Source organism: Strix uralensis, chromosome 3 (genome assembly GCF_047716275.1).
Source record: "Strix uralensis isolate ZFMK-TIS-50842 chromosome 3, bStrUra1, whole genome shotgun sequence".
NCBI lineage: Eukaryota > Metazoa > Chordata > Aves > Strigiformes > Strigidae > Strix > Strix uralensis.
The window spans coordinates 17,143,993-17,205,700 of NC_133974.1; the positions used below are offsets into that span (position 1 = coordinate 17,143,993).

A 61,708-nucleotide genomic window follows, 5' to 3' on the forward strand; every position below is an offset into this window, starting at 1 on the left:
TGCGTGCGGCGCGGCACGCAGCCACCCCCCCCCCGGCCGCTGCACCCCCTCAGGCCGGCGGGGCCGCTCTCAGCCCGGGGGGGGTTTGGGGAAACGTCCGTTTTCCCGCAGGTCCCACCACACGCCTTCAGCCTTGCCGTCGTGTCCGGAGAGGTCCCGCCGGCGGCGTGCGGCGGGGAAGGGGCCGGGCGCCCGCCTGGCCGGGGCACGGCTCTGCCGGCTGGATCGACCAGAGGATCCGGCATGAAAAATAACCCGACCACCCCAAAAAGACAGTATTAAGGGTCGTTAGTGTGGGTTTTTTGATCCACGGGCTCCGTACGCGGCCGGGGAAGGCCTCCCCTGTGCCAGCCTGGTGGCGTCTCTTAAAAAAGCCTTCAAATCACAACATATATTTTATAAAAAATGTATGTCCTTTATTTTTTCACCTTCCAGTCCCCAGCCCCTGGTTTTCTCTTTTTAACGGGAGCTGAACCGTCTCGGCCACCCGGTTCCCAGCAGGGTCTGTGGTTTTACCGGGTGACACCGAGTCCCGGCGCTGGCGGCGGCGCCCGGTGCCCACTGAGGGACAGACCTGGGTCCCGCTCAGCCTCAGCCGGCCGTTTGCCCTGCCCCCGCTGCGGCCTTGCTGCCGGCTGAAACAAAGTGCAGGCAGTAACAAGCGTTTTTTCCTGCTGGATTATCTCTACTTGTTCCTTCCTCGGTTTCTCAAGACGTGACATCCTCCTTGTCGATGCGGAGGACATGGGAGGGATCATCTTGAGTCTTTCATCTCCTTTGGCTGTTAGCTTTGCTTGACCACTGGGGCTCATTTTTTCCACTACAGCTCTTCTGAATCCTGGTCCTTCCCCACTGCCCACGGAGTTTCTAAGGCTTCACCATACAGTGCTCATCTCCGCTCTCCATCACTGCACATTTCACGTGCCTTGGCTTCCCCAGAACTACTGCTTCCCAGCCCATCAAACACCCAGTTAAAATGATCTTCCCGGCCCATCCACCTGGGCATTCCCCTTGCCTCTTTGCATCTCTACTCAGAGCCTCCCAATTTTAACCTAATCCCTGTTTTTCTCCCATTACCAGGCCTCCCACCACTGTCTCCCCTGCAGGGGGTCCCGCAGGGACTGCGGCAGCCGGTGCAGCTACAAGCCCTTCACCCAGAAGGTCCCACCGGGTTTCCTGCACGCCGTTGTTCCTGCCTGCAGCTTGCAACCTGAAAACTCCTGTCTCTGCCCAGCATCTCATGCTGTACTTAGGTTGGAAGCAGCTGTCAGTTTGTATTTGCGAGGTACCTACCATGCTGGAGCCCTAGCCTGTGTGGCAGGGCCCTGTGCCTTATGATAGTGAGCAAAATGCTGATAATTCAAACTGCAAATCCAGCTCTAACATTAAAGAGTTACATTTGCAAAAGGAAATCAGTTGTGTGACAGGGAATGAAACAAATTCAGGGAAAATAATGTCAATGACTAGAAAGCACAATGGGGGGTGGCACAGTGGGGGCACAGAGTATTTGCCTCTTCTATAAATCTAGCTGTTCCTTGTAAGATGAGAGCCACTTGCATGCTCCAATTTCAAGGGAAACCTTTAGGGAATTGTAAAACTAGGAAAACACTGTGACGTTCTATTTTGTATTTTCTCCAGTTCCGCTGTAGCTGAGAAGCAGTTGTATTTGTCTCTTTGCTGCTTGTTGAAACACATGCAGTTTCTGCTTAAAGTGCTTAGACACACAGCCTTAGTCATTTACAGCACAGATTTTTAATTGAGTAATAGCATCTGAAGGCAGCACAGCAACCTCGCCAGTGAAGAAGCGGTCGCTGGGAAGCAGAGTGGATCACCTCTCCTGACTCCCAGTGGGATCTTTTCCCATGTCACATACCACAGACTGTGCCTACATGTTCTGAGTCCCCAGGTGGGAATTGCTGGACTGGGGGTCCTCGCTGCAGCACATGGATGCAAGACCAGTTAAAAGAAGTGACGTTACATGTCTGTACTCCAACTTGTGCCACAGGGAAAATGTGTTTGACTGTGTTCCCTTTGCTGAGCTAAAAATGGCAACCAAGGTTTTTAGTATAAATCCTCAGAGCTCTTACCAAAATCACCTGGTCTGCCTTGTTCAGCTGAGGCAGCGTTAGATGAGGAAAGAATCTTCTTCATCCTCGCATCGGATGTCAGCGGCAGAGCATGGATCTGAACTCCACAGAGCCTGAGCCCCCAGCCCTAACAGCCTAGAGCTTCTCCTCCTCTCCCCCCTCTTCTCCCCCCTTTCTTTCTCCTTTCCTGAGGCTGCACTAAGGTGAATATTAATGCAGTTAATATTATCTTGCTTCTTTGTACTTCTGCCTACACCCACCGATTTCCCTGTGGGTTTCAACCAGCAGCACAGCTTCCCCAGCAACGTACGAGCATGCTCATCGGGACAATCCATGCTGGCTGTGGTTTCCCTCCTGAAGCCAGTAACCTGCAACAGGGCCCAAATACCTGCAGTACTCCTTTCCGAAGAGCTCGGAGGAGCCTACCCACGTTGGGGGCTGGCTGTGGCAGTGCGGCCCCCAGCCCCGCAGAGCCATCCTCCGCCAGCCTGCCCCTGCAGTGCTGCTGCTGCTGCCGCTGCTGCTCCGGTATCCTCCGGATCCCGCTCTCCCAGCACCATTTGGTTTTATAAAGGCCTATTTAAGTCAGACTGTTGGCAAACACTTCAGAGAGAAGCTTTCTTTGTCAGAGATAGACAATGTCTTTGTTCCGATGTAGGAACGAGCAGACATAAGTCGCTTCGGTGGAGGGTTGAGAAGGCTCCGCTTGGGTTATCTTATCCTTTCGGCTGGGAAGACAAGAAAAGAAACATTGCATGTGAGTAGGAGGGAAAATATTTAATACCATAGACTGAAAACAACAAAAGGGCACACAGGCAGCTCTCCCCATTCCCTTTTTGCAGATAATTATACAATAAACAATTCAAAAGAGACTAGAGGAAGAATATTACGGGCCCAGACAGTTTTCCTAATGTTTACCAGCAGTTAAAAATAGACCAAAGCAGTCGTCTGGGGCGCAGCTTTAGAGTTAGTGCAATTTGGCAGCGGCATCTGGTCTGGCTGAATACAGCAGCAGGCTACTGTAGCAAACACATATAGCCTAGCAAATGGGACGGGATTAAATAAATATAGATAATTACAATCAGAACTCCCATACAGTGAGAAGATACATCGGAAGAAATTAAAGACTGCGATGTACGTGTAGGATGTGTCTCTCTGTCCCCTCTCCCTCCTCTGTTGTGCACTTGAAAGATGGAGCAGTCAGAGCTGCCGCAGCCCCAGATTGCCCCAAAACACACTTGCTGGGCACCCAGCAGCAGCCAGAGGAGAAAGTCCCCACCACGGAGCAAATGAAGCAGCTCTGCCAGGTGGTGCCTGTCACCAACTGATGGAAACGGCTGCAGCAGCCCCTGGCTGAGGGCAGGAGCGGGACCGGAGGGATTCACCCAGGGGCTGAACGTGCCAACTTCAGTGGGAATAGCAGAGTTATAGAGGGGATTTATAGTCACAGGGTTTTATATGGGATATCTGTGAAGGATAGAGGGAGGGAAGGGATATAAGGGATAACCATGAAGAACAGAGTGGGGGAAAGGAAGAAAAAGAGGAGGAAAAAAACACAGACAGACCAACAAGGAATATTTCTTGCTAGAATAATTTCTGAATGCAATGGCAACGATAACTCCAGGGGCTTTTACGCAGGCTTTGGCTTGGGCTGACAGCAGAGGTCTGTGTGAGCGATGTGTGGTGACTTGCCTCTTTCCTAGCGAGCGACCGAGTGCAGCTGCACTGACCGTTCAGCATCGTGGAGCTGAAGGGACAAGCTCCCAACGTGCCGAGAGGCAAGCGCGGTGCTAGACAGCACAGAAGAGGGAAGGGGAGTGCCAATGTGCAGTCCCTCTGCACTGTCACGCTGCATGTGGGCCAGCTGCCGAAGGGGAGATCTCATTTATCGCTGCGGGCTATCGAATAGCACAGCAAATCCCCCCGCCGCTGGGCGAGGAGCCCCAGCCTGCCCCAGCAAACTGCGTACGTGTCTGCTAGCAGGGACAGGCTGTGTGACACAGCAGCCTTTGCCCAAAGGGAGGACGAAAAACACGGTCCTTGCGTGCCATCCCCAACTAGTGTGAGTCGAAAGTCAACTTCTTCCTCGCTTGCATCTTTCATACACACTTTCAGAAACAGATTGAGTTTTCATTATGTAGATAAGCAACTAGCACAGCATAAGGAAACAGCCAGGTTACAGCAAAAGGAAAGGGTTTAAGAGAAGAGCCACACAGACTGTTTCCCACTTTATTTTGGACCCAGGGTCCTTACAGAACAAACAGAGACTGCCAATTTTTTTTTTTCTCCACCCCCAAAAACATGTTTCTACCTGAAAAAATACGAACTGCATCAAACACTTCCTAAGACCTGGCAGTACTACAGAGAGAAACCCCTCAACCAGATTTTTTCCAAGTATGTGAAACATAATATTTACTGAATTAAAAAATCCAATCCACAAATATTGATTACAGGTGAGAACTGTCCAGAGATCCACCATAATAGAAATAATAAAGTAAGTGACAGTAATAAGTATGACACACTAGTGCACCATCTGCTTGCTTGAGTGCACCATCTGGTTTTTCTACTGCTGTTATTCATGCCCTGATCTTATTTTAGTGGCATCAGAAGATGGATTCAAACACCAGCAAAAATAAAAATGACATGTTATTTATTGTTCTGCTTAAGTGGATGTCTTCATCATTTTCACCGTTCTCTTGACCTCAATATTACTGTTAGCTAAACCCACGTGTATTTTCTGACACACAGTATATTAAAGCATTAGCAATGCTGACAGATGTTCCCCTCTTTTGGTCATCTCACAACTTGCTTGGGCAGGTATCAAACCTATGTGCAGACACATGTTTCATCCTGAATCATCTTTCACATTTTATTAACACATGTTTTTGTGCAGCACTCGGATGCTGGGAATACATCCCATGTGACCAGAGACCAACTTCAGGACCATCGGACTTTGTTCACACTCACAGCTGGGGGTGACTGATACCACAGACTTCCCCGGGCAGGAGTGGCCTCACACACAGAGTTAGTGGTGGTGTCCTCACAGTCAGAGAGAAGGACCAACACTGCCATCTCCTCTAGGATGTTGTCCATATGCACCTGAGTACTTGCGCAGCACCGAGCACAGTATGGTGCTGAGCCCAAGGGAGGACTGTGGGTGGGGGGATTTGACTGATCACAGTCATCCAGCTGTCTCATCATATGTGTTTAGTTATCTCTTTGCTGACTCTCAGTCAAGGTCCATGTGTGGTCAGAAGAGACAGTTGATGCGGTCTTCCTGTGTGGCTGCTGCAGGCAGCTCACTAAGGGTCATCTGTTTTGACACCAAAGGGGGTTTGTTTAAGATCCTGTCACCTCCTGTTCCTCGCACCACTTCAGGATTACTCAGCTGATATCAGAGGGGCTTTCTGCATGGCTCAGATATACAACTTCTGTCCCCCGACATGTTTGATAACCTGAGACACTGCTGAGCATCTTCAAAGGCTTCGCCCAACACCCCTTTCTGGGAATGGGCTCTTCTTATGTGTCTGAAAAGGACCATGACATCCCAGACCCAGCTGCCCAATGAAAGGTTGCTGCTTGAAAGGTTGGGTCACGTCTCTAAGCAGACCTTAAAATAACTGTCCATTTTACTTCTGAGCTAGTGCTTTATCTGTGCTTTTTCTCCCCAAACCCCATGGTGACTCCTGACTCTGTGCTTCCCAGGGAATTAAACACTCACATGTCCCTGGTCCACATCATCCATTCTGCAGCCTCCCCTGCTCCTCCCTGGAGCTGCGTCTCCCACCCTTCCTTTCCCCACCCCTGCAGAAAGAGCCTCACCCTCTACTTTCTTGGCCCTCTCCTGGCAAAACGTTAAGAACAAGGAACATCCACGTAAAAAAACCCGTAACTATCTTGGGTTGCAGTTGATGACCATCACTGAAAATGAGACAGATGAGGGTGCTGAGGAGGCGCAGGAGATCAGCCAGGGCATCCTTGGACAGAACTAAGCACAAGAGCTTGTGTGGAGGAGAAGGGGACAGATGAGATGGCCACTTTCAGCTGACCAATTGTGGCACCAAACACACCTTTACTGCTGCCCTCCTGCACATGGATGTTCTCACAGAGACCAAGGCTCAGCCCCGCTTGCCTCCGGACATTTCCCAACCAGGGCTGAGGAACCTGGCTGTGGGGCCACCAGCGCAGAGGGAGCACAGTCCTCCCCATCTTGACATTCACAGGTACACGGGGTCTGCAGGAGCAGATGAGCAGGAAACAAAAGCTGAGTTACCCCTGCTCTGCACACTCAGCTTCGCTTGCTGCTTCCTATAACAACATAAAAGCCTGAAATAATGTCTGAGTGAGTGCCACCGTGAATTTTGCTGTATAAAATCCTCCCCATGACAGCTAGCTGTCACACTACACTGACATCCAAACGGAGATGCGATCACTAACCCATTATATTTATAAACTCCTCACCAACCACTGTGGTTTCTGGCTGCGGCATCACCTTCTTCCAGTTTCCTTGGACTGTGCTGTGCCCACTCCTGTCTCTGCTCCTCACCACGGAGCCTCCATCTGCGCTCACCTGACACCTCCCTTTGTCTCCCCAAATGCCGCTGGCGGGCAAAACAGCGGTGCTCTTAAAAACATGTTCTTTCCAGCTGAGTCAGCCCACGCTTCCTCTCAGGCAGCTGGGTTTCTGTGTCCCTCTCCAATGCCACCTTCCTGCTGGGGGGCCCACGCTGCAGGGTGGATGGCAAACCCAGGGACGAGGACATGTCCCTGTTTAACAGCAGCCAAAGCACAGGAAGGCAGGAGCTAGGGGTGGGATTGCTTGCAAGGGTCATATCGTTCCACAATGCTTGCAGTCAAACTGCGCAACTAATAATTATAAGCCCTGAGTACCCTCCATATATAGAATGCTGAATTAACACCATGCTTTAGAATTAACTGTATGTATTAAACAGACACAATCAAGTATAGGATTTTACTACTGACAATACATTTTCCATTAAGAGCTGAATAAATAAAAGCCACCTATGTTCTTTTGAGCCTTTGGGGATTGGGGGAGGGGGAGGTCAGTACCAATTGAGTCACTTAACAGTTCAAATTCATGTCCTAGTGTCTAAGGGGGGTGTCTCACCCCAGTGATGCCCACGTCCCATCCCTGCCCCAGCTAAGGAGCAGGAAAACTGCAATTCCTGCTCTTGTGATACTTTCCCAGCAGTACTGCTGGTCACAGATGACTCGATTCCCTCCACCCATTTGCTCAGAAGCAGAACATACCCTGCTTGCTGCTTATCCTGCCAGGCTGGGCTGCTGAATACAACTAGGTTTTTCTCATAACTGGTTCTTGCTTGGATTTCCTTGCTGTTATTCCCCTTTCACATCAGAGATCCTAATGCCCCCCTTCAAAGGCACTTTCCCACTTAGTTTTACACTGTTTACTTAAAAAGGGCAAGGACTCCCCATTCTTTTCACAGCATGAGTAAATCCTTACATCAGCCTCGGGTGTGCACTTCCCCTCCGCTACTGCAGTGCTTCAGGATGTTAAGGAGCTGCAACGAGAAGACTAATGCAAAGCAAGCTCAGGCTCTAATTCTGGGCTGCGGCTCTTCTGGTTCATGGCTGTGCTATTTCCCCTTCCTGAGCATGGGCAACACTGTTTACACTGAATTTCTTTCCCCTTGGGCATCCTGCCATGGTGCCACCAGAGCAGAGAGATGAGCCAGCGTCATGTGTTGCAGAGCTTTTCCAGGGAGTGGGTGTTGTCAGGGGTGCCCCCGTCTGCACGCCCCACTTTGGGCTGCTCAGGGTGAGCTGCAGCCGTGGGGAGTGAGGTGCAGCAGCCAGGTGTGTGCTGCGGGTACCAGGCTACAGACCAGCAGGGCCGGCCCGGATGCTGCCTCCTTCTGCATCACTTCACCCAAGTCTTACAGCCAGGATCCACACCTGGCTGTAAGCATTATTTAGGCTCTTTAGGTCCCTCCAACACACCTGATGGGGGAGAGGCGGGTGACTTCCTAATAACAAAAATCTGCATTTCATACATTAGTTGCCATCCTCAATATCCCCAGGGGTCTGACTTCCCTCCTCTGCTGAGTAGGTGAAACACTTGATGCTTTCCTGCCCTGCTGGACTATTGCAGGGTGTCATGGTTTAACCCCAGCCGGCAATCAAGCACCACTCACAACACCCCCCCCCGCTCAGTGGGATGGGGGAAAGAACTGAGTTAAGAAAAGGTAAAACTTGTGGGTTGAGATAAAGACAGTTTAGTAGGACAGAAAAGGAAGGGGAAAAAAAATACTACAAAATACAAAACAAGTGATGCACAATACAATTGCACACCACCTGCTGACCAATGCCCAGCCAATCCCCGAGCTGTGGCACTCCTGCAGCCAATTCCCCCCCAGTTTATATACTGGGCATGACATCATATGGTACAGAATATCCCTTTGGCCAGTTGGGGTCAGCTGTCCTGGCTGTGCTCCCTCCCAGCTTCTTGTGTACCTCCTCGCTGACAGAGCATGGGAAACTGAAAGGTCCTTGACTTAGGCTAAGCACTACTTAGCAACAACTAAAACACCAGCATGTTATCAACATTATTCTCATCCTAAATCCAAAACATAGCACTATACCAGCTAACAGGAAGAAAATTATCTTTATTCCAGCTGAAACCAGGACACTAGTCAATGTTTTCCCAGGGCTTCCAAACTGAAGGAGCTTCAGCCACCTTCTTCCCACTACAGATTTTCTGTCCCCTCAGCTTTCGCATAGTATCTGTCCTTTCCTGTAAAGTTTGATTGTGCTTTCCATTAGAAACAACCTACCGCTCCCGGGCACAGCAAGACCTCCTCGCTGCTCTGTGGGCATCCCGTGCTGCTTGGATGCTGCCCAGGAGGAAGTACACTGGCTTTGATCGAGTTCCCAAAATAAGAAATAAGCCGTTTAACATCTGATGGCTTACTCCACTCAAAACAGTTGCTTGGGCTGTTTTGGCTCCAGGATTGCTTTTTTCCTCTCCCAGCTTTCTCGGTTTTAATTCAGTTTGTGAGTAAAACCCACTTACATCATCTTCAATACCAAACTACTTCCTCAGCACTCAATGTTTTAGCCTAGGAAATGGAAAGCTGGAAAGGGAAGAGGAAAGTAGCAGAAGAGACTTACCCAGACCAAATTCCCAAGATCCAGGATCTTCTCACCTCCAGGAGAGCTCGATCTTGCGATCTCTGATGCCTGTGACATGGATCCATATGTGGATGACATATGTGACATCTCTAGTTAAAATCCACCATGGCTGGAGCAGGAAAATGTTGGATATACTGGGAGATGGCTAAGCTTCAGGGTGTCAGCAAGGGGTTGCCTGGCACTTGGCTGTGGCTTGGTAAAGACGTACTGATGGGATGCACAGGACTTGAGCCTCTGAGGCTGACAGGACACATAGGGGAGGATGCTGCAGGGCTAACAGCACGGTGTCCACACACGGAACTATAACACCAATACCAGCATCACCATCCGGCTGCTGGTCCTCTCCTTGCATCCCATGTTCAAGTCTCCCATCTCACCCACGAGGAAGGATGCACCTCACCTCACCTCCTGCTTAGGCTCAAGCCTCAGTTCTAACTGCTCTCACTATCCCAATCTCAGAGTCTCTGCTGTCCTCTCTGAGACACCCTGGCCCCAGTATGTACCATTTTATTTTTGTGCTTATAACAAAATCACCACGTCATCTCTCTGATCTCTTGCTACTGTTCCCTCCAGGGCACCCATCACATACCTTCATGAAAAAAGATGGACAAACCAAAACACAAGAGGTGTTTTTGAACATCAGGAAACACTTTTTCACTGTGAGGGTGACCCAGCACTGGCACAGGTTGCCCATGGAGGTTATGGAGTTTCCATCCTTGGGGACATTCAGAAACCATCTGGACACAGTCCTGGGCAGCTGGCTCTGGGTGGCCCTGCTTGAACTGGGCGGCGTTGGACCTCCTGAGGTCCCTCCCAACCTCAACCATACAGTGACTCTGAAGAGCAGCCTGAGGATGAACATTCACAGTTCTGCTGGATGGGAAAGGCCACAGACTGGGAAGAAATGCTGCTTCACCCCAAAACCTTCCCCATACACCCAGTAATTCCCAACCTCATGGTCAAACTAAGCCCTGCTTGCAGCTTCTTCTGCTCCGCAAGCACCACCCCTGCTTTTCTCTGAAGCTGAGTGATTGACCAAAATAAGCTGAGCTGTGAATACCCTGCCTGAATACCTTAACCTGAAGGTTTGTGCTTCCATTTCAGTGCCAAAGACAGACTTGCCCAGTCTGTCTCTATCAGTCTCAGGCCAGGTCCTCCTTCTCCCTTCACCTGACCATGAAATCCCAGTGCTGCTGCAGCCAGCCAGATCCCCACCCGCCAGATTTCCACCTGCTATCTCTGCACTTCATGGCATTCACATGGTCTGTCATGCTCTATTACATCTGCCTGAGTGCCGTCGTCAGGGAGCTTGAATATGCTTCGTAAAAGCCTTGAGATGTACCTTTGGAGCAAAACAACAGTGGGGTAATGGATAGATGTAATGCAGCGTGAAGAAAACCCTGAGGATCAGAGAGAGGGTTTTCAAAGCAGGACGATGGGGGGAAATTCTGCCAAGAAATTAAATATTGCAAAATTTGATGGCGTTGCAGAGCATCATTAACCCCAAGCATTTAGGAACTGGAAGATAGACCTGAATTTAAAAAAAAAAAAAGCAAAGGAGAGTGATTTAGTGATTTTGATCAGAATGAATTTATAGCTGTTATTGCTGTTTAGCTATTAATTGACAGGCTCCTGTGCTTGCCACAGGGCTTGCTTGCCTCACTGTATATTAGTCTACTGCTCGTTAGTGGCTGCTTCTTGCTTTCTCTGCTCGCTCTACTGCTGTCCAGCTTACCATCTGACTCTGCTGTGCCTGGGAACATTTTGATAACAGCAATGGCGATGTGCCTGGGCTGGCAGATGGCCAGGGCATCGCTGCTGTTTCTGTGCTGCTGTGCTGGACAGGCTGGAACTCCAGTGTGAACTCGAGTCAAAGGGACTGTGACCAGTGGATGAGTCCATGTGGGAGCAGGACACCCCGAAGCATCTGTGGCTATGACTGTGCTGCAGCAGGTACACCTCTGAAGGGATTGTGGCCCCGGGATAAGTCCATGCTAGAGAAAGTACATCTTGAAGCATCTGTGGCTGTGCATGAGGTCATGCTGGAGCACTTCAAATCACGTGGCCACGGATAACCCAGGAGACAGCAGGTACGCCTCTGGAGGGACTGCAGCCATGGGTCAGCACATGTTGAAGCAGGATCACTCCTGAAGGGGCTGTGGCTGTGGGTCAGGCCACGCTGGAGCAGGTATATCTCCGATGGCATTGTGGCCCATGGAGAAGGTCACGCTGGAACAGGTGCACCTCAAAGCAACTGTGGCTGTGGATAAGTCTATGCCACAGCAGGCAGACCCCTGGAGAGACTGTGGCTGATAGATAGGGCTCCTCTTGAAGCAGGGACAGCCCTAAGGGACTACAGCCCGAGGATAGACCCAAGCTGGAGCAGGGGCAAGGGGAGGAGTTCATTGCAATGTTAAAGCCGATGATCGAGTCCAAAGGGATTGGGGTGGAGATTGTAATGGACCTTTAACCTTTAAATTGCTGTAACCCAGGATTCAAGTTGCATGTTATAGGGGTTACTGTATCAGGAACCACCTGAACCAACAGAGGACATGCCCTAGAAGAAGCAGTGTCAAGTGCAGCAGTGACCTGACCTGAGCTGGCTTTGTGCCCAGTAACTCCACGTGACACTCCACCTCTCCTGTCCTGAGTGGCCACCAGAACAGATGGAGCCCAAAGTCACGGACTAAATGAACATTTTACAAGGGTGGTCCATAGGCTAAGGGAATGACATCTGCATATCGTATCAAAGGATGGGGAGGGGGTGGTTAATGATATATTGGATAGTGTGAGATCTGAGCACAACGTAAATGGTATGGAATAAGGGGTGGACAACGTGCTGGGTTTGGCTGGGGTAGAGTTGATTTTCTTCATAGTAGCTACTACAGGGCTACAGTTTGGATTTGTGCTGAAAACAGTGTTGATCGCTGATCAGTGCTTACACAGAGTCAAGGCCTTTTCTGCTTCTCACACCACCCCACCAGTGAATGGGCTGGGGGTGCATGAGGAGTTGGGAAGGGACACAGCCAGGACAGCTGACCCCAACTGACCCAAGGGATATTCCATACCACATGACCAGCATAGAAAGCTAGGGGAAGAAGGAGGGGACATTCAGAGTTATGGCATTTGTATTCCCAAGTCACTGTTACACGTGATTCCTGGGAGATGGCTGAACACCAGAAGTGGTGAATGAATTTCTTATTTTGCTTTGCTTGTGTGCATGATTTTTGCTTTACCTGTTAAACTGTCTTTACCTCAACCCACGAGTTTTCTCACTTTTACTCTTCTGATTCTCACTCCCATCCCACTGACGGGGAGCGCGCAAATCGCTATGTGGGGCTTAGTTGCCAGCTGGGGTTAAGTCATGACAGTCCTCTTCCAAATTTCCTCTGCAGTCCTCAACGAGAGCTCAAAATTTTCCTGTGAAAAAGCAATGAAATTCAGCATGGGGTCCCAAGGCCATGGATGGGGCAGCACTATGGTCCCCAGCCCTGCAGCACATATAGATGAGCGGGGACAAGCTGTGCCTCTGCAGAGATGGGGTGGATTTGGGCCCCTCTCTCGCCAAAACCACTGCCCCTGCTGAGCTCTGGGAAGCCCAGAGGCACGTCGCATCCCCATGGGCATGGCTCAGCCCCCGCCGAGGCTGGGCTGGGGGTCACTCACAGGCAAAACTCCACACAGGACTGCCATGAGGTGCCAGTGAGGGGTGATTTAAGCAGCAGCAGATTTTTTTTTTTTTTTTAGCTTGCCATCGCTGTTTTTATAATTGTCTCCTTTTATCTCACACATTATCCTGACTTGGGGCTTTGTATGCAGCAAGTCTCGACCAGCCTCTCTCCTGCAGCCTAGGCTTTTTTTTAAGCATGCAGAGCAGAAGCAAGCAGGAGAGCAAGGGCTGGTTTAGGGCCCCTACACCCACAAAATGGGGAACCGAGCACTGCTGCCCCCCAAAGTCCTTGGCCAGAGCTGGCTGACGGGCTCAAAGCAAAGTATTTCAAGTGAGAAGAGTCACAGGGCAGAGACTGCAGAGACAAAACCTGGAGAGCTGGCCACGGAGTGATCATTCTTATTTACTTATTAATGTTTGCAAAGCTCATGTAATTATTTACTTTACAAAAAAACCCATCAAGCAAACCTCATCATGACAGAATTAAAACCAACATCAAACCAAGCACTGGCAATAACCACGGTGCTGCTGGCATCACCCATCGCCCCTCCAGGCAGGGCTGGGCATCGCCCGCAGCGCAGTCCCTGGGACGGCAGCCGCTCCAGCCAACGCGCCTCTCCAGGCAGGGGACCGGGCTCTGCCCAGGCACGCACCCACGGCTGCGGTGGGCGAGTTGGTTCAAGCTGGGCTGCCTGGCAGCAGCAGCAGGACTGCGCTCTCTTCGCCCCAAGCCCTCAAGCCCAGAAACTGCGGGTGCAGACTCGACAGGTTGTCAGGGCCAGCACTGCCTGGCCAGGGCTCCCCCGGGGAGCAGGGGGCTGTGGGACTGGCAGCCAGAGCCCCCTGGACCCATCTGTTGCAGGCTGGCACTCTGCATCCCAGCACAAGGGTTCAGTGTGGGCACTAGGGAACCACAGGACTCGATTCACCTGACTTTCCCCACGTCACTTCACCCCCACTTCAGATTTCACTCCAATTTACACCAGCCTGGTGACAGCAGCCACCCAACACACCATGTTCCATCACCCCTTGCTGCCATCGATCCCAGAGCCGTCCCCACCTTCAGGTATCAAACCCTCAACAGGCACAAACACTTTTCCACTGTGTTCCCGCTCCTCAGAGCTGCTGCCAGGCTCAGACACGCACCTTTCCTCTGTCCAGCTCATGCTTCCCACCCGTCAAGCTGTGGCGGAGGTGACCGACCCGCAGGCCAGCGCCAGGCTTGTGCTGCTACCCGAGATGACCAGCACTGCAGCAGGACCACGCAAGTTCAATGCCGTTGACACAAGTCACTAGTTTGTATTTGTGCACGCACATGCAGCCTGCAGGATGGCCACCATGGAGAGATAGCAAAATAAATAATGCTTAAGGCAGCGGGCATGCTATCCACTCACAGCTGTGTGCACAGGCAAACAGATCAATGAGGTAACGGAGCATTGCCCTGCGCAAACGAGAAACTGCAAGATGCACCAAAAACCTCACAACCACCCCAGCCACAGCAGCTACTGAAACTAGCCAAGAAGAAAAGAAAAGCCAAAATACCCATTCTGCAGTAATGTGAACTAGGCAAATGTACCCAGTGAAGAGCACCGGTGGTATGGTAGGGTAGTCCAAGAGCAAACAGCAAAACAAGTTATAAGAGCTCATCTTTTTTCATTAGACCGATTCATCTAGTTGAGGTGTCGTCTAAATATTATCTAATATTTAATTTTCATTAATTTCATTTCATTACAATAATAAATCATCTAAAATACCAAACTAAATAGAGGATCACGTAAGCTCCGTGCTCTTGCAAAGCTTTGCGAAAAAGCTCTTGCAATTAACAGACAAAAGATCCATCAAGAAGCTGAAGACTGCTGCAGAATTCAGCTTTCCCATATAAAGAGATCAGATCTTAAAAGCTTAACTAAATGTTCGTGATATTAGGGCCCCGAGTCACACCCCAGGGAAGTAGCAGGGCTCTTCCTGTAAGGCTGCCTGGCTTGGGAGTTCAAAGCTGCATCTTTGGGAGTTCACCTTTCATCCACTGATACTCCGCTGCAGATAACAGCTGCTTAAAAACACTCTTTAAATTCAGTAGATGAACTGAAAAGGGCCAACAGGGTGGCAGGAGGAGGAGGGAGGGAGGGCACATGTGCATACACACGCACCGTGTGAGGGCTTGGGCAGAGGAAGGTATGGCAGGCCCGGAGGAGAGGGGTAGCAGCTGTTTCACAGCCGGCCCTGCAGCCGATCCAGCCACACGCCGAGCTTTGCTGCGCGACAGCCACCACACTGCAGACTGGCTGTACAGGGGCTAAACCCCGCTCAACCTTCCAGTGGGCACCAACTTGGGTGTAGATGATGCTCAGCAGCCCCCAGCACTTTTGCATCACCCAGTGCACTCCAGGACTGGCTGGGTGACGTCCTGCAGCATCATCTTAGATCCGGGACGCAAACTCTGCGAGTGCAGCCCGTACAAGAACTAGAAATAAATAAGTAAATAATTAAATAGTGTTACCTGCCTTTTTATAGCTCAGAAATCTTCTGCCACCCACGCTGCTCCCCACCAAGCCCTGGGCACGCTGATGCAAGCCCAGAGATTGGGAAGGTGTCGGCGCAGCGGTTGCTCCAAGGCAGCACCCTGCAACCGCTGCAGGGGGTGGGGAGCCAGCTGAAGCCAAAGCTTGTCGAGACGTTTTCTGACAGTGAGTAAGAGGAAGCCAACACCTCTACACACACTAGAGCAACAGCAATGTTAGGATTATTCTGGAGAATTAGCATGGACTTTAACAGAGTACTTTCATCGTGGGAAAGTCAAAGCCTGCAGCTTCACCAGCAGTCCCCCACGCTGCCCGGGAAGTGCCTGTTACAACCAGCTCCTCCTGGAAAGACACCCACCACTCCCATAGCGATCACGGGCTGGTGATGACATGAAGCACCTCAGACCTGGCAGCCAGGGAGAGCCGCTGGCACCGCTGCAAGCCCACAGCTCCCCCCTCCATGCCTGCAGCCACAGGAGACCTCACCCGTCACTGCCCGGCAGGGCGCAGAAGGCAGCAATGCCCCCCATGCCTCCAGCAGAGACCCTCACGCATCACAGACCCACTACACATCTGAGCTTACCACGGTTCTTTGGTTTTGTTTTACTGCCAAAGGAAAGGGTCCGATGGAAACAAAATGCTGCACAGCCTCCCCGTGCTCAGAAGTGAACGAGGTCAGTGGAAATTAAGCAGGGAATGAGAATGGGACTAACCCTTTCTTGTGTGGGAGTAACAGCAAGGCTGGTGTTGGGATTATTTTCTTCTGCAAAGAAGAGAAACTAGAAAACAATCACTGGGGTTTTGTTTTATAGATCCCCTCTCAAAGGAAAAATAAAGGAGTAAGAGCAGATGTGTTTACTATGTAAAAGACTCATCATTAGAAATGAACATATAAAATTTAATAGCTTGGTTTAAAATACATTTTCAATTAAAAAACAGCAGGCAAAACAAAAAAATCAGTTTCATAAAACATACATGACATTGCTGCTACTGTTATAAGACCCGTGTCCCAGAGTATCTTATAGTGGAAAACAATCATCAGATTTAGTTCACATACTTCATTAAGCAGTAAAAAGAAATAACATTCATGTCAATCTTACCTCTATGGAGACTCTAAATCTACTTCCCTGACCCTAGACTGAGTTTCTGTAATAAAACTTCAATGTTCAATAAAAACATGTAAATATATAAATGTATTCTATATATCAGGTTTTAAAAAAATTCCCTTGCCATAGTAACATTATTCCCGTGACTGATGAAGGGAAGCCCAAGCAGCGGGGTGGTGTTGGCTGGGTACAAGTCCCATGGCTGCTCTGCCTCTGCAGGTGGTGGATTCCTGCACGGGGTGGCCATGTGTTGGCCAAGTCTCTTCAGCGCCGTGCTGCACGCCAGCTTCTCTCCTTCAGCTTCAAGCCCACGGGCTCTGTCTACACACCCGTGGCTGTGGATGCATCCACACAGAGTTTGCTCAACTCCGACCACAGAGCAGAGGGGAGCACGCGGTGCCCAGAGCGTCGGCCAGCCTCCGTGGGGCCCATCCATGGAGAAGAAGGGTGAAGGAGGAGGGGGAATGGAGTGGTCTATGAACCAGCTCAGGATTGGTCTGAACACAAATCCCAAAATACTATATTTCATATAAATCATTAAAAAAATATGGCTGGGAGGGACTTCAAGTGGTCACCTAGTCTCAGCACCAAGGGAGAATCAACTACACTTGTGCCAGTCCAGAGATCCCTTTGCCCAGCCTGGCTCTGAAGATCTCCGATGCCAAACTCCACCACCTCCCTGGGCAACCTACTCTTCTCACTAGAGAAAAACCGCCTCAACATCTAACCTGAATTTCTGAAATCTATGCCCATTACTTCTCATTGTGCTTGCGATGGACCAGAACACTCCTGTGTGTTGGGAGGCTGCTCCCCTCAGACTCCCCTTCTGAAGATGACCCCTCACCAGGCAACTCATCCAGCCCTTCCTGCTTAGAAGCCACAAGCTCTGGCTGAAGGAGCAGGCAGCCTGGCCTCTCTGGGACATCCGACAGGACTAGGCTCTGCTGGAAGGGCTGGGTTCAGCACAGGCACAACGCTCCAGTGGAGTCCTTGGCAATGCCAAGTAGAGCAAAAGGCGGGTCTCCTATTTCTTGCAGGCCATGCTCCTGTTTATCAGCTCAACATGGCATTTGCCTCCCTCTTCCAAACAGCAGCATGACACAACTGAACATTTGCTTATGACTCATTAACCGTTAAGTAGAATCGTTAATCATTAAAGTAGAATAATATCCTACTTTTCCAGGCTATTTCTCCAGCCTATCCAAATTGACCTTCACATCCTAGGTAAGGCACTTGCAGCTCTTCCCAGCTTTGTGCTGTCTGAAAACGTTATAAACCTCTCTCATTACCCAGATCCCTAACAAAAGGACTAAGTGGCACTAGATCTGGTACCCAAGCTCATCTGCTCACACTGCAATGCAGGTTTTTGCCTTAGAGCCAAGTGCTGCTGTTTAAGTGTTCCTCTCTCACTTGCTACTAACCAGAGGGTGCCTCTCCTTCATAAGCACATGCACGTGATGAGTAAATACTGTACAGTTTACTGCAGAGCAGTATTTTCTGGAGGTGTCTGGCACTCCCAGCTGGGGCTAGGCTCAGGATAACTTGGTCTCACCACCTCAGCAGCAGGTCAGTACCTGGCAATGTACATACACCAGGAATGCTTAACCTGCTTGCAGCCCCTAGTCCCCGCTAACGCTTGGCCTGCTGCGCCGGGATGCCACCTTCCTCTCTCAAAAGCCTTGTCTGTGCACTTCCAGTTGTCAACATCACAGAACCTTGCAAGCTGGCTCTGACCCATGGGTTCACCCAGCCTAAGCTGCTGCTGCAGGCAGCATCCAGCTGAGTCTTAAGTACACTGCTACAGAAAAAAAAAAAAATCCACCCTCCAGGAGACCTTCTTCCTGACCCTCAGAAGTGAGATTTCAGGGAAATTTCATCTGCTCAGCTTCTCTTGGGACCCAGCTCTCAGACTTGGCCCAAATCACCTCCCAGGGCAGCAGTATGCAGCCGTTTCAGGGCTCAAACTAGCAATCCATAAGAGAAGCCAGGACTGCTGTTGCCTGGCTGTGCAGGAGGGTTTACGAGAGAGCTGGTACCTTCTTCCTTCCATGCAGGAAGATCCATGCTGAACAAGCAGGTCTCCTGGGCCTTCTATGAATGTACACATGTGTGCTCACCTTTGGTGCATGTTAAGGGTTTGTCTGTTTTTAAATAGCTACGTTAAATATCTGTTTTCTCTGTATATGGCATCCTTTTAGATGGGCTTCTTTGCATATATTCACGGTATATACGGAACACCATATTTTATATATATTATATATCACTTGTATGTACACATTTACAAACCTTCAAAAATATATTGCACTTATATACAATGTAGCTTCATCTGATGAGAGTTCACACAGTTACTAAGGCGAGTTCTTCATAAGCAAGGCAGTTTTACATTCCCCCCCAAATGACACAAGTGATTTCAACAGTCTGCCCTGTTCAAGAGTAAACATTATAAAGACTTTTCTCCAACCTGCACGCAATTCCTACTAGTATCAATTAGTAGTTTTGCAGCTCTACCTAGCAGAAAACAGTCCAATAAAATGGTATTAGCTGATAACGGGCTCAAACATGGATACTGAATAGATAAATAAGATATCACCACTCTAAAAGGCCACCTTCCAGGAGTTTTCCCCTCCTGTATTTACTAGTGTTTTATACATACTCTCTATTTAATCACCGATCTTTGCTCACTCATTTCAAGTGCAAATAAGGTCATGAGCATTACAGTGTTCTTTGGAAAGAACAGAAACACAAAAGTATTAAGCAAAACCACTGCTCTGCTCCCCAGAACAAGTCAACACCTGGCTTTCTTCTGGAGAAGGCAATTAGTGTTTTGCCCAACATCCTAAATTATGGGAAAATGTTCACTTGAGACCTCTGTTTAAAATCCTCAGAGGATCCATGATCTTAGATCTCAGTGAGAGTGAGCTTGTAAGATCCTCCAACTTCTTCAATCTGCAACTGGAAGGTATCTTCATTAGAATAGTGTTTCACAATGTTATCATCCATGTTGACCAGAATTCTGCAAAAATAAAATAAGTCAGGGAAATATTACAGTTCTAAATGCTAAAGACAGCAAAGGTGCCCTCAAGCCTCAGAGAGCCTGGACTGTCCAGAGGTAATGCAAGATCCCTGCTCACCTATCTCTGACCCATTGCTTCCTACAGCAGATGTAGCTGTTCTTACCCAAAACTGCCATCAAGGCTTGCAGCTGTGCTTCTAGGATCTGAATGAAAGGGTTAAGTCTTGGCTCCTGGACCAGGAGGGAGGGAGATCTCAGAACTGGTTTGTTTGACAGCTATAAGCAATCAGCACAAAACCCTACAGAGCTCGAAGGGCACAAACAGCCGATGCCCAGCCACTTCATTTGCTGTAACAGTCAATACCTGTGTGTTAGTGTGTGTGCACACACGCATGTGTGCATGCCTGTGTGTGCACACACACAAAGCTGTCCTTAGCAGCATTTTTTTTCCCCACTTATTCTGGTGGGTTAATTCTGCTATGAAAGCAGAAGCCTTGAAACTACATTCCAAAGGTGATTAAAGGACATACTTGTCAAGCCAGAGGGGCTTTGGGGAAGGGGCTAAGACACCAAAGAGAAAAAAGCCAAGAAAATTACTGAGAGATTAAAAGGAAAATCAAAAGCAGACATGTTCAGGAACTCCATTATTTATGTTACAAAATAAAAGGACTGTGGAGTGTGGCCTCTGTGGGGAATGGGTACTTCACAAGTAAAGCTCTCAAATTTAACACACAAAAAACCAACCAGGCTTAGTAATTGTAGCCAAATGTAGACACAGCAAGTACAGTTAACCACTGGAACAATTTAACATGGGTTGAAGTAGGTTCTTCACTGTGAGTCTTTAAGCAAACTGAACTACTCTTCCTCTGACATAATCAACTCTGGTTCAAATAGTAATTAAGTCAGAGAGGTCCCGTGACTTGTATTTACCCAGGAAGTCAGATTACATATTTCTGCAGGACCCTGCCAGCCTTCCGCTCTATGAATGACATTGGAATAGGATTAGTACGTTGTGTGAACACACACATCTGCAATTGCATATGCGCAGTGCATGGAGAAATTATAGACCAGATTTGCCTACAGGTTTGCAAAAAAGGAGTTCATATTCTGAGACAGTGACTGCAGAGATACATACTCACCCTTTTTTACATTTTTTGAAGATTTTTCCTATTTTATCAAAAGGAACATCATACTTGTCAGATATCTAGAACAAAAGAAAGCAAGCATTGGTGAAGCAAGGAGACTGCTGGTACTGTCTTCCACTTACTATTTTACAGACAGGAACAAAAAAAAGGCCTGCAGATGAAAACAACTGCTCTGCCCTATAAAAGCAATACTAAATCCTGAATTACAGCATAAGCCTACAGAGGAGAAACCCTCCTCTGCAGTTTGTCAACTTGTGTGCAAAAAATTTAATCATGTTCTAAACCTGGCCACTGATTTCTCATACAGCAAGCTCCTGCCCCCACACCAAAAAGACCATGCATTAAAAAAAAACACCCCACACACTAGTTCTCATCCTCTCTTGGCTATCTGTTCTCTTAGCGTATCAAAAAACATTTTTAAATTCAGTGTCAAAGGGATCAGGTGAAAACTAGTCATCACAGTGGCTGGTGCAGGAAGAAAATAGCAACAAAGACCTCTGCTGCTAAGGACACGAGCTGATCAGAAATGTCCCCTTACCCAGCAGGGTGACCTCAGTGTGAAACCACAGCCACTAACCATGGCATTTCACGGTACAAACCTCCAGAAAGCGATGAGGTCAGTAACCCAAGCCTGGTTTACTCTGGCAAACTGCTCTATCACATCGACAGCAAGTACCAAACCAATATGTCATTTCAGAGTGCAAAAGCACAGGGCGTTTCCTCCAAGCTACAGTTGTGAGCTCTTGATTCCTTGCTTTAAGAAGACCAAGTGAAACAACAAAGGTGCAGCTTCACTTCAGGACTATGGGTTAAGGGAGGACTTCATAGCCTTCAATCCCCCTCCCCATCAGCCCCACCTCCAGCCTGCCTGTGCTGGCAAAGCTCCACAGCCAGGAGTCAGCTTCAGGTTACAGAACCATCTCTGGGTCTCAGAGCTAACAGCAAGACCTGGCTGTACAGCCCCAAAGCCTCCACCCTCTGAGCACTGACGAGGCATTAGTCACAGAAAGAGACAGCCAGAAACGTCAAGTTTTGAGCTCGTGCCAAACATTACACCATTCCTTGGAGTTAAGCTCTGTATTTCCTTTGCAGCACTACAGCAGCAAGGGTAGTGGAAGGCTATTTTGGAAGTCAAGTACCAGAGAGCAATTTCATGCACGCATGCACAGATATATAAAACCCTTCAAGCACACTCAGAAGTTGGGACTTGGAGCTCTTCATAAACAGGTTATGAAGGGGGAGGGGAGGCCCCCAAACAAGGCTTTGAAAGGCTGAAATAAACCCAAGCCACTGAACACATGCTGGAAATCACTCCATCTTCTAATTAAAATACCCTCTCTGACGTGAGGGACATCTACAGTGGGAGTCTGTTGACAGAGTTTTGACAAGAGTAGGAAGAGACCTATACAGCTGCTTCTGCAGCTTGGCCAAAGCAGAGCCTGCATAAGAAGCGAGCCTAGAAGGCACTTTTTCCACCAGCACCCATCATTTTGGGACTCTCTCAGGTATCTAGTTATCAAGCTTGACACACCTGGATTTTCAGGAAGGCTGAGAAACACCTCCTTACACCCAGACCCCACAGATGCGAGGTAAGGTTTAAAAGGAAAGGTTTCTGAAGTCCCTTAATAATGAATTAAAGCATTATTTACATTACTTTCCATGCTATCAAAAGAAAATCAGCCTTACATTTCTTATCCAGGAAAGCAGGGACACAAGCTGTGACTGAGAGCTTAGCTTCTGTGGCTGTCCAAAGTATGAGGACTGGATAGCCAGGGACTACACTTGCTTTTTCTCAAACTGGAAGCAAGGACTATAAAACCTTCTTACTTACCGCTTCCATTAGACCTTTCAGAGACGGTGTCTTTAACATTAGTGCATCAAAGACTTCCTCCGACTCTTTTCGGACATACAGCAACACTGAAAAGCAAATCAGAAAGAGAAATTTACTGCATAATTGCTCCTCAGAAATTATCTCTATATGATAGTGGCTAAGTACAGAGTAATACGCATTTAGGATCTCATGAAGAGATATACATACATACATACTATGTACATTGAAGATTGCATCAAAAACACGCATAGCTAGGTTAGCTCAAAACATACTTTTTGCACACAGAAATACTGCATGCTCAAACATCTTTATTATCAAAATACTTTTAAATTTTCCTCTATTCGCTGTTTTCTCTATTATTTGAAAAAAGGTTATATTTGAAACGCAATGTTCTGGTTTCAGCTGGGATAGAGTTAATTTTCTTCCTAGTAGCTGGTACAGTGCTGTGTTGTGGATTTAGTATGAGAATAATGTTGATAACACACCGATGTTTTAGTTGTTGCTAAGTAGTGCTTATCCTAAGTTAAGGACTTCTCAGTTTCCCATGCTCTGTCAGCGAGGAGGTGCACAAGAAGCTGGCAGGGAGCACAGCCAGGACAGCTGACCCGAACTAGCCAAAGGGATATTCCGTACCACAGGCCATCATGTTCAGTATATAAACTGGGGGGAGTAGGCTGGAGGGGCTGATCACTGCTTGGGGACTGGTCAGCAGGTGGTAAGTAATTGTGTTGTGCGTCACTTGTTTTTCCTCGCTCTCTCTTTTTGTTATCTTCCTTTTCATTACAATTATTGTTATATTTTATTACAGTTATTAAATTGTCCTTATCTCAACCACGACACACATAAAAGTGGAGAGCAAAACATAGAGCTTTGAGACTCTTAGGTATCCATATCTCACAGGTCATCTGCCACAAGACTGCACAATAAAATTACTTTGCAGATGCTACCACAGCAGGTGAAGCCATCCTAGCCATCTCCCGATTTTTAAATAATTTATTTGTACAGTCCTCTGCTCCTCCTGCGTTGTCTCATCTCTTCCTACCCCTTGCCACGTTTCTGTAATACTTGTACCACCCCAACTGACACAATGCAGACTTAGTCTCCTGCTAGGAAGGGAAGAAAGAATAAGAAACTTAATTAGGTAAGCATCCCTAACATTCTCAAACTAGCAGAGAGTCTCTCTATGTAACATCAGCCTCATTAAAAACAGCATTAAGGCTGAGGAATAAGCCATGAGATCAAGAAAGCTTGGACTTTAACAGCTTTGCTGTGTTTAATCCATCTTCTAATGACTAGGTATTGGAGCCTGGATTGTTTACAAGGGTTCATCAGCCACACCTGACACACCTGCAACACAGAACAATTACTGGCATATCTAATTGAACAAGGTGAACTCAGGACACCACAGCACCTTGATGGTTTTCCTCTGCTAAAGGCAGGTTTAAAACAGGAGGACTGTAGATTTAAAAAAATGAAGACAGCACACACACTCAGTTACAGCACAGGTCGGATGATACACCAGCCAAAGGAGAGAGAATCCCATGGGTCTCGCTGTATGGCATACAGCAACAAGAAAAATCAAGAAGTCTAATTTCCTTCTGTAAAATCCATCCTTCCTTAGTAATGTATCCAGATTACAGAAGTGCAGCCCCATTAAGGTCAGACTTGCTAGACTTAACCTTTGCCGCATCACAAGATTAATCCTCATCTTTTAATCCTTTAAGCTTTGTCGTGGTCCTTCCACACACGACTGTCATCAGGCAGGTAATCCTCTACACCATCTCCAAAGGGACCTCTCATCTTCCACAACACCACAGCAACATCCAATCCCACATCAGATTTCAAAGGTTGCCAACAGGTTAAAAATAAGCAGAATATTCTCTCAGTTAGGCTCTCAGCAGTGAACAGCCCATTTTCCAGCACCAGGAAAGATGCAACAGTTTTATGCCCAGAACCAGTCTTGGTATTCATTGCTTTAAGTCCTAGAGAAGATTTCCAAAGTATTTTGTAGTGGATTACGTGATGAATTCTCTCCCCCAGTCCACCAAGGAGATTGGTAAACTGCTCTCCTCCTCTGAGTCTCTTTCCTTACAGGTTCAGAGCCAATTACTGTCCAAGTTGGCAGAAAACCGCAGCAATTCTGACATTGTAAAAGATCTGCAGAGCTGAACATCCTGAGATACAAACCCTTTCTATCACTACTCAAAGCCAGAAAAAATCAGGCTAAAGTATACTCCAGAATAAATTAAAACAACTCTTTAATCTCAGATGCATCTCTCTATCATGATGGACAAATACTCCAATAATTCAGTCTCTGAAAGAAGAAAATAATACCTCTTTTTGGCTCTTCTATTCTGGCCATCTTATTCGGAGTGGCAATAAAGTCCTCTTCACCGATATAGGCTCCTCTCTTCAGGTTGGAACTGTCATTGACAGGACAAAAAGTTAGCAGTGGTACAATTACAGGGACTTACCCCTCTGTCTGAGGGCAAGACTTCAGGAGGCTGAAGCAATGCAGCTCTTACCTTTCACCCTCCAGTTCTTCTGAAGCAACAGGAAGGACCTTTTAGAAAAAAAAAGGGAGGGGGGGGGAGATTTTCTTGACATACTCAGAAAAACACATGCTGAAATATCTACATAGCTAGAACCTCATGTGGTACTCAGTCCTCGGAAAACACTACAAAGGGCTCTGAACACTACAAAACAAAGTTGCATAAGGGCAGACCCATTAGCTGGTGTAACATGGTCTTGTCAGCAAAGCTCTCCCCACCCCTTTAAGTGCTATCTGTTAATAGCGACTTTACAATAGCTTTGTTTACATTAGAGTCACTGGCATGGAACAACAATCCTGCTGCATCCAGCACGAGCAGAGGCCCAACAGCATCAAGTTAAAGGAGAGGGAACCCCTGAGTCCATGGCAGGAGCTGTAGGGGACCGGCAGATGGCTCACCCACCCAACTCACTCGTAAGCACATCAGTGCAGGACATAAAGGGAAAACAAGGCTGTCAAGTGGGGACCCGGCCACGGCTACACTGCTAGAAGTAAGATGCTTTGGTCCAAGCAATAGACATTGTCCTTCATTTAATATACAAATAATACTTGCACTTAGGGTTGTGAAAATTTTATCCAAGAACTAGAATTTATTTTCTCTTATCTTTCAACCCTGTATCAAACAATACTTTGACTCAATCTTCCAAAAGCCAGTAAGCATCTTCTTTACCTCTTCTCTTTATGAAAAATTAAAGGATCTCATTTCAGAGAGACAGGAACATGCAAGAGCTAATCAGCTTTCTATCTGGACTAGCAGAGTCTTCAGACAGAGCTCAGCACAAGAGCCTTCATAGGAAAACATGCAGAAGTCAGCCTTACAGGTACAAGTTTATTCTCCATTCCTGTTAGGAGTTTAGGCAATGCTCTTAAAAAGTAAGGTTTAGATTCTGTTAGAGCATGCAAGAACTCCTGGCACAGGAAAGTTCAAGATTTTGAAACTTGGTTGCACTCTAATTTTTTCCCTTCCAGCTTCCTGTCAGCTGGGACTTTCCAGGAATGCTGAGGCAGGGCGCTCTGGCAGCAGATCACAGAGCTGACACGCTTGCCAGTTCCACAGCAGGCTGGAGGAACCCAAGGCCTACAGAAGCACACCAGAAACCAAATGGATTTTACAAGAGAAAACCAGCCTGCAGTTCATTTAATGAACTCTCAGCTGGAGATGCTTTGGAAACATCATTTCAGGTTCATGGAAATAGGAGTTCACAGGCAAACAATTTATTCATAAAACACCCCCAGTTAACTCCAGCCAATGTGACTAGGAGCAACATCTCTTGCTCACACGAGGCTCAGCCTGTATTTGTTTACAACATCAGTACAAACAGTCTGGCATTTCATATGTATATTCAAACACACAGCATCCTAGGCTTTTTGCAACTACATCCCATAGCCTTCCTCACCCCTACACCCAGGAGCTTTACTCACGTGAGCACCACGCTGAAGGTTTGCAAAGTGAACATCAGGAATGAAAAGGACCGGCTGAGTGTCGAGATCCATGAAGGGCTTGAAGATGGTGATGTCCGTACGTTTGTGTGAGGGAAGCATTGGCACTTTGACATCAGAAACTGCAGACACCAAAGATTGGAATAGAGGATAGTGAAGACACTGATGGAGCTGTGGCTTTCCTACATCATTTAAGAGGCACATACACTGTTGAACAAGGGTACTGTGTAGTCAGGGTCAAAAGGGAGAAGCTCTTGTGGCAAAGGAGTTTGAAACTGGGCTGTCTACCTCTCAGATAAGGGCCTAGACCCTGAGGAAACAGCTTGTTTCACAAAGGAGTTTTCTCCATCTCTTCAAGTGAGCTGTTTGACTTTGTTCAGATATTAAACTGGGCTGGAGAATGATCTGGCCACTCATCCCAACAGAGGAACACAGGTCTTCCATGTACCCAGCAAACCATCCAAACAGAGGACAAAAGCTAGTCCAAGTCCCCTCTTCTCCCTATTCATTCCCTCAAAAGGTTGTTGGATTTCCAGTACCAGGAAGGCAGAAAGACGACAGAGACAACTTGCAACCCACATGGTTCCAGTTGGGAGTCCCTCAAAAAAAGACAGCACCACAGAAGCACTATCACACTACAGAGGTGGTACAAATACTGTTTCTTGCAAGATGCTACATTTAGAGTTACATTTCAATTCCACACTTACAAATGTTATATTTTTGTTCATCTCATTGTTCATCCTGGCCACCTCAAGCTGCCAGACCCCAGTTCATCCCCCACCAGGACCAGCGCTGTCTCCCACAGAGACCTTCAGCTCTCACAACACACCAGCTGATGTGACAAGCCACCAAGTGGACAGACTTCACCCACAAAGACCCGTTTGGGAGACAGTGAAGCAGAAGGTGCCTTAAACTGCACTTCAGACAAGTTCATGTCAAACTGACCCCAGCTGAAGACTTCCACTCATTTTACCAAGTGGAAACATTTCAATTTTGGGTCAAAACAGCTGCAAGCAAAACACTTCACTTCTCATGTCTTCAGTGGGAAACTTACTTTTTTCTTGAACTTGCAAAACTGATTTTTTTTTTAAAGATTGTTCAATCCTTGTAGAAAATAACTTAGTCCAGAAGTAAAAAACTATTTCTGCTGTTGATGAGTCCATGTGCACATGGCATTTGTGATCCTGGAGGTGGGTGTAACAGCTATGGCTTAAAGCAATCAAAGATTTCCCACACGAGAACTAAACAGCAACAGATTGTACTTTCCAGGAAAATAAAGGTCACATAGGGCTAAGCCCAAGCCTAGGAAATTCACACTGGAAAGCAACTTTTGTGAAATCACAAGATCCTGGAAATCTGTACTGAAACTGCACTTTCCAGACATTACGCAAAGGGCTGCATGCAGTAGTCTTTTGGGAGCCGTTGGAGCTACTAGATTTATGAAATGCTAACAGTGTGCTAAACCTACCTTTCACCATGTACTTTGGGAAAAAAACCAAAAACCCAGCCCTTTCTGCAACTGCCCTTGAGCAAATGGGTTCCCTCATAGCATAATCTTCTTCTGAAGCTGCTCCAGCAGCCTGTACCTGCTGTGTCAGGAAAATCCTGCCCAGCAAGCTGTGAGGTGCTTGCTTGTTGAACCAGTTGGACTGTTAATACAAGCACACCGAGCAGAGCCAGGGAGAGCAGACACCTGTCCCGTGCAGAGGAAGAACAGGGAGATACATTTTCCTCTAAGCAGCTCTGCTGGTGAATAACTAGTCATCCAAACACAGAATCTGTTGCAGTCATCTGCAGCAGTTAAATGAAAGATGCTCAGCCAGAAGCAGCTCCACAGTCTTTATGTACTACAAGTGCTGAAGCCTTCACACCCTTCACAACTTCTATCGAATTATTTACTACAGACCATTTTGCTCTAGAAGGAGTGAGCATAAGTCAGGGAGGCTGGAGGTTCGGTCCCAAGGCTACCACCACCTTGCTGCACAGTTATAAACACATTTTTAACATAAGTTAAAGCCTAAGTTTAGGATCAAGCTGGAAATGCTTGGAACAGTTCCAGTACTTGTTGCCACATAGAGCTGAAGGGGCTCCAGCAGTGCCCAAAAATCACACACTCATCCTGTCATTCCACCTGCTAAAGACCATACCTGATTGAAAACATAGCAGGACCCTGTCTTGGACAGGAAGAACTAGGTAGAAGTGAAGTCCTAAGTGACTCAGTACGTTGCAAAACACAATTAGTGGCTCCATAAGCAACTGCTTAAAACAAACACTATTCCACAGAGGATAAAAATTGACTTAGGACAGTTCTATTGCACAAGTTATTTGTAACCAAAATGAGATCCAATATTTAAAATACTGATGGAATAATATCTACTTACAGGCATTCAACTGAGAGCTGGGGTCACTGCACTTGCCTTTTCTTTTGCTTTGCTTTCGTTCTTCATCCCTGATCTTCCTCTCTGCTCCCTGCCAGACAAGAGATTAAGGGGAAGGGGAAGAGAGAGAGGGAGAAGGTCTTTTTAGTTTTTTGGGTTTTTTCAGCTGCAGAGGCAGGAACACCGATTCTTCCAGAGCTGTGTTTGTGGAGGTCAGTTCCACAGTACCCGAACTGCAGGTTTGCCAGTGTGCCGACTTTCAAGTCAGATGGGGATATGACGACAAAAGATACCCACAGCTATAGCAACTGTATGAAGTGTGAGATGAAATATATCTAAAGTGTTTAAAACAATAAAAATCTGCAAGTTCCTTCAGTTCAAGAGTTCACTAAATCATCATTAAATCCTGATCTATAAAAATCAAGCCATATGTGGACCACCAAGTGCAAGATACCTTCCTCCACATTGCCCAAGGATCCAGCAGCAGTTATACCAGCCTTCATTGATCTCAAGCTGAACACATGCATAATTTAAAGCAGGCATTACTTCTCTTTTTATTAAGGCCAGGCTATGGGGGAATCCACAGATACTTAGACAGGTTCTTGCCATGGTTCCTGGCCCTCCAAAGCAAGCAGCAGTGGGGAGAGAACTATATTTTCTGCAAGGTGCAGACAGCTATGACAGAGAGAAGGAAGTAAGGAGTTTGTGTTGGAATCATGTTCATTCCTCCAGCTCTGCCCAGATCTCCCACATGACTGTAGGTTAAGGCAGGGATGTCACGTTGCCAGTCGCATAAGGTGATAAGCCCAGAGTAGATCCAGAACAATCAGTCCCGGTGCTACCACCAGATCACTGCCCCACCTGGTATACACAAGTTCTACCTGTCTCCCAACATCCTCCTGCAAAACAGGGTAAGAAGTAACAGTTATCTGGCCACAGGATGCTATTGTTTCTCATTCCTACCCCTGCAAAGCTGTCAAAACACACCCACATCCTTGCACGGTGCTGGAGGAAGACTAGATTAGTTACGGCAAACAAGATGTCAAAAAGCATGTGGCGATGGGGTGTGGAAACTGTGCCTAACACACAGCATGAGAGAAGGGCAACAGCCCTCCCAACCTCACTGTAAATCAATATGTGACCGGATGCCTATGCCTGCTAGGTAGCAGTGGGCACGTCTGCACTAGCAATAAAAAGGAAAGTTAGCCTAGATATTTGATGTGTGTTAACATATATCACCTTTTCTCCCATCTAACAGCAGGGACACAAGCAGCTTCAGACAGCTGCTGTGAAAGAGAGGAAAAATTACTAATGAAGACACAGCCATTGCCAGCTTTGCTTGACCCTGTAAAGCTGATACAGCCCACTACATTTAAGACATCCCACCTAAACCTCAGCACATCTAGAGCTGCGTCCCTCTGCAACTTCCCTTACCAGAACAGCTGCAACATCTCAGCTTGACAGCAGAAAGATCATATTTGGCTCCAGGCCTGTCTTCTACCTTTCACATGGAAATAATAAAGTCCTGCTACTCACTGTGCTACAGAGAACAGCTTCCTCCTGGAGAATGGGTTAATCCATCAAGAGCACACATTTTGAGAAAACCTCTGCCCTCCCATACCTACAGCCAGAGTTCTGCTTGAAAGCCAACTACAGGGGCCCAGATAAACACATCTCAAATCCCACATAAAAAAAGAAAGTTGTGTCTCTGTAACAGGCTTTTCTGCCTTGCTAGCAGAGCTCAATGACAACCAGGACCAAACACTTTTGAAGAAAAGACACTGGGAATCCTGTATTCCACAATTAGGGAATAAATAAGCTTATAAGAAAGAGGTTTTCCCAACTTCATCACCTAGAGAACAGCCTACAGTCTGAAAAGCAGTAGTTCATACTCTTATCTATGTGTTAAAGGCAGTGGGTTGGTTTTTTTTTTTTCTTTTTGTTGTTCTTTCCCTCAAAGTCTCCAGTTGGGTAATGGATTCTTGGGCTGAGAAATGGAAGAGGCATTTTAGGGAGAGCTGCCTTCCCTACCTCCTGCAGAGGAACGTGATGTATTTGATAAGCAGCAGAGATGCAGGGAGAGGATGTGCCATCGAGACACAACACACTGGGACCCTTCATGACACCACAGGACTCCCCGCTTCCGCACATGGGCTGCATTGATCAATGTGCTTCAAAGACAGAGGACTGCTCCTCATCCCCTCTCTGCACACCCTCTCGTGCTGGACGCAGCTCTGGCACACAGCCCACGAGCTGTTTGAACTCTTCTTCTGCCTTGTGGCCCCAGCAGCTCAGCTGCTGGCCAAAAAACTAGACAGAAGCCAGCAAGGTGCACTCGCAGCCCAGAAAGCCATTTGTGTCCTGGGTTGCATCCAAAGAAGCGTGACCAGCAGGTTGAGGGAGGTGATTCTGCCCCTCTCCTCCACTCTGGTGAGACCCCACCTGCAGCACTGCTTCCAGCTCTGGGGTCCACAGTACAAGACAGGCATGGACATGTTGGAGTGGGTCCAGAGGAGGCCAAGATAATGATCAGGGGGCTGGAGCACCTCCCCTATGAGGACAGGCTGAGAGAGTTGGGGTTGTTCGGCCTGGAGAAGAGAAGGTACCAGTGAAATCTTATTGTGGCTTTTGAGTATATAAAAGGGCCTTATGAGAAAGATGGAGAGAGACTCTTACCAGGGCCTGTAGTGACAGGACAAGGGGCAACAGTTTTAAACTGGAAGAGGGTAGGTTTAGGTTGGACATAATGAGGATTTTTTTTTTTTTTTTTTTTTTTTTTTAACAATGAGGGTTGCAAGACACTGGAACAGGTTGCCCAGAGAGGTTGTGGATGCCCCCTCCCTGGAAGTGTTCAAGGTCAGGTTGGACGGGGCTTTGAGCAACCTGATCTGGTGGAAGGTGTCCCTGCCCATGGCAGGGGGGTTATAACTAGGTGATCTTTAACATCGCTTCCCACCCAAACCATTCTGTGATGATGCAACAGAAGGAACAGTCTCGGTGTTGCTGCCCATCCACATGAATGCTGCCTCCAGCTGCCTTGCACCACCTCTCTCCTTCCAACAGGACCTCACTTGCTTGTTCCTACCATCCCATAAAAACCTTCCTCACAGCACTGCCCATCACTACAAGGGTAACAACAGGTTCCATCATTCAACACTAGCTACAGCCTGTGAAATCTTGTATTTAATCTTCCCCAAGTGCATGCTTAGTCGAGGCACCACTTACAGCAGAGAAGGTCCTCTTCCTCTGGGACAGGTCACCCCCATACCTGCACAGCCCAAATATTGCTGGGCTTGTGCTGTAACATGCCACAGGATGACACCATTACACCCATGCTATTTTACTCAGGTCTTGAAACTACATAGTATTAGATAAAAACCAAAAGCCCTGGGCACCTGTGGACCCCTTTCCACAGAGAAAGCACAAAGGGGAAGACAGAAACACACGAAGAAACCTGGTCTCAGTGGCAGCAGCCAAACACTAGAAACGGGTATCAACAGCTTTCCCTTTTGCCCCAAGCATGGGAACCCTCCTCCTTCACTCCTTTCTCATGCAAAGGCCACCACACAACATTAACTAAACTGTTGGACCCTCTGTAGGACATCTATTGATTTGTACACACAAAAAAGACAGCAGAGGACTACCATGCCAGTGTCTGGGTTCAAAGTCAGTTCAGGCATGCAATGCAAGCACAGCCTTAACAGACAAAGGAACAGAGGGGACCTACACAGAGCTGTCGCTGTTAGGTGGCCACAGAATCATCATTTCGTGCTTTTTTTGCCAACAGACCTCCACACTCTAGACTTAGTCCTCCACGAAGTAAACACAGATAACAGCACTTCTGCAGGTAAGAGTGGCCACACGAGGACAAACACATTAAGGACTGCAATACGTGTGGATACTGTAGTAACAATGGTCCTGTAAACATTCAAGACCAGCCAATTGATTACCTAAGATCCAAAGCAAGGTGGAAAATGGGTGCTCCTGAAATGCCAATGCTCTTAGAGGAGGCCTGGAGAAGGTGGCCAGCATTAGGGTCTACAAGTCAGTAGCCACAGCTGTAAGGACAAAGGTCTGCTCACAGGAGCACTTGCCCAGTGCCTCAAACAAGCAACTGAGTACACAGTTTGATTCAATGTGGTGACAAGCAGTATTCAGCTTGTTGGCCTCCGTCTCCAGCTCTCATTGCCAGACCCAGTTCAGATCTGAAAGGCAGCAAACTTGAACACCATTTCTATAAATGCAAGTTGCAGAATCATCAGGCAGCAACCTCACATTGGCTGCATGTTCACAGAACAAACATCGGTCAGATTAAATACAGAAAAGTAATCTTTTCTCCTTCCCTCCCTCCTCTTAACTTTTGCAAAGTATCTGGAGGAATAAAGCAGGAGCAAAGGACAAAATCCCAAAGGAAAATAAAAGATACACTGGCATTACTGTACTAATAGATTTGCTGAAATTTATGGTATAGACTCAAATGGTTTCCTTTAAGCTATGTACTGACTACATGTCTGCCTTTTTATTAACTGATTTGTCTTATTAGCAGTGGCACAAGCCTGTCAGTAATTTTAGCATGTTGTCAGTAATTGACTGGACAACTTATGAGTAAAAGATCTCTCTATTCCCTGCAGCAAGTCTGTACTTACTGGTATTGCAGAGAATACATGCTGATAACACACAGGACTCCCAGATAACAAAAGAGCTTTAGATGAAACACTTGCCTCGGTCTCATTTTAAAGGAGGAAAAAGGAGAAAAAAGGCCTGAAGAAAGCCCATGAGACCCAAGCCTCTTAGGCTTACTGGCTAGTCTTTAAGATAGCTCTGGAGAGCATTCGTTAAGTCCCTGGTAAATTCTTTGCAGAAACCATCACAACAGAAGCTATCTCAAGAGGCACTTCAAGGAAGATGACTAAGTAGCTTTACACTGGCAGGCAGCTACAGGCAGCTTCTCCCAACCATGCAAGAAAGCAAAGGGGCCTATTTAAAAGCATATAGATGGACAATAAAACGTGGCAGGATGAGTCAATGGGATGCTACAGCAGAGGCAGACTGCAGAGGGCTCCATATAGTTTGGGAGGTAAGTGGTGGCAGAGCAATGGCATGTGAGATGAATCTTTGCAGCAGTGTCTGGGGAAATGACAAGGCAAGACCGCACAGCATGCAACCAGTGCAAAGCTAGTACAGGACTCAGGAGTGGGGGCCACAAACCCATCTCGGACCTGCAGCTGCACAGAGAGGTATTTGAGATAGCACTCACAAAGAGTCTGTGCTGTGAAGATGGAGTCCGGATGCAAAGAATGAGAGGCCCTAAGCAAGTAGGATGCTAGCAAAACAGGAAGGCAGTGTGGTTCACAGCAATCAAAAGAAGATCTGGGGAAGTCCAGGCAGCATTTATCCCAGCCTAGAAAGATCTTGGTCACTCTGGAAATAGCAACATTGCACATTACTTGCTTTGGTCCTTCAAAAGACTGTTCAGGCAGGAACAGGTTACAAAGATTGGGAAACATCCTTTCTTCACAAACTCAGTCAAGCTTTTATGACTGCTTTCAGCTCAGATCCTGCTAGGTTTCTTTCACAGCTTCTGGTGAACGGTGGCTTTGGGAAAGGTGTTAATTCTCTGTGTGGTAAATGAATCAGGCAAAGCAGTCAAATTACAGCATCCACCCGGCTTGTAAACAGGCTTCATTATACTGCTGTATCTCATGCAGTACAAAGAAAACAGCAACATTTTCTGTTCACAAGATGTGCAAGGTGTTGTTTGGGGTTCTTTTATAACAAATGCAGAGAGAACACACAAACACATTTAAAAGGACCAACACAACATAGCTTGGGCAAAAAGACAACCCTTCACTTGCTCCCATCAATTGCAATGATTTCTCCTACTGAAGGCACTCTGCGGGACTTTCCAGGGTCTGGAGTACTGACAGCCAGTCTTCTGCCACTGACTGACCTTTCTCCAAAGTCAATGTCTAGGAACACTTCTCTGCTCCAGCATTTTGAGAGCAGCAAATTTATCTGAGGTCATCATAACATCTATGAGCCAAGTAGAAGGGCTTGAAATTTTTTCCTTGCAAAGGCTGAACACAGACAGGAATTCTCAGTGAGCCAAAAATAGTAAATGGCAGAATTAGAAAAGCTGCTAGACTGTGGAACAGCCCTTCCCAAAGGGTCACTGGCACATTGACCCAACCTCACCTTGTCGCAGAAGACTTTAATCTGGCAGTAGGCTCTGTGGACAGGTTTGTTACTCCTGTTATTGTAGCTGTAGGTGTCGATCTGAAGATTCAGAGGCAGGCCTTTAACTCCCTTCTGAGAGGAGAAATCCGTGCTGAGGCAGTTCACAGAAATGAAGACCTGCAGAAGAGGAAAGCAGCACCCATCAATAGTGACACATAGACTCCTGGTTGGCTGCTGAGCAAGGAACGACTCAGTGAGTGCCAAGACCCAAATGCTGGTCCTTGCCACTACAAGCAGGACCTTCTTTATTCTGAGAAATCAGGCAAAAACCTCAAGAAGCAGTACAACATTCTTAATTCTTTAAGCCATTACAGGGGACAAAGCCACTTTGTCCAGAATGGATTTCAACAAACTCTCCAAACGTTATGAAGACTCCACCCATCCTTCCCAGATATTTCCACTCAAGAGATTTCAAATGCCGTCATCAAACTTTTAGCAACAGCAATCCTCCTACACCCAATCCTCACTGCCCAGTGTTTTACCATCTTGGTAAGAACACAACCATGCTTTGAAAAATTTATGTTACTTTGGGCAAGTTAAAACAAAGCTTTCCACGAGTTTTACATAAGCTGCTGGGATCACAGCTTATGCTTGAAACTACTTGGGGATTTTTTGTTGTTGATTTCTTGCAAATGATATTAAAAGCTTTAAAAAAATATTAAGCAACATGTTATCTTTAAATATAGGAATAATGTCATTACTTCAGTGAAAGAGTTTCTGTGCTTTACACTTAAAAAGATGATCACTATTTTGAATATTCCCCTGTAAGACCTACAATACCCTGTTAATGTTCAGATCAAAAGGGAAAGAACAATATTTTCATTACTCTAATAGAAAAATTGAATTATGGGGAAAAGGAATTAAGAGTGATTTTGAACGTATCTAATTTCATTTTCATAATCGCCTAAAAAAAAAAAAACCACCCAAACCCACCCACAACCAGAAAACAAGCCCAATGCTGCTTAACAGAAGGAAGAAATATCCTTGTGTGGATATGAACAGACAGACCAGAGTACTTTTTATCCAGAACATGGGCTTGCTGAGTGCCAGGCTTTTCTCCAGACACAATCCTCATTATTGGCATCTCTCAGAAGAAGCTGCAACGATTAATTACCACAAATTTACAAGCTACCTAGACCTGCAATGGCTCCTCTCCTCTCTGCTTCAAGAATAAAGGCTGGGAACCCACTGCTTTAAAAAAAAAATAAAAGCCTTGGGAGCCAGAAGCACCTTGACAGAGATTTTGCAGAGGTACTATCCCCCTACCTGATGGCTTACTTATTGTGCTACTACCACGAAGTAGTACATTTGACAGTCTCTGCAGTGAGTTAGTGCCACCTCCCGGAGCCATCCCGGTGTTGCAAAGTCTCAAGGTAGGTTTTGAATAGCGTATGGGTTTGGGTTGGATTTGTGGTTTTGCGAAGTGCTTATCATGGGCTTCTTCGCACAGGTTCTGCAACATCCTCTATTAGTTTTAACAAAAGAGGGGAAATGGAAATGTAATAACTATCACCAGCTCTTTTTTCTTTTCCCCCATATATAACACAGTAGTATAAAAAGCCTGAGGGGGGGGAAAAAAAAAAAGAATAGCATAGATAAGCGTCTTCTCTCGTAATGATTTGTCTGAATGTTGGAGATTCACACGCAACTTCTAGCAGCCCCTGCAAGCACCAGCTGCCCCAGAGCAGGGAGGCAACTGCCAGCATACCAGCTTAGCAAACAGTCCCCATCCCTTCACTGGTGCATATACACCCCTGCTGAGTCCCGCTTGTGCAAAGGGACATTGAAATGTGTGAAACAACATCTTAACTCACACCATCATGGCATGCCAGCAGAGTCCCATCACCAGCCACCCCAACCCACACTGCTTGTTCTGCGGTGGCCCAAGCCAGGACAACTCACAGGGACAGCAGCACGGAAGGTGAGCCAGTGCTCAGTGCCCGCTTGCCTTCCAGCCTCTATCTCAGCATCCCAAACCTGTGGTTGTTCCAAGACAAATTTTTCTGAAAGCATTAAATACATCCCAAGTCACAGCCAGGAAAATTATTTTAAAATAAGCTCTTCTCAGTCTTCCCCAGACTAACCCAAATGATGGCTTTGCCAGCTTTTATCCACCCCCCTTCCCTTTTTGCTACCTTCAGCTTTACAAGGGCATTTTGCTTGCAGCACTGGCACACCCCAGGGGAAAGCTTCAAGGAGTCTGAAGAGCTGCTTTCACCCACTTTGGAGCTAGGTAATCAGATGTATGCACAGCCTGAATAATTGTGTTCCCTGAGCTGAGGTTTTGTTTTTTAAGAAGAGCCTCAACTCTGGTGTTTGCATATTTTTACATTTTAAATTTTAATTTTAAATTTATTTATCCATACTGAATATTCACACACAACTCATGTCTGAAGAAATGACTGCATTCTTCAAGAAAATATGCCTGAGCAGCCATTTCACATCAATTTATGTGAAATCCCTTGTTTGAGTTTCACACAGCTGGACACTGGTGGACTAAACTTTCAGCATCAGCCACCAGTTCCCTAGCAAGCAATGTCACTTCTTCATCAGATAATCCAGGGCTACATTTTCAGTTTTCATGGCTTACCAGCCACCCAAAACCTACACAGCACACTGGGCTAAAGGTAGAAGCATTGGTCTTAGCACAACAGACACATGCTACAGCAGCAGAGCTGCATGGGTATCCCATGGGAATTTGGGATTGCCTGTCAGATGACAAAGATTATCCTCCTACTTTAGAGTCTCCTCATTTGATTAGCTTTGGCTTTAGCAGCTGACTTCATTTTCATGCCATTTAAGTCTTCAGGACTCTGGGCAGAAGATGACAACTAAAACCTAATCACCTCTGAAACAACAGAGAGGCAGCCTGTCTTCTGCTCATACAAAGCCATTTCAGTTCAAAAGGATCATCTACTTCTCCCTACCCATTCTGTACCTCCTACTTTTGAGCAACTTCAGGTTGCCTCAAGTTCCACAAAAAGGGAGTTTTAGCAAACAGCATTTCCAGTTTGGGCTAAAAGAGTTTCAAGCCAGGTGCTTTTTGTGATTTGACTTGCGTTCGAAAAGAAACATAAGGCCAAGTGTGACTGTGCCAGCTGCATCCCCACCCCAAAATTGCCAGAAGAAAGAAAAACATAACCGCAGAAGTTGCTCTGCGTCTTCAGCCTGCTGAGCAAGATTCCTTTTCATGTGTCCAACCTATTTTTCTAAGGGCAGTTCCGCATTCTCAGCTATATTAAGATTTGTTGTTACTTTTAAAAAAAACATTTTCATCTCACCTCCCAAGATTCAACATAAAGACAGCGCTTAAAAATAGAGCATTGTCAAGCCAGAGCACTTACAAACATGAGTCAAGCCCTCAAGAGTTACACAGATTTGCTTTAGAACTGAGATTTCTAAAAGGATTATAATCTATTCTCAAGTTATTTTGCTTGCTTGTCAGTTAAGACTTTAGTCTATATTTGAATCATATTTCCATGTTTTTCTCTCCAGTGAAAGGCTTTATTTTCTTTTTCTGTCTTGTTGATTTCTTCATGCTTTTTTTATTATTAACAAAAGCTGAGATTCTCATCAAGACAAATGACTCCACAACAGCGAAGTTTAAAGGTAAAACACCAATGAGCATGAAACCTGTGAGCTGGTATGAGCTGTTAAGCTCCCTCCTCATCTGGTGACCTATACCCCAACACGCTACAAACCATCCTCCACCCAACACCAGGTTGGGTTTCCTGCAGCCTTTGGGGCAGACGAGCAGCAACCCAGCCACACAGAGGAGAAAACCGAAAGCAGAAGGATTAAAGCACCTCCTCCGGGATCACGCTGGAAGTCAGCGTGGGAAGAAGCCAGACCTCATGACTTCCCAGTCTGCTTCAGCCACCTGACCACTCACATCCCTCCTCATCTAACTTGGAAGAAACACACCATGCCTACGTTCAAATCTACGAGAAACAATCTTCCATTTTAATAGTGCAGAAAAAAAAAATTAATCTGGCAGCTCTGCTGTGTGCCCTCAAGGAAGGGCAGCAGAGACAGCCAAGTTCTTTCCACACAGCACCTTTTTCTAACAAGATCTGCCTTTCAAACAAACCAGGAAAAACAGGCATAATTAAAGGGCAATCAAAGCACTGCAGGAACCTCGCTGTCAGCGAGATGAAAGATGCCTTTTTTAAATGAAGGCTTGCATACCCAGATCTCTTCTCCTCGGTTTATCTTGGATGCCGTGCTCTTTTGTCACACAAAAAGCACCAGCAATTTTGATTAGTCCAAAGGCTACATATGCAGCAGCTTTAGATGAAATGTCACCTTGTACAGCCTCTTCTGACTCACTGCAAAGCAAAGTTGAAAAGGAATGATATGTAGGTACACATCAACAATGTCTGGGCTTTCCACAGGTAATGGCACCACAGGCATTACGGTGCCATAGGCAACTCAGATGGGTACTGCCACACTGTAAGCTCTGGCCAGTCCCCAACTAACACAGGCACAGATAAGACTGTAATGGCCACATAACAGATCTCCCCATTGTGCAAAGTCTTGTACATCCTTCTGGATGAGACCCTACACAGGCAGAATCGGGACTATTCCAGTCTGATCACCTTGCTCCACATGACTTTCATTTCAGTAAGAGACAGGTAAATTGAATTCACCTCCTCCTATTTATGCTCCATAATATTTTTGTACCCAGGGGATGAAGACATCACTCAGTAATCCAAGTCCATTGGGTATTTATTTCTCTGTTGAGAATTCTGATAAAACTTCAGCTCTTTTCTAGCACTAGTAGACAAAACCCTCCCATTTTAATGTTATATTCAACTTAAAATTGTCAGGATGCTTTTGATTTTGGATTACTGTGTTTGTACAGAATACAGAGTTTGGAGCCTACAACACAACAACCAGGGACAGGTTAAATTGCAATGAGCTTCTTTCCAGGGAATGCAGATGGATGCTGTGTTTCTTGACCTTGGCTAAATAATTCCAGTGTTCTGTCCAAGACACAGTAGGCAAAGGGATTCCACTGTGTCCTGGGATCATTTTCCCAACACAAAGGCAGTGTCTTGCCTGTGGTCTGATCACCACACATCCTACTCAAAGAACAGCCTGAGGCTGTGCACAGCCCTTGCACAACAGGACCCACCGGACCTATGCAGCATCTTGTTTTGCTTTCCCTTGGAGCAGCAAGGCCATTCCTGTGGTCTCTGGCCAGGGACGGCAGCAGTAACTGCACAGCTGAGTTGATTTACCTGTTATTTTCACTTTTTGCAGGACAAAGGGTCACAGAAACCCTCAACAAAAATAAAACCCTCAACCATTCCCTGACATGAAGAGGAACCTTTGAGGCTACAATAGCAGATTAAAAATCAGAGGAACAAATAAGGAAAGGATCCATCAGACCTAAATAAAAGGACTTGGGTATGGACCAGAGGACACAAACCAACTCCCTCCTCCTCTGCCTGCACAGACTCCCTTGGAGAACCAAGACATGCACCATCCAGCACTAGGGAGCGGGAAGCTACACAGCTATCGCCAACACCAGGACACAGCTGCTCCCCACCCCAGCTGACAGCAGGAATTCTGGGAATGTCCATGGAAAGCCCAGCAGCCACCAGGTTGCTTGGTCTCCCACAGAGGAGTGTGCAATTCAGGGGTATGCAGCCATGTGGTCACAGCACTCCTTGCTGGTTAGCTGAAGGAGCAGCCCTAGGCCCAAATTCCACAAACAACTCATCAGCCCTCCACTAAAGAAAAACTACCCAGAAGCTCAAAGGTTGTTATTTAAGTGCTGATGGCTGAAAGCATGTGGTTTCTCTAAAGGCTCAGACAAATATAAACATAAAGAGGGAAAAAATGAAGTATCTTCTCTAAAGATTGGTCCAGGTGGATGTGTACAAGATAGGTCTTAATGTGCTTCATCTGTGCTGTGACCTGGCTGGATGCAAATCACCTCCAGCCCAAAACCTTATAAATTACACCAGCACAACTCCAAGCCCTTCTGAGAGGCAGAACTGTCAGCCTGGGCACTGTGCTGTGCCAACATAGCTACATGGCTTCCAGGATTGGTGCTGGGTCATGGCCAGGCAGCTTGGAGTGCAGGCAGGGCAAGCACAGGTCTGCCTGCACACATCCATGAAGGCATGTCCTAAGAAAGCAGTGCTGGGAAGACTGTTCTGTCTTTAAAAGAAGACGAAAAAAGCTTGGTACAGATCACCTGAGAGGTGGCTAATCCTACTGCTCTCACATTTGTTTCTTCACCTCCCACATGCACCACAGGTTTTGCATCAGCAGGAGGCAAGCCAGGAAAGAGATAAAAAAAATTGGGTAATTCATGCACCTGTGGGCTCCCCAGCCACCTCCTGCCTTTGGGATCGGACGCTCCAAATAAGGCTTGTCTGGCAGATGTGCGATAGGGCCACATCCGCTCCAGCTCCACTCAGCCAGACCCAGCACCCTCCTGCTCACAGCCCAGGGAAGTTAGTTTGCATTCAAACCTACCAAGCCCAATTTGGGTGACTGACACAGAACACATTGCGGGTCCCACACCATGCCAAGGAATGCTGAGTGGGAAATGTAACCCAGCCCCGGATAGGAGAACATCCTCCTAGCAAGTTCACTCCATCAAAAAAAAATGAATGGTAATGAAAGGAAAATGTATGTTCCTGCTCACAAAGAGCAACGCTGATTGTTATTCCAACCTGTTCTGAGGCAAGGAAATACAGGAACGTCTCTGCTCGCAACACGTGGGAAACCCGGGGATACAGGTTCCCAGTCCTACCAATGCTTCCTCCCACCCCACGCTCTGATAAGATAAAGGTGTGGGGCCAGGTGTCAACTTTTGTTGGGTTGGTTGGAAAGAATGTAAAAACAGCAGTTTGGCAAAAAAATTGGCAATATGTTAAAAAAACAAAATAAACCAAAAAAACTAACCCCCCAAAAAACCACTAACAAACAAACAAAACAACCCACCTACCAAATAACCTCAACAAAACCCCCCCAAAACAAACAAGAAAAAAACAACAAATAAAAAACCCTAACACAAAACTCAAAGAATTATGTCTACAAAGGCACAAAAACGGTTGAGAAGGAAGCTTTGCCATCAGGTATGAAAGGAATGGAGAAGAGGAAAAAAGTTATCTCCCACTTTTCTCTACAGAAGAGCTAATTTCAGGAAGATTTCTCTTCCAGCTTTAGGAAACACATTGTGAGCTCCGTAGTTGGTTGGAAGACCAGACAGATGGTGGAGATTGGGACACCAAGTTCTGAAGAAAAACTGCAAGCTGAGAAATTGCTTCTAATTTGCAATGCTTAAAATCAAGGGCAACACATGCTTATTTTTAAGAAAACCCAGGACCGAGCAGGGAGAGGTCTGCATTAAGAGGCAGGTAGGCAATACTTGCTATGACTTTCCTATGTCAGTGCTCCAAAGGCTGTGTGTACTTGTGCCTCAAACTACTTGTGGTCTGCAGCCTTGGCTTCAAACCAATCTCTTTCCTTTAAGTATGTTTGACTCATCACATTTCATAGTTTCATTTCCAACTAGCCAAACCTGTACCTCCTCAATGCTGCTGAAGGTGGCAACACCTTCTTTAATGAGGCATATGACTGCTGTTTCATTACAAAGGCATCCATATAAATGCATGCAATATTCATCAATCAAAAAAGTTGAAATTCTTCCTACAGTGAACACCAAGTAAGGATTATGCTAGAATAAACTCTTAAAATAGATCAGTGGTGTACACCCCAACCTAGTTCAAGTTGTAGCAAGAGATCCACCCTCTCCAAAAATTGAGCTCATGTGAACAAAAAATCCTGCCCAAGAACTAGTCAACACACATAAGGATCTGCCAGAAGACCACCCTCGTTGCCTAATCTGCTATTTCAAATTAGCCTCAAATTACTTTAATACAGGACCATTCCACTTCTCCTGGAAAAAACAAAACAGAACACTCACAAACCAAAAAAATCCAAAACAACCCCCAAAACATTAACTGTTCGTTGAGGGTGTCACTTAAGAGATACCACAGCACCTTCACTTTGGTGGAAAGACAGCAAAAAGCTCTACCAGAATATTCTTCAGCTCTAAATGCTCCTGTTACACCCTCACCATGTATCCCTTTTTAGCAGAAAGGGTCTTTTCACACAGAGCATCTGGCTTAGAATGCCTTTTTTTTTTTTTTGAGGGAAGGAGTGGGAGGACAATAGAACCCTTAATGTGCAGTGACATCATTTTTGGCTCCTGTCCCACCATCCAGCCTAAAGCAACCCAGACAGAAGACCTCCACGGAGGCCCTTCTCTGGGAGCTGCTGGAAGCAATGCTACATTTCAGAAGTGACCCCTTGGCAAGCGTGGAAGGGGTGCCCCAGCACACCAGGGTCCTTGCACTGTTAGGACTACAAAGAGGCTCTTGCCATCATCAAGCAGACAACAACTAACTCACCCTGCTCCACCAGGCAGGAGCTCAGACAAGATCTGAGCAAAGCTGGATCCAGCAAAGCCAGTTAACCCTGGGGAAACCGATCTGTCCAGACTGTTCAACTGCCACTGACCTGAGAGCAGGCCGTGTCCCCAGGCCAGAGTTAAGGGACAGAGAATTTGCTTCACAGCCTAACGGGTAACACAGCAGAGGTAACAGGACAATGGCCAACATTATGAAGAGTAGCAGGAAACACTTGAAAGAAGTGTGCATTTAACCATGCACATAGCGGCAATTTTCATTAAAAGACCTCTAATGGGCACCAACCAAGAGAGGGAGAACCGGGCATGCTGTACAGATCTGGGAAGAGACAGTTCCCAGCCTCATCATGACCTGAACCTATAAACGCTTCTCCCAATTGACATACGGAGGTAAAAAAGGGCTGCAAGGACAGGATTTCTCTTCCCTACCTTTAAAATCGCTCTGATTTTAAAGATGGATGAGCCTGCTCAGTCAATGAGGAGGGGCAGACACCTCCAAAGAAAGCTCCATCCCAGCTTTAGACACCTTGTCCCTAATGAACTCATAGAAGCAAAAGATGACAAGCTTGTGTTCAGACATCTAAAAGCTGTTCACAGGAGAAGAACCCCACCTCCGCTGTCTGCCCAACACGGCAGACATCCAGGACAGGGTAGGAAACTGTTTGAAGTCTCCACAAGCCTCAGGGTAACTCCAGCATTACCTGTTGCGTGCAAGTGAGTATCAGCTACGCATCTTTGTCAGACTCATCAGGCCAAGCTTCCACTCAATCAGGATGGCTCCTGACTGAGTAGCTGTGCTGGCTTTCCTAAATATCCAATTCAACAACTCACCAGTTTATCAACTAATTTCCCAGTTTACCACCTCCCCGTTTCTTCTCACAAAGCCTCTTCATCAAATTCCTCCTCTCCCCTGATCCTGATCTGTCAGGTGGTGGGGTCAGACCCCGCCTCTAACACAGGCACACCTAGAAGCCCACCAGAATCATCACTTCCCCATTCCGCTGTGTCTCCTGTCAATTTTTCTACCCTGTTCTTGCTCTCCTTCCAAGGAGCACCCTTCGGGGCAGTCTGTCTTTTCCTCTCCACCGTTGGCTCCCTTCATTGTGTCAGAGCAAGGAGGCTTTGGATCCTGGGTCCTTTTCCAGCTTGAACACACTCAGAATACTTAACCCACCACTATTTCATAGAGTGGCCACTTCTAACAGCTCCTGTGATGTCCCAAAGCAACAGAAGAGGGCAGAGAGGAGCTGCCAGAAAGAAGCACACAGCATTTGCTCCGAAACCCATGGAAACTGTCTGGTCCCAGAGTGGGAAGCGCCTGTCATGCATGAAATACTCCTGGTTTCTACACACATGGGCTCACGAACAGCACAACAACGCAGCCACCTGTGTGACAACACCATCCACGCAGAGCCAGACCTGCCTTCTGCATCCAGCACCCAAAGCCCTGGCATTGCCCTCAGCTCTCCCAGCACAACACAATGGGAAATACTGGTTGCTGAGGGCATCTCAAACATCCTTTCCATCCCCCAACTCTGCAGATGCAAAATCTGCACACTTTCCTTGCTGCAGAGTGAGCACGACTCTTAGCACCTGAAAACAGTCTTTCTTCACCAGAAAGCTGTATTTTACAAAATGTCTGAAGTGCCCCAAGGGGACTGGCAAATCACACTCTCATGCAGGCAACACCCTTCTGCAGGGACAAAGTGACAGAGGCCCAATATTCCTGTACATCCCCACAACGAGGGCTAGCACAGGAAGGACAAGTACCTGGTCCCAGAGCTGCTAGGGGCAACTTCTTGTGAGAATATACTATTTCCCCCTTAAATCCAACACACACCCAGAGCCCTGGGTGCCTAAATGAGTAATTACATCAGAAACTCCAGACACAGAGCCTCATCACCTCCCATTTGACACCACTGCACAGGATCAAATCATTCCCACAGCAAACTGGGAGCAAGAGGGAAATGGGAGAAGCAGCAACCCCAGAAGAATCACCTGGCTCTGGTCCAGGTAACACCAGGGCTCAGGAAGTAAATTCCTAATAATCAAGGCTTGCTGGCTGGTTAAACATGCCATCTATGCAGCACTGCTGCTGTTATTAAATGTTTACACTGTATTTATTACTGTGGAGGACTTTCTGCAGCATCAGAAACTCAGCTCTCTCTATTCCCTGCTCTCTTCGTGTACTTTAAGACTGGGGGGGGAGGGGGGGGGTGTAGAGAAAAAAAGAAAAAGAAAATAAAAAGAGAGAGAGTGCGAGAGAGCATGCAAGGTAAATGAACCATGCAATAAAAATTGTTGAAATTGGCTCAGGCATCTCCTGATAAGATCACAGGAGTTGAGAAAGAACTGCAGCTCTACTGGTGAGAAATCCAACCATTGACAAAACGCATCCACTCAGGGAAAAAAAAAGTAAAGTTAAACAGACACTTAAACGCACAGAGCACATGCTAAAGATGCCAGTTCTTTGAACACTGAAGTCCCGAGTACTTTTGTCTTAATATGATTCTGTCCCAGGAGCCAAGGCTTGCACTCTTGGTATTAGCAGTCCCCTCTGTATGTTCATACAAACCAATACTCAAAGTATATGGATCTCACACACTAAAATTCTGAATCTGGAAGCAAATTTGCCTCCATAGCTACAAAACCACTCTGGCTCACACCTCCCAACACCACCTCATCCCATGTAGTTCAGCTCTGAGCTGCAATAGCACCATGAGGATCCCTAGACCTTTTCAAGCTGCTATCGGCAATTTCTCCATAGATTGAAACTACTCATTCAGGGGTCTGTAGAGTACCTGGGCAATAACCACCTGCTTCATAGGGCTGGGCTCTGTCACCTGATGGGAAGGGATGGCTTTCCTTGGGGCAGCCACAGGGTTCTCAGCACCAGCTCTAAGCCCTGCTCCTGGGTTAGCGACCCGTCCCTACTGCTGTAGGGTGGCTCAGCCAGCAGAGAGGCAGCTGCAGAGCTGCTAAGTGCTTCCAACTCCTTGGGGACCTGAAATCATCACTCCATCTGCATGATCCATCCTTGTGTGCAAATCCTAAGCCCTAAAGTACATTGCAGACACCAATTACCTGTGTTCCTCAAATGTTAGACTGGCCATGGCAGCAGGGTAACATTTCAGAAATACTTACTGCCTCCTTTTGACAGCCCTTCTGAAGCTTCATCTGCCTGGTCACAAAGCAAAGTGCTCCATGTTTCAAAAATCATATCAGCGTTTCAGCATACTCCAGCAGGTAAGGGCCTCCCTGCCATCCCTCTCAACCCAACTGAAGCTAAATCTGGTAAATAGGAAAGGCTGGCACCCAACGCCAGCCTCAAGTAATGTCAGCACTTTCAGCAGCAGCTCACACAGCTCCTCACTGCTGCCTGCCTGGCATACCAAACTTCTCACAGAGCTGAAACCCAGCAGCAACCCTCATGCCACCTCTCCCTGTCTTTTCTCCACAGCCCTTGTGCAGCACAAAGCAAAGCCTGTGCTGACAGTGAGCTCTGTGCAGTGACACCACCCCTTGTGCGTTCTGCAGAGCACAGTGGCACACACAGCTCCACAGAAGGGCCTTTGCGTTCTCTGCCGAGAGCTCCTATGTCCCCAGGCTACGCTCTACCTAGACAGGGCACTCTGCAGCCACCAGTTTTCCCCATGATGCTGGGAACTAGCACATGACATACTAGCAAGGGAACAGCCAGTCACCAAAATTTGAAGGAAACCATTCCCAATCTCTAACAAAAACCCACGCAGTAATCACACTCTCCAAAGAAAACTCCTGCACTTTGAGTCCAGCAACAAACCCACAGGAAATGCTTCTGGAACCAAGGTGGCTCCACTCTCTGGCCTGCTGTCCTTACACCCAGAAAGATGCATGGGCCTTCTTCAAAAGCTGGAGTGGCTTCAAACAGCTGCAGATAGCTACTAGCTAGGGAACCTGCCTGTACTTACACACCTACCATAGTGCCCACCGTTCTGAAAAAAGGATCAAACCAGAGTTCACCAGGAGGCTGCTCTAGCTTGAAATAGGTCACTGAGTGCTGGGATCTGCAGTTTCAGGAACACATGATTTGGGAGCTCAATGGCAGCACCTACTCCCTCTCCTACTAAAGGCAAGCCCATTGCCACAGCCGTAACTCCCTCAGAAGTTGCCCCCTGCCTTCCGGGGGGATCCTCCAAGACCATGCTCCCTGCCAAGCCCAGCTATGCTCCATCACACCTCCCGCACCACTTCATCTGCTCTGGAAATGCTCGGTGCTTCCTTTTGTCAGTACTTGTCTGTCAGGTAGCTAGTTCTGCCAAGAACCTTAAAGCAGCTGCAGAGCTCTCTGCAGTTGCACATGCAAACTCTCTTAAGAAATAGCCAGAAGGTTTTGCCTAATGTAAGAGCGTAAACAAACTTGTTACATGCTAATCACCAGGTAGGCCACACACCCTTCCCCTCCCCCAGCCCCTGAATCTGCTAAAAGGACAGGAAATATAATCGTGGTCACATACCTTTGCTTCCTCGTTGATGTCCCAAGTGAAGGATATGGCATTGTATGCAATCTCCTCAATGTTACTGATGGTGTTGAAGCTCTCCTTGTAGTCAGCTGTTAGGAAGAAGGACACATGAAGGATAGGCAGTACCATCTGGAGTCCTTAATCACACAAAACAGCCAGAAACTGCAACTCCTCAGCAACCCCTTGGGGGCAAAGGAAGCTGAACTGTACTTCAGAACCGATCATTAAAAAGGCTGAAAATGGTCCTCGTACAAAACCACAACAAACAGAGGAAGGAGTAAAAAGGGACTCAGCAGAAATTCCAAACTAGAAACTCCAGTGAGAAAGGCAGACATTCCAAATATCGCGTGTCCTGTGCCATAACCTGCTATGTGCGGGAAACTCTACCCTGTACGGCAAGGGCATAAGCTCTCAATAAAACTCCTTCAATAACAAACAAAGATTTGCATGCGCGTCTGCTTTAAGTGCCAAGTGATTAATCCCTGCTTTTATTCAAAGGAGGAAGGGACGAGGAGTACAACCCAGCCTTCAGCCAGAGAAGGCTGGAAGCCAGCCAGCCCCAGCCTTGTCTGGAGGCAAGTGGAAATTTGCAGTGTTTTCTTTTTTTACATGCACCAAAGACCAGTTGTGAGCAAAGCTGTGGGAAGGAAGATCATTAATGTCGAGGTATTTCTACGAGGATCTTGTCTTTTGAAGAAACACAGTATTTAAGAGAGCCACAGAGTCTATAAGCTGCCATTTAGCTACAAGCACCAGGATATGCCAAAGCAACTGTCATTTGGAGGGGGGTGTTAAATCTCCCAATGCAAAACCCTAAACTCAGCCTGCTCACCAACCAAAATTCTCCAAAAAATCAGCCTCTTTAAGGAGTCCTAAAAACTACAGCATTAGCTCCAAGCAATCAAAAGCTCTCTCTGGGCTTTCAGCAAAGCTATGTATAGCAGAGAGCGTGATCTAAAGGTTCCTTAAAATAACAAAGCTTTAGCAGAAAGCCAAACCTTGCCAAGGAATTAGGTTTGGAGTTTGACATCAGCAATCAGTGTTCCTTACCTATGTCAATGCATCTTTGTTTGGCCGTGTGCTGTCTCGAGTGCCAGTATTTCCAGTGCCTGAGCTGATCTTCCCTTGTTTTGTCTTCAGCAAACACAACCATGATAACACTCTGAAAGGACAGGGGGAGGGGTAATATTAAAAAAAAACCCAAAACACCAACAAAAACCACACACCAAAAACCCCACAAACATGTGAAAGTGAAAAGGCCAGAGTACGTTTGTTTTGGAAGTTCTCATTGGTATCAGGTTTTCTGCTTTAGGCTTCCCGACTTGACGCACCGCAATATACCTGGCACACCACTGCCAAACAGGAAGGTAGAAGCAGCACTTTCTGGGTCATAAACAGAGATGAGCAGAACTGCTCTCCTAACTGGAGTTCAAGGATTTCATTCCAGGTGTTGCATCACCTTTACACAAGTGCTGACACCACTTCTTAACAGACTGAGCCAGGATGGGTTGGTCTGGAAGTAGGTGGACAGCAAAGGAACGAACACTGACGTAAGACAGCGGGTAAGCTGGCCTTAGCGCTGATGCTCTGGTTTAGATTACTGCGCTTTGGGAGAGTTTAAGGCTACCATTGTACACACCCTCTTTCCCAAGAAACCACAAGAGCTGCCACTCACTCGGACTTTACTGATGGGGTGATGGATTCCTTCACTGCTGCTGACTTCTTTCAGCGTGATCGGGTAGAATTGACCTTTATTCAGGTAAGTCATTGTGCTGTCCCCAGGTTTCTGTCGGAGGGACTTAGAAGCTTCCAGAGTGTATTCAAAGTTATTCCTATGGAGCGAAGAGGGCAGTGATTGCTAAGGCATTTTCCTGGAAAGCCGATTAAATGATCCACATTTAATCTGGAGAAATTCCAAAGTCGTTAGTTGACTCACTAAGCCATCAACAGGCAAGGAAGTTGGAAAACAGGATGAGCCCCTTTTTCAACCATTTCCTTCATGAATGAACACTTAAGAGAAGTTCTTGGCAAGCTAAATCCCAAGACACATCAGCAGGCGAGACTGGAAGCTCCCTATTTCAGGCTGAGAGCAGTAAGCTGCTCTCACAGAACAGAAAAGTATCTATTAGCAATTAAATTAAATTCACAAGCTAATAAGCCATTCAATGGCCATGGTCTTCTCTTCCCTCTTGGTCAGCTGCAACTAATCAAACAACTAGTTTATTCCCCTCCTTTAGAGTTCAGAGGAGTTTCATACTTCCCATTTCTGCTGTAGATTTCCAGCAGGAAGAGCAAGGCAAGCAGGCCAGGGAGAGGGACACAGCTGGAAGCCAACTCTGAGACCACTGCAGAGCTGACAGACAGCACTGCATCTTCACATGGGACAGGGATTTGGTACAAGAACACCGACTGAAACTGGGTGGTATTTCCAACCCTGCAGGTAGTTTTCCTTAAAGATACAGGGTAGGATTTTCAACTGTGTAATTCAAATGAGTAGACACTGTTGTGCTTTTGAGATACACAGTCCCCCCCACAGTGCCTGACAGAGACTCAGCGCAGAAAGGCATGAACTTGTACTGCTTGCTCGTGGACAACTGTAAGAGAACAGGAGGATACAGGGAAATGGGGGCCTTAAAGCATTACCCAGAAATGCTGTCAAAAACATAATCTTCTGAATTCATGTTGGCCATCCGCAGATTCAGTTCAGTAGGAAAGAAAACCTGGGGTAGACACAAAACAAAAACACAACAATTAACACAGCAGCAACAAGAAAAGTCAAGATTAAACAGATACTCATTACCACAGAACTTCTGGCAGGCAAACTGATCATCAGATAACAACTGATTTTTGGTCTGTACAAACAGGACACTTGAACGGGGTTTTACTCCAAAACTTTTGGGTGTCAACTAAGCACAACATCTCACAAGCCTTCTGAGCTTAGGGCAACATTTTAAAGCTTTCCCAAATCTCAAAGAAAGGGCATAGCTACACAGTTCCTTGAAGTCTGGCTTAAAAAAATCAAAACACAGTTACGCTGCTGTTTTTAGTTGGTACCATAAAAGAAAAAAACACAGATTTTCATCCAGGTTTAACTCTCATTCAAGGCCCCTAAATAAACCGATTGTTTTTAACTGACACACACCACGCCTAGAAACTGGCAGTAAGGAAGCTTACAGACATAGTCACTTCACTTCAGTACCTGCAAAGGCACTGCGGAGTGCTGAACTCTTGCAAAACCTGGCCTGGTGCGGTGGATCAAGATAACTATTTCCACACTCTGCAAGCCAAAGGCTCTGTCACTGCTAAGATTAGTCATTTGTTTTTGATAATGATTTCATGTTGTGAAGGTTTTATTTACTAAGTTATACTCATGCACCTTCCTGTGAAAGCTTTCTATTCCTAAATCACTGGACAGATTTCTGGCTCACATTACAAGAACAATTAAAGATGGAACTGGATCTCTCCATCCTGATCAAGACATGCACACACGCACACAGCAACTGCCTCTCTTGGTACCTCTTGCACGCCCTCCTTGAAAGTCTCTGAGAAGGTGGAGTCTGGCGTTCTCCTCTGGGAGTTTTGAGGCTGGGTGTTGGAACTGAACTGGTCGGGATTGAGGTTCCTGTCGAAGACCACCACCCGCTCAGGGGGCTCAGGGTGGTAGACACTTGGTGGGATGCCCACTGCAAAGCCATGTGGCTGGGTCTCCGTTTTGATGGAATGGGTGGGCATCGTGGCAATTGAAACGGTGACCGTTGTGTCAGGGGTTGTAAGGTGGCCTCTCTTGTCCATGCCCATCTGGGGCGTGTGTGGAAGGACAATATTGAAAGGCACATTTTTCAGAACCTGAACTCTGTTTTCTCCAGCAGAAATGAGTGACTGTTCTGTTACATTTGGGATGCTGTTCCTTTAAAGGGCAAAGAAAAAAAAATCATGCATAAATTATACAGCTCATTTTCTCCTTAAACAAGAGCTAGAAATACTTCTCAGCCTTTTGGACAAGCACAGCTGATACCAACTCTCCTGCTTATGCAGCTCAATTCTAACCTGAAAAGCTGAGAAACTCATTCAAAAAAAAAAAACCTCACCCACTGCTAACAACCCCACTTTGGAGATGAATTACCCTGAAGGAAAGGGTGAGGGTTTGCGGCCCAGATGCTCAGCGCTTGGAAAACAGCAGTCCAAAACTAAGCACTCTGAGGCCCTTCCCACCATGCATCGGCACACGCAGGCTCCATTAAACTGGTGTTTGTCAGATGGAGAAGGACCGAGATCAAGGTTGCTGCTCCTCTGCCCTAGGACTGCGTGCCATCCGGGAAGCACTAATAGGGAAATTACACCCCTCTTTCATGCACAAACCCCCAAGAAAATCCACACTGAGACTCCCGGGAGTGGTTTGCATAATCTCCCACTCTCCACCCCACCACACTCATTTCTGACAGGACAACCCTGAGATCTGTGTCTGAGCTGACCTCATAGCTAGTAGCCACTAAGTCAGCCTACCCTCCCTTTCTCCCTCCCCACATAGTCCTGCCCTCTCCTTTGCACCAATTCTGACGCTCCCCTGTCCCCTTGGTGAGCCAGTTTGGCTTGTTACACAGGCAGAAAAATAGCCATTTCTTTTTTTTCCTGCTAGGTTATGGGTCAGCGGAAGACCAGAGCTGGTATGAGAGGAGCACGGGAACACATGCCTGGGAACCAGACTGGTCTCCTCAACGAGTCGTTCAATCAGCTCAGCCAGACCACAAAACCTCACCTCGAGTCCTTAAAGCCTTCTAGTCTGTCCAAAGGAAGAGGATGGTAGGAGTGGAAGCCTGGCTTGAATGAACCTCACATTCGTAATATTTACTTAATCAGTATCATCTTCTGCTTGGGAGGCATAAGAGAGGGAGGGCAGGAAGAGGAAGAAAGAAAGGAGTTCTAGAGGATACAAAAGAAGTCCACAAACAGTACAAAACCAAAACTATATCACAAGCACTTTGAAGTCCTTCCCTATCAGTCCATGCACGAAGAAGCAATGCTGCTGGTGCCTGAGAACCAAATCAGCAGTGAGCAACTGAGGCAACCACATGCAAAAATAAAAGGGTCATCAGTCACCTCTGCAGCCTTGGGAAGAGGTACCTGTGCTACCAGGCTGTGCCTAGTGTTAAAATGAGCACCTTTTGCTATGCTGACTGTGTGACACCAGTAGACAGAAAGCAGATGGATGGCAATGAGCAGCAGTTTGGGCCTCAGCTCTCCACATCATGATCCAATTCCCATCCTGTTCCTGGGGCAGCACAGGAATTTGGGGCACAGAGTAAAAGCAAACAATTTCACTCTTCCAGGACAACAATGCAGTGCAGCTAGTTACTTTCCTTCAGCACCTTGGTGGTCTAGGAGGGAAGGGAAATAAGCAGACATGCAATAATAAAAACTAATACCTTTTGCTATGGTCTTGGTCAGGATGTTCTACCTCTGGTTTAGCTGTTGAAGATCTTCTCTCCCTTGGAACCTGGGAAATGCAAAACATGCTGTAATTGCATTCTTCCTCCCACACAAAAAAAAAATTAGCTCCTCAAAACACAGCCATTCACTCAAATTAAGAAAGCATCGCTCTCTGATACCAGTCATTACTAGCATTACTGCTTGACCAGTGTTCACACTGCTCTGGGATGCCAGGCCCACACCAGGCAATGCCCTGTAGATCCCCGTGTAGCTGACCTGGCCAGCTGTGCCAGCCCTGGGCTCCTGCCCCACCAGGCAGTGGGAAAACCAGTGCAGAAAACTGTCCATCCTTGGCTGGAGCACTAGCACCAGGGTGAGCAGGACCAGGAGCAGAGTCCCCAAGATTTGTGCTGGTGGTGCAGGTGTTCTCCTCTGCAGGCTGGCAGGGTTCAGCCTGCTGGGTGAGCTCAAGACTTGCGAAAGGAATCTGCGCCACAGCTCCTTCCCCAAGAATACGTGCTCCCTAGGCCACTTCCTCAAAGACCACTTGAGGCCTTCCTTTCTCCTTGGAAACCAGAGGAATCAGGGAGGACCAGGTCCAGTAAGTGTATTGAGATATCACAGCTCATTTTTGTGCATGGCTGCATGCAAGACACTGACCCAAACTGTATTAAGTTTTTTATAAACAAAAGGTAACCCACCAATGCTCTGGATTTAAGACAGCTGCTTCTCATATTTTATGCCATGGAGAGGATTTGCCCTGAAAACACCACACACCACCACACAGATCACACAAGCCACCTGGTCCATACACAGGCACATGCCATCTTCCTGCATGCTGCAAGGCCAAGGCATACAAAAGAAGGTGAACTCTTTGACCTATGGCAGCTCGGTTCACTGGAGCACACAGCCAGCGCCCCAGCGACCCCAATGGCTCTCGCCACCGCTGGCACAAACCCACAGTGCTCAGGTCCCCTTGACTGTGTAGCAAGTCCACACAAGCTCCTCTGCAAATGCCTCCTGAATGAGCAAAGCAAACACCTTCTGCTGTAAGGAAGGGTCAACTCCCACCACCTTCCTTCGCTGAAGCCTGCTCGGATACTGTCTGTGTTTGCCAGCTTGGGTGCAACATGGGGAACTACCACTTTACTGTTGACTCGAAGGCTGATGGCATACCTGTGTGAACAGCATACTTCTCTGAACATCCCCCAACTAAAACCTAAGTCCTGGCTCTTCCACATAACCTGGAATCTCCAGTAACACCAAAATTGTTGGATTTTCCATGATAACCAGCAAAATGTGGAGAACCTCTAGCTGGAGACTGCTAGAAGGCCAACACTAACTAGTCACTGGAAAACAAGGGTCTTCGAAGCTCCGTTTGGCCAACACTCTTAAACTCTAGGCTTTGATCAAAAATTTGTTTCCCATAAGGCCTAGTATACTAATCACAGTTGAGCTAGGAGGGTAGCCCATTAGTCAAATGGAAGAAAACTCGTTGCTTGGTTTTGCTGTTGGTTTTTTTTTTTTAATACAAAGGTGATCTCATCAGCTGTCTTAAATAGTGCAGAGGGGCCATATTAGAAATGCCTAGACGTTGTCCCTCTGGCATTACTTCATAACTGCCCTCAATAAATCTTTCAACCTCTAACCATTCTGCTTCACCCAAGTATGCGGCATACCTGTTCTTCCACCGATTTTTTTGTACACCCACTGATACCCAAACATAAGAGGAAACCCCGAATTAGACATTAATGTACAGCAAATCTCTTCTGCTTTGCCAAGCGTGAAGGATCAACGTCAACGTTCTCTTTGTAATCTACAGGTTTAGAAATCAAAATTGATTTTGTGGATTAAAATCGTTCTGGTGAAAGTGTTGGGGGATTTTTCCAAAAGCATAGCAAGCACAGGCACAAAGCAGAAAGCCAGTTTTCTCACAAAACTAGCTGAATAACATCCACATCAGTGAGTCTGTGGCATTTTGTCGTGTGTGCGTGTGGAGTGCTAATCTCCATATTAAGCATTACAAGAATATTTTGATACGTAAGACATATTCAACTCTTAAAAGAGCAGGCAAGGATTTTGTACGCACAAGGCAAACTCTCCTCATTCTTGAAGAATAAACCAAGGCTGGCAATTGCACTCACTACTGTTAAGAGACACTAACCAAAGCGTCAGGCACGCAAGCCAAGTCAGCCTCCTGGCCTCTCTGCACATTCAGCAAAGGAAAAACAGGCATCTCCACCTGGTGTGCCAGGCCAGGCCACCATATACAACGAGCAGGACACCTCCCTGCCTGGAAACGACTGCTTGGACATGGACTGGAGATAACCACCCTGGCTTAGACTTCTGGTATTTAGGAAAGAAAGCTCAGCAAGATGTATCCCATGCAAACCAGAAGGTTCCCTGTTTGGCTGTGTTCAGTTCACCTGTGAGCATCTAGGAAGGTGCATGTCTCTGAGAAGACCATGAACACTGGGGAAGACAACCACAGTTGTCAAAGGATTAACAGACTACAGCAGCTTGAAGTTCACTGAAGATTAGAGGGATGTGGACAGCAACTCCTTCAGGTGGACATTTCCATCCCCGACACCACCAAAAATCTGTAGTTATAGCTTAGTATCAGCTGATATAAGGTAGCACATCAAAGCCCCAGCAAAAGCAAGTGGTCCCACCAGAATAGGGATCATGTGAGCAAAAGGAGAGAAGCTTCTTTCTCCCTGTGTATTTAAATTCAGATAGGGACATGCTCCCAAAGTCTCATTCTTCATGACTACTTCTATAACACATTGCCTCCTGCAGAACCTGGAGTTGAGAGGCAAAGTGCTACTGAAGCTTTTGGCCCATTAAATTAAGATCCAAGGGATCTTATTTTACTAAGCTAAAAATAAAACCATTTTCAGAAAAAGGGACATGGATTTTTTTTCCATTTAAAAAACACAGTCCTCGTGATTTATTCATAGCTTCTGTAAAATCCTCTAGTAAATGACACCTTTTCCATAGGTGGAACAAGAGCTCCGCTGGCTGCCAGAGCGTACCCACGCCAATCTACCTTGTAGTAATCATACAGCAGTCCGAGCGCAGCTGCGCTGTCTTCATCACCATTGATGCTCATCATAGCTTTGGTAGCTGCTGTAAGGGGATTTTCAAGAAAGGTTTTCCAGGCCTCATCTTCACTGGTGTACGGACGTCTCTGAGAGTAGAGAGAGTCATTCTGAAGAACCAACACGGGTCTTTTACTTGTATCATAAAAAAAGAAGAAAGAAGAAAGAAAAAAGCCGCCTGTTAGAACACATGAAAAACATTCCTAAAGTTCTTCAAAATTAGCTGCCCCAGTTTCACAGTGTTCATATTCTGATTCAGTGTGCTGCAAGGATTAGTCAACACAAAAAGCCCAGAATCCTAATTCTGATCTCACTCACGCTCCATGTAAATCAGGATTAATTTGACCAAACTCAGCTGGATTACACCAACCTATATAAAAAGGCAAAGCTGTTTAATAGCACAACTGACCTGCTCATGCTCTGAATCCAACCCAGAAAGAGTTACACATGCTTCCTGGCCTACCACCTACAAAACCTCTAGCACATCCTACGTAATACTACCAAGCCACAACGTGCTCCAGTTTCCACATGGAACTAGAAAAGGTGAATTAATGAAACATCTCTTTCCCCCAGAGCTTTCAGAAAGTGTCTGTGATCTCAAGAGTATACCTGAAAACACCACCTAGAAGCTGCTGATTAGTTACAGACTACACAGGGAAAGGGGTCAAAGGGACCTCAAAGCAATCCAGCAGTGAATTTTTCTGACAAGGGAAGCCAAAAGACTCGCTGCCTGGTTATTGTTGAAATAACCCATGACACTAGTTCCAAACACCCTCAACAGATGACTGGGGGGAAAAGAAAAAAAAAGAAAAAAGAAAAACTGGACTTTTTCCCTTTATGCTGCAGTATACAAAGAAAAATTATATTTACTCTGAACATTTTTAGATTGCTGGGAACAAGAAAGCTCCAAGATGACTTGGACCTTCTGCCCACAGGTAAATGTGGGGCATCTATAGAAAATGTTGTCCTATTAGTTTAGGCAACTTAATATATTTTGGTTCCATTGGTAAAATATACCCTTCATCTTTCAAATCAGTTCAAGCTCATGTTTTTTAAATCTGACTTTGAATCCAGTTCAAACAGTTTTCTTTCCAGTGCAAGTGTAACATTAGTTTACGGCAGATTGGTGGGGAGAGAAGGGAGGCTTTTTTATTTTCTTAAATAATCCCAAACTTGGCATTTTTTACTGAATTGGTAATAGTTTAAAATAAATAAATAATTATTAAAAATCCCAGAATCCCACAAAAAGCAGTTCCCCAGCACCACCACGCCTCTTCCCTGGTAGATAAGCATTCTTTTCATTTATTTACCCAGATGCTTTCAGAGATTGAAATATACTACAAATACAAAAAGTTGTGAAATACTCTAATCACTATAATCAGCTTAACAGCATCCTGCATTTATCACCACCTTCTACCAAAAAGGCTGCACAGCACTTTGCAAATTCTGTGTTCCATCCTGTATCAGTTACACAAGGAGTCTCGCTGAGCTTCAATGGGACAGCTTGGCTGAGCTGGAGATACTCAAAGCGAGTGGGAGTTTCCAGGACTTGTAAGAGCACTTTGTGGCTATAAATCAGTATTATATAGTTAGAAAAAAGCAAACAACAACAACAATAAAGACAAGCTCTTGCACCAAGCCTTTCCTTCAGGTCTTTGTATATATTTGTGTACACGCTGATGCAGTGTACCAAAATGCAGATACTTCTGGTATCAGGACATCCACTTTCTATCAAGGACTGCCCAGCAAAAGATAAAGCAGAATTTTCTTTATGAACATAGTACAAGCTCCTATTCTTGACAATTTAATAAAAGAAACTTCGAATATCCGTAACAAATGGGTAAATCCTCCAGTTAAAGTCACTCCTAAAGAAAAAGGCAACTGAAGTAACCTGGGTGCAGTTCACTTGATCCATCCCTGCCAAACTGAAGGGCTAAATCAGCCTTGCTGGAACTCACAAGACCACTAAGCTGATTCCCGCCAGCAACACAATGCTCGCATGGAAAGAGAGAACCAACGGAGAACCAAAATACTGAGAACTAAAGCAGCCACTAACCAGAAATATAGCAAATGCAAAACCTACATATTTTTGTGCGATTTTTAGCCATTGCAACACCTAAATATAATGCACATTGCCCTACAGGTAACCTACCCTCCTAAAAGCAGCATAGAAAGAATTATCTGCAGAATTATCAAGGGGAGAACAGGGTTTGGCAGTAACTCAATCCCTTAACAGAACCACAGCTTCTTTAAGGAAAATGAGAACATATTAATAAGAGAAGGAAAACATTTCTTCTTAAGTTTTAGGTTTCAAGATTACTGGCACGTGAATCTGCTCATGAAGTAGTAGACATGTCCAGCAAAGGCTGGAAATAAGTTCCCTACTGCAGTTTTAACAATCTCTGAATTTTGTTTTCTACGTGACCAAAGTGGAAGCAGAGGAGTATTACAAAAAGCAACTACTCTCTCTCTGTGAAGGTCCCACAGCCTGCAATGTTCTGTGTTCAGATCACAGAAACTGTGCTTACTTACTTTACAGATGCAAAATCCACCCTTTCTCTCCCCCACCCTGCAATTTAACTCGAGACATTAAGAGATCCTCGGCTGCACCACGCTTCATATCCGTTCTTGCACAGAGCACACCTTTAGTGCTGAGGCAGCAAGGAGGATTTCTTTCATCGGCTTCTACATGCCAGAAAAGTGAAGTGCACGTACCTAAATTGCTATGGCCTCATCTATTAAGTGTCATCAGAAGTAAAAATACATATAAAAAAATCCTGATCACAGGGTGAAGTTAGTGAGTTGCTGCATTAGTCCTCTTTCTAGAAAGTAGTATGTTAAAAGAAAAAAAACGAACCAACCTTTGGTAAGAATCCTATGCTTTCCCTAGGAAATGAGTGCATTTGAGCCACCGATCATTCAAAATGTAGTAATTTTATAATCGGTTCTTCAAACCACCTCAGAGTTACCCCCTTTTCTGTTCACTTACGGCGCCCACGGCCACCACCTCCAGACGGACACGGTGACAAGTGTAGAAACCACCTCAAGTCATTAAACGCGGCAAGGGATCCGTTTGAAGACGCCCCGGCATTCAACACCACGAAGCTACAGAACACGCGCCTTAAGCTCGGTTCTAACTCTTTTTAACACCCGCTTCGGCGCGGTACGAGGTGGCCACAGCCGAGCTCACCGAGAGCCCCCTCGGCCGCCGCGGCGGCTCGCTGCCGGCACGGTGGGCCCGCCGACCCCCTTACCTGCCGAAATCCACCTTGCCGGAGGGGTGCGCCTCGTAGAAGTCCATGGGGGCCGCTCCCACCGCGGGGCGGCGGCGCGGGGCTCCGGCAGGGGCGGGGGGGTCAGCCCGGCGCTGCGGCTCCGCCCGCCTCCCTCAGCCCCGGGAGAGGGGCAGCGCGGCGCTGCGGCGGCGCCCGCTCGTCCCGACGGCGCGGCCCGCTCCTCGCCGCCGCCCGCATTTAAGGCGCGGCGCGGCGGGGCGGGGGGCGGACGGCGGCGGCGCTGACCCACGCCTCGCTGCGGGTGTCGGGTTTCAAAGCCGGCCCTGCCTCGCCGCTCGCTTCGCGGGGCGGGGTGGCCGCCGGGGTCGCCCCGTTGCGCCGCTGGCCGCCCCCTCCCCGGGGCTCACCCCCCGCCATTTCGCACCGCCCCGCCACAGCCTCCGGTTACTCCTCCGAGAAGATGGAGGGGGGCGGGTCCCCGCGGAGAGCGGCTCCCCCCAGCCCGGCCCCACAGGAGAGCGGGCCCCGGGCGCGAGCCCCTCTCGCCGCAGCCCCCCCGGAGGGGCGGCAGCACCGGTCGGACCGGACCCGCTTCTCCCGCCCCCCCCGTTCCCCGCCCGGCTCACTCACTTGTCGTAGTCTTGTGTCATGTCTGGCGGAGGCAGCGGGCGGCAGAACTGGCCCGGCTGGTCGGGAGGGCGAGGCGGGGGCGAACGGAGAGAGCAGCGCGCAGCCCGCCGCACCGACGGGTTTTGTCGGCTTTTCTCGCCCGCTCAGGTGGCTCCCGCAGCCGCAGGTGGACGGGCGCCGCGCGACGCCTCCCATTGGCTGCCGCGGACCGCGGGGCGGAGCCGCCGCGCCCCCATTGGGCGGCCGGGCGGGGCGGGGCGGGGCCGGCGCCCGTTGGGGGCTCCGCGGGGGACGGGGGGCGGCGGCTGAGGACGGCGACGGGGCCCGGGCCGAGGCAGGGCGGGCGGCGGGGGGTGCGTGCCGCGGCCCCTGCGGGGGACGCCGCAAGTAAGGGACGAGCAGAGCGGCGCGGAGAAGGCGCTCCCCCGCGGTTGGGGTCCTCCCCGGGCCCGCCCGGCAGCGCACCCCGCTGTCAAAGGCCGCGGTCCTGAGGAAAAAAAACAAACCCTTCTCCCCACCTGGTTCACCTCGCCCCTGGCACGTACAGCGCTCATGGGGGCTAAGGCGCCGGCACCGCAGCTGCACCGGGGTCCCCAGCACTCCTCCCGGCCGCGGTAGGCGAGGGGCCCCCGGGCGGCCCGGGCCGCTCCCCGCCAAGGCCCGGGCCGCGGTCGAGGGTCTCTCGCCTCCCGGCCCCGGGCTAGGACTCACGGCAGCGGACGCGGGAAGCACCTTGGGATCTTTCTCACACTAAAAACGGGTTTCCTTTCTTCCTCTCCCAACCCGTATAACCTCATTTATTTTTCCTGTACAAACCCCGTGTTTAGGAAGTCTAAACACGACACAAGGTGCATTAATTTGCACGAGCACTGCGCCGGCTGCCAAAGCACAGTGGATCCCAGCGTCGGAGGAACCCGGGTTTGGGGAGAAAGGGAGGTTTACCATGGAGTTACTGCTGGAAATGCATCTAAATCCTCAACATTACAAATACATCGGACATATCCAAAGCGGTGCGCGTGTGTTTAAATCAGAAAGATCTTCAGTTTCTCCTTGAGAAATAAGGGTGGGAGGTTGCTTGTTTAAGTAACAAGCTGAATCAAACCCATATAGCAACAGCGTTATCTATCATATGTCAAGATGCTTCAGATAGCTACTGTAATTGAAAAGTATGCACACTAATAAGAGGTCTCTCCTTCTAGGTCAAAAT

General features: G+C 47.2%; 1 protein-coding gene across 2 annotated transcripts; it reads right to left on the reverse strand.

Annotated features, from left to right (window-relative positions):
• Positions 1 to 16,329: 16,329 nt before the first annotated feature.
• On the reverse strand, positions 16,330 to 60,608 carry GRHL1 (grainyhead like transcription factor 1). 2 transcript variants are annotated; one of them, XM_074861572.1, is made up of 16 exons: positions 60,502 to 60,608; positions 56,584 to 56,770; positions 53,531 to 53,601; positions 51,624 to 52,014; positions 50,751 to 50,827; positions 49,783 to 49,939; positions 49,158 to 49,269; positions 48,102 to 48,196; positions 35,112 to 35,270; positions 28,920 to 29,007; positions 26,521 to 26,660; positions 25,073 to 25,110; positions 24,882 to 24,970; positions 22,548 to 22,633; positions 20,711 to 20,775; positions 16,330 to 19,571 (listed from the first exon to the last, which is right to left on the reverse strand). In XM_074861572.1, the coding sequence occupies exons 1-16, from the start codon at positions 60,519 to 60,521 to the stop codon at positions 19,457 to 19,459; spliced, it is 1,890 nt and encodes a 629-aa protein (XP_074717673.1). In that variant the 5' UTR covers positions 60,522 to 60,608; the 3' UTR covers positions 16,330 to 19,456. The 2 variants fall into 2 exon arrangements, with proteins under 2 accessions (XP_074717673.1, XP_074717672.1); XM_074861571.1 differs by lacking the exon at positions 60,502 to 60,608 and adding an exon at positions 59,890 to 59,970.
• Positions 60,609 to 61,708: the final 1,100 nt, after the last annotated feature.

Bases quoted from the DNA above. Each gene is read 5' to 3' on its own strand.
- GRHL1 (XM_074861571.1), bottom strand. From the start codon at position 59,936: ATGGACTTCTACGAGGCGCACCCCTCCGGCAAGGTGGATTTCGGCAG. The intron at 56,771-59,889 runs GTAAGGGGGTCG...TTATGATACAAG, and splicing joins GGCAAGGTGGATTTCGGCAG to TAAAAGACCCGTGTTGGTTC. The intron at 20,776-22,547 runs GTAAGTAAGAAG...CTTTTGTTCTAG, and splicing joins TGAAAGGTCTAATGGAAGCG to ATATCTGACAAGTATGATGT.